The sequence below is a fragment of the Danio aesculapii genome, chromosome 1 (assembly GCF_903798145.1).
Source record: "Danio aesculapii chromosome 1, fDanAes4.1, whole genome shotgun sequence".
Taxonomy (NCBI): domain Eukaryota; kingdom Metazoa; phylum Chordata; class Actinopteri; order Cypriniformes; family Danionidae; genus Danio; species Danio aesculapii.
Window position 1 is genome coordinate 18,909,356 of NC_079435.1, and position 72,089 is coordinate 18,981,444.

Consider the following 72,089-nt stretch of genomic DNA (forward strand, 5'->3'; position numbering starts at 1 on the left):
ACAAAGGCAAAGGTGGAACCAGTGAAGGGATGAGGCACGAAACCATCTGACAGAGCTTAGGCTTGTTGCACAAAACAAGCTAAACAAACTCTAGGGTTGCAGATTAAGTTCCAAGTTGACAAAACCAAACAAATCCAAACTGGTTAAGATCAGGTTAAGAGATATCATTGTCACAACTAAACATCAGAACATTACAGAAATAAACATCGCTGACACAACAAACGTTTCAGGTGGCAACTAAAAGACAATATTATATAAGTGCAAATCAATTAAGTTTATTTATTAATGCAGGTTCACACACAGCTCAAAAGACAGTCATTAAAATGCTTTATATATTAAAGCAAATTTATATCTAATTATTCAAATGTCAAATGTTTTTTTTTTTTTTTGGGGGGGGGGGGGTAAAAAGCTTTAATTTGGAGCAAAAAAGGTGCATGGGGACAGGGAGTGGCTTTATTGCATCAGATATATGTCACATTTCTCACAGCAGATTGGTCCAGGCTTTGCAATCTAACCCACAATATAACCGTAGCCATGTAGTGTAAGAACCAACCCACCTTCTTAAGGCTGAAAACTTGTTAAACTGTGCTCAAATTTGGGTAAAAACCCAAACTGGCCTCTGGAGTTAATGGAGACCCAGGCAAAGCCAATTAGATGAAAACCCAGGGTGAGACTGCTGGTTTTGATTGCAAAAGCAGAGCTGATGGCTTGTGGGACTGAGCTGGAGACAGGATCTGGATGGCTGTGGTGGAGTTGGAGTGACCAATGACAGTGATTGGAATTGAATAGATGGAAGGAGGAGTTGTAGCTGAAATGCAATGGTGAAATTTGGGTGACGTTTGACCAAGTAGAGCCAAAAGGCTGAATGAGCCAGTGGGATGATGGCTCACAGTGGAGACAAGGGCCCAAACAGCCAAGGTGGAGCAAATATGTCTGAGCTACAGATACCGGGAGACCTGAGATGAACCTAAAGCATACAACGAAGCAATGGAGCTAACAGTAACCTGTGATGCATAAGCAAAGTGGCTGAGTAAATACATTAATCTTGCTTAATGGCTCTTTATTGGTACTTATAAAACACAGACATACTAAAGAAACAGTCTGCCCCAAAATAAAAATTCTCTCATCATTTATTCATCCTCCACTTGTTCCAAACCCCTTCAAGTTTCTTGTTTCTGCTGAACATAAATGTAAATATACTGTACTGAAGCTGGAAAAAAGCAGCCATTAGCCGCGTTTCCACTATCACGCCTAAAGCGAGCGAGCCAGGGCGAGCCAAGGCCAGTCGCGTTTCCACTATCACTTCCGGGGCGTAATCGGGCCAAAGCGGGGCTTCCTTGGGGCCAGCGTCCGGCCTTTTTCGGCCCGCCGAATACCTTGGGCCAAGGAGGGCCAACTGGGGCTTCGGGGCGGGGTTACGTACAAAGGCGGAGTTTTCCTGTCAGGTAAAGAGGAGACAAGATGCTTTCTTCCCTTACATTTGTTTTGCTATCGCGCTTGATCAACTCACTAAGAAGAAGAAAAAATGCCGTTTCAGTTGTCGTTGTATATGTCGTTCTCGTCGCTCGGCTGCTCTTTTGCGCCTTGCAGCCAAAATCTGTGTTCGAAGTAAATGCCGCCGAACTCGAATGTCCTTATCCAGGGATCGCTGTCTGGCCTTACACCAACAGACCACAAACAGTAAAAAAGCAATCGCTTCGGTGTTCTCCATCTTCCAGCTCTCGTAGTGATGCCAGGTTGTGTTTGTGGTTATAATTTGAGTTTTTTGTTCCCGCTGAAGTGGGCGGGTTGTGTGACGGGTTGTGTGACGTTTGATTCGGGGGACGTTCTGGGGGCGTGTTTGCATGATGCGCTGCGAGCAACTAGCCCGACAGTGGAAACGCGACATGATTTCGGCCTCATTTCTCAACCTCCCGGGCTATTGGCCCGGCCTGGCCCGATTAAAGCCCTGGCTCGCACTGGCCCGATAGTGGAAATGCAGCTATTGACTTTCATATAGTATTTCTTAATATAGATGTCAATGGCTGCTTTTTCCAATTCTTCTGAATTTCTTTTTGTTTGTGTTAAACAGAAGAATGCAATTCATAAATGTTTAGCCACTTCTTACTTCAGTGTGTGTAAATGGTGGGGAAATTAATTTAAATGAATAAATTTTAATAGCTTATCCTGCATTATCAACATTCCATTAAATAGTGAATATACACTAAAGTGTTAATAAAAACAATTTTTACATTATTTTAATATTTTAAAATACTTTTTATCTTCACTATCTCTTGACATGTTTATTTAACTCTAGAACTCTAACGTCAAATGAATTGTACAGAATTCTGCAAATTTCTGCCCAAATTCACTACAATAAGAAAACATATCTGAGGCATGTCACCCATATTAGATATTTCTGCACGATAATAGCTTATAATACATGCTACTGTAAGTGAATGTGTACAGACATACTGGTTTAAGCAGCAGCAAAGAAGTTGAGGCTCCTTGGCACAGTGAGTACGCTGAGTATGAACAGATGAAATATTCCTTCGGATCCATTTTGAACATCTGTTCATGGCAGGTCTGCTGCTCTCCACAAGTGTCACAGGTTTAGCAGAAATAATTTGCAGGAGATTGGATGAGCTCCAGCTTTCCTTTTTAACCATTAAAATGTCACAAAGGTAACACAGTCCATACACATTTATGGCATATTTACAAGCACTCACAAACAGAGTGTTTAAATATGTTCAACAAAATCTCATTACCTTAAATAAGGTCACTATAAAAAAAAATACATTTTGTCAAAACATAAATAGTCATACAAACAAGTTGTGCAGTTATAGAAAAAGATGTTAGAATGAAAGAAGAGAGTTTAAGGTGGTTTTTCATGACATTAACAGGATTATTAAGCATAACTAATGCAGGATTGTGCTTGTAAAAGCTTTCGGTAATTCAAAACACTTGACATGAAACTGTGGTTAACTGCCACTTACTGATTATTGTGGACATGACTAAAAGCTACACATACTGCATAGCACTAATAGATCAACTCATAGCCATTAAAGCCTAATTTCCTTTATTTCATTGCTTTTTTTTTGTCTTACAGTTTAATTTTTAAAATACATGATTTTACTAAAGCTTTTAAAATGAAAAACATGCTTAAAATAGAAGGAGCTAGCTTGCTAATACAAAAAAGGATTTGTGCTTTAAATAAGATCTTATGTGTTTATATATTTTCCAGGAAAAAATGACGACAAACTGCTTAATTTTATTCTAAAAGCTGAAAATATGGAAATAACTGTATGCTGGTTTTTCAAAATATACATTATACCTGATATACAAGTATTTAGAGACAGATTACACAGATCATGCTAACACTTAACAACCACTTTTTCAAAAGATATGTAAACTGCAAATGTTATTAATATGTAAAATAGAAAAACTTGGAGGTCAGTACTTTTCTAAAACCGACAGCCTGACAGATAAACACTGAATGTATCAACAAACTCACCTGATCTAAGCATTCACAAGGAATTACTTTTCAAGCTGATACCAAGAAATTCAAATCACACTTTATCTGTCTCCCCCCACAGCCTCTCAAATGTTTGCATCCCGCAGGATATGTTGTCCCCTTTAAGGTTAAACAAGCTACCAAACCAAGCAATCATGCATCTATTCATCAAAACCTGCCATGCGTCTAGCCAACCATCCATCTCACTTACAGACCAAGTAACCTAAACCACTATAAATCTTTGATCTTCTGTCTAACCAACCAACTCATCTGTAGGGATGGTTGATAACTAGGGCCAGATGGAATCTGCGGACAGTTTTTGCTATTTCTACAGAGAATTTTGTAAAAAATCTGTGGATTTATGGGGAATTATTTTGGGAGTATCGTAACTACTTTATACATGAAATGAAAAATAGTTTTTTAACGTTTATTTAATGTTTACAATGCATCTAGATCCACTTGTTTGGTAAACAAAGCAAGTCTCTCATATAATATCTCTACTAAAAGACTGAAAGTATTACTTTACAAACTGTATTGTAAATAAATCAAATGAACACTGTCATATTAGTCAATAATATTTCTGAAATTAATAAAAAACTGATTAAATATAAGTTTACACACACTTACACAGGTAAATAAATTGACTCAATGTTGGGCTAAAAATCTGCGGATTTCTGTGAGCGCAGATTTCATGTGGGCCTAGTGATAACTTATCCATCAACCATCCATGCATCTCACTGTCTGTCTATCCAAACAACCAACCAGCTGACACCAACCACAGTATTTTGACTACAGCTTTAAAATATATAGTGTCTTCTGTGTATATACATTTTTCAGAAAAGTAGCTATGTTTCCATCTACCTATTTTTATGCAGATTTTGCAATATCACATAATGAAATAAACAAAACACACATAAAATATACACATGAACAAAAATACACATTTAAAAAAAACCTGTGCACAACTGAGTAGCATAAATGTTTTCTTCGATTAGAAAAAAATGCGCATAAACTATAGCGGAAACATTTACTGGATGTGCATCAAAAGAGAATCATGTGATTTCGTTTTGACAGATTTTATGATGACAAAAATTAGCGTAATGGGACAGAATTGAAGGTGCAGTATGTGATTGTCCTCAGAAACATTTTTTGTTGTGCTGGTTGAAAGTATCTTCCCATTCCAATAGTAATGATTATATAAATGATCTAAATGTATTTATATGTATTTTTAGGCATAAGTCTAAAAAATGATCATCCAATTTAAATTTGTCAGGCTGACAATTCCCATAATTCTAATAAGTAGCCCAAACTGTCTGTCAACAAATGTAGATTTGTACAACTGCGCACCCCTGTTCATGCAGATTCGCCATTTGCGCATGCACACATGTTCACATGCACATGAGAGAGATACCGGTAAAAACAAATGCTGAATCAAAACCTTTTAAATTCCTGAATCAGTATTGGAGTTACTTTTGCATGCTGGATGAAGGATGACACCATGGCTGAAGTATTTCTTTTAGACAGGTAATGTTCTGTTTTAAAAGTATTTTAGTCACGCAAAGCTTATGTAGATTGTTCTGTTTTACGAATGGGTTATATGCATGGAAGTGTTGTTCAGTCACTGAAATCTTCCGGCGAAAGATTGATGTGACTATTTTCAATTTCATAAGGGACCTTTTACAGCATCGATAATGTAGATTTTTATTTAGTTTAACAGCAAAACATAAGTAAAGTTTACTTAGGTTCTATATTCACGTTGGTTCATTTTTGAACAATGACAGCCTGTGACGAGCTCCCTTTATTGTTTAGCATGCTACTCTGAATATTCGGTCTGAAATAGCATGTAAGTATGGCTTAGTAATAAGTGTAGTTTCTGCACCCTGCCGGCCAACCACAAAGCATACAATAGTCGCCTTAGGACAAAGCGCTTGAGAAAGTGACACCAGCGATCCTTACACACATAAAATATTGCACATTTTGACAAGTTTTGCTTGCTACACAACTGAAAACGTGCTATATATAATACAGATTTTCGTTCAGAATTGTGGTATTATAAAGTACTATGAAGTTTTCTAACTGGCGAATGATGTGATCTAGAGGGTCTCTGTTATCTTTAATGTGCGCATTCATGAAATCAGGAGGTGTGGCTATGGACAGCAGGGGTGAGACTGTGTTGTTTTGATCATTCTAAAATCCTTTAGCCAAAGTCCATCATCAAAGTGGTTGGATGGTATTACATCGCAGAACTTCCTCGCCCATCTTAAAGTCTAAAGTTCATAATGTTTTGTTTTCTGAGGAGCATGTAATTTATTATAAATGAAAAATAGCCCACAGTGGGTTCTCTTATAGCAGAAAATTCTGTTGTTTTCTTTTTGATATTTGGTGCCAGTTCAGGGGCTAGATTTAGCATGGATGGAGCCAATATCCGGCAACTATTAAAATGTCCCCAACAATAATTTAATTTACTTAAAAAATAAAAATAAAAAGTCAGTATTAACCTAGACAAGCAGAAAGGTTTAAATCACGTCCTCTTCTCGAGTTGCACCACCCCAAATACATATGAACATTGTGATTGGCTGAGACTTTCCTGCTGTTATGTGAGAGGTTGTAGCTGCATTTAGATACAAGCACCGTGCGCCAAAACTGTGCAGGTAAATTTCCTGTGCAAGAAGAATGTGTGTGGGGTGTTTGACACGCAAGTGAGGATGGCGGCAGAAAAAAAGGTGGACATAAAAAGAGCTTTTTTCAAGTCACATAAACTCCTGTTTACTACTGTCAAGTTCACAATGAGTCTATTATGATAATGTCGTTAATTTTCATGTTTTTTCCCGCTATAACGCACAGTCTGTCGTTATAGGACACTGATATAGTCTATGAATAACATGCCCTGAAAACTGCAGAATAAACAGCTAAATGCAAAAGATCCCTGCCAGTTTTTCTAATCTCTCAGAGTAGCATGTGAAATTTGAAACAATTTGTCAGAAAGAATACAGCCTGTGATCCATCCTTTATCAATACTGATACAGTATATGAGACATGTTTCAATTGCATTATGGCTAAAATAAATCAGAAATCTTTATTAAACTCTCTCTTTATCACTTAATAAACATTCTTTTAACATTACTATTACTATCAGGCCCATGTGCATTTAAACTGTAAGTTATATTTTACAGTTTTATAAATGATAAAAATTTAGAATAAAGAAATATGAAAAGATACTTAATTTTTAAAATACACATTTATTATCATCTATCACTGCTTTTTCTTTTTTTAGAAATCTGTTAAACTTGAACTTAAATTTGAAGCCTGCAGGTAAATGACAAACTGGCCAGAACATTCAACTTTCTTGTCAGAATTTGGCCATTTAAATAAAAAGAAAAATTCAAACACAATAATAATAATCCAACATTTGGTCTTTAGAACCACCCGAACCCCCCTTGGCTACGTGCCTGACTATTTAATTTAACTTAATAAATAATTAATAGCTTTATATATATATATATATATATATATATATATATATATATATATATATATATATATATATATATATATATATATATATATATATTCATTCATTCATTTTCTTTTCGACTTAGTCTTTTTATTAATCAAGGGTTGCCACAGCGGAATGAACTGGCAACTTTTCCAGCATATGTTTTACACAGCCGATGCCCTTCCAGCCGCAACCCAGCACTGGGAAACACCCATACACTCTAATTCGCGCACACACATACACTCATACACTATGGCCAATTTAGTTTATTAAATTAACCTATAGCACATGTGTTTGGACTGTGGGGGAAACCAGAGCACCTGGAGGAAACCCACGCCAACACGGGAGGAACATGCAAACTCCACACAGAAACACCAACTGACCCAGCCATGACTCAAACCAGCGACCTTCTTGCTGTGAGGCAATCATGCAACCCACTGCGTCGCCGTGACACCCTACATATATATATCACACATCCACACCAATGTCAAGTGCAAACATATGCCTTTGTGCCAGTTTATGGAACACAGGAAGTGACGATTTTTTTCTCTTTGACTTTGGATGGAAACTGTGCTTTATTCGCTAATATTTTATGCAATATAAAAGTTTAATTTGCATCTTTGGATGTAAACAAGAGATATTATCTGCTATTAGAGGATCTCTCTCATGCCAGTAAACTTCACCAGAGAAAAAAATTCATTGCATGAGTGAGACGTTTTTTTAAATGTATATGAACAACAACAAAAATATGTGCATGAATAAATAATTTATAATAAATTAGTTAAACCAAATTTCTATTTTGATATCACGTTGACTTCAAGTGCAGGCTTTCTCCCGCCACAAACACGACATGTAAAGCTAGCCGTTCACATGAGGCGTGCGCGTGTGTGTGTGCGTACCTCTTCCCTCCAGAAGCCCCTGCTGTGCTGCATCTGGCAGGTGAAACTGCCCTCCAGATACCTGGAACGTCTGTCTGTGTTCAAGTCCTTCAAGTGTGTAGGATGAGCTTTAATTAAACATGTGGGGTTTTCAATTGCTCCCAGATAAAAGGCACACTCACTCCTTGGCCAGGGATGATGTCTCCAGCCCAGTCATTCATATGTAATGTGAGTGTTTGTCAGGAGAGGCACAGAGCATCTGCGCTATTGAAAAAGCAGATTGAGACCAACAGGCAGGATGTGTCACAGCGAGCCCTGTATAATGAGAGTTTTGTTAATTATGAATATGATCAAGGATACTATGACTATAAAACAGCAGAATTAATAGAAGGTAATCACATCTTACATCACATTGTTGCACACATTGGTTAAACTAGGTTTTAACCAGTCTGATGTCACGAGAAAACGTCAGAAATTGTCAGAAAAGTGGCAAATTCGTATTTATTAATTCAATCTCATTCATATAAAAAAGGTCAGTTTTAACAATGAGGCATGTCCCCAAATACCACCCAACTAACCCCATCCCCCATCCATCCATTCAACTTTGACCTGTGTCTAACTAACCATCAATCTCACTACAAACCAAGCAACCTATCAACAAACTATAAATCAATCTATCTGATCGTCTGTCTAACTAAACAACTAATCATCCAAAGCCAGTAGGGATGGGGGATATCCAATACAGGCTCATTCTGAAAAAGTACCGCAATCTACATTTCTGGAGAGCGCCAAAAACATCCCAGGAGCTACAATTTGGTTTCGCAAATCCACAGATTTCAAATTTGTCTCGTCATTCCCGCTTGCTGTACTTGTGTAAATCCACCAGAGGCCGCTGTCGACTGACTGAATGACTGACTGACTGATCAACTGACCCACCTTCCTCCTTCCCTAAACCCAACCAATAGTGTTTTCAGAAGCATTGATTGATCCACCCACCCACCTCCCTAAACCCAACCTACAGTTTTTAAAAGCAATTCACAAAAAGAAAAGCCCTCAATTTTTACCACATTTTCAGATTTTACCCCATTCTCACCCAGTTATTCACTTGTTTATTTTATTTTTTGGCTTGTTTTTGTCTTACCCGCCTTCTAGAACCGTTCTTCAGTGGATTCGAACCTCGTTGTCGTGGTTAACACCTCTCTTCGTCTCAAGTCCGACAACATACATGGCGAGCTAACTGGACAAACTGGTAACAGTGGGAAAGCCATCCATAGATAAGCGGTCCGCTGGTAAGCACGAAAAGGAATGGTGTCATAGTGCCCTGTGGCGTTTGTTTTAAAGACAAAATGGAGCCATAAATACTTCTGGCTATAATTCGCAGTCTCCAGAAATGTATATAGGGCTACAGTGCCTTTATAAAAGTATAAAGTACTATTGGTTAGGACACATAATTAATGTTAGAAAATGTATTTATTAACATGAACAAAGAATGAACAATGTTTGTACAGCCTTTATTAATTATAATTCATCATTTAGTAATACATTAGTTAATGAGTTAATATGATGAACAAATATTCTCAATGACTAATGTTAACAAAGTTCAATGAATACTGTAATAAATGTTTTGTTCACTGTTTGCTCACGTTTGTTCAAGTGATATCATATTATTCTTTTAGTAAAGGATGTATCAGAGCAACAATGCAAGAAGAACTTATGTAAGCTTAAGTGTTACATAAAAACCACATTATGCACTATATCTTTTTATTTTTTTAACATAACAATAACATAAACCATCTTTGCCTTCTGCAGGCTGAAGAAAGCAGGATATCCTTGAGCCTGCTCCAGGATGTTTGGGTTAAAACTCTCCTGTTCAGTCACATCAATGCAACAAGAACAATGATCCACAACAAGTATGTAAAGCCCCTCACGACAGCTGCTTATCAGGTCATCGCAAAAGAAAACAAGCTCATAATTGTTGAGTGGTCAGCAGGGAGACTTTGACAGGCCTGGGAGATTGATGGGACTGTAGCGGAGCCGGTCATAGGTCAGCAAGGAAAGCACAGACCCATTGAGGAATCTCCTACATGCAGATGCTTTAACACCCAACACCACCTCAAGTATACAATATGAACAAGCCTATGATTCCTCATCCAGCCAATGACTGCTCAGAACACATAGCTGCCAACAAGGCAGAAGGCCAAAGCAAACACACTGCGCAAAGTGTTCCTATTGTAAAAATGACCTGTATGTAACTTTTAACACCGCTGACCACCGACACAACAGGGTGATCATAAGGAGGAAGTGACCCCATCAGCACTTTCAATGAGTGAAGCAAATCACCCCTTTGGGGTCTTGGCTCATTGAAAAAAAGCGCCTTTTAGAGGACACTGATCTGGCGTCCCTGACAAGAATCTCAACCGAAGAAAAATTGCTAAAGTGGTCTTGGATGAGTGCCATTGCTGCTTGATAGATACAGTACGTTGTAGGATATACAATAGAGAACATGCAGAAGGACTTCAATTTTCAGTAACCAAGTTAAAACGATTCCAGTGAACTGTATGGCTTTACAAAATCTTTAAAATCAATGATCTTCACTGCCTGATTGATTTACGATATAAATTGGGTCTCAGAATATGCAAGAAAGATTGCATTAAATTACATTATTTCACACCATGTCTTTAAAATATGAAAATTAATTTCCCAATCCTTGACCTGGAGGCACACCAACAGTACGTATTTTGGATGTCTCCCTTATCTGACCCATTAACTGGATATTTTTGAGTCTCTTCTTGATTCAAGTGTGTTTGATTAAAAGAGGTTGAAAATGTGGACTGTCGGTGTGCCTTCAGGAACAGGGTTGGGAAACACTGCTCCAGTATTTTCAATGGAGTTTCTGAGCTAGCCTGCTGATCCTGACAGTGTGTGCGTGTAAACGCCTTTTCATCTCATTTTACACTTGAACAGCTTAATAAATGCTTAAGTCTGTTTAACTAATTATATTTGAATTACTTTACAACATAGATGCTGTAAATGGAGCCATATAAAATGGAAAAATAAGTAAATAGCAGGGTGAGAAAGTGGTAAAATCCAAAAATTTGATTTTTTTTTAGATTAGATTCAACTTTATTGTCATTACACATGTACAAGGCAACGAAATGCAGTTTCGGTCTAACCAGCAGTGCAATAGCAGCAAGTGCAGGATACAGGTATAAGTTATAAAGTGCAGTTATAGAAAAACTATGGTAATATTTACAGATGGATGTAATATGAACATTATATACAGGTTGTATTAGCTATGAACAGATTTACAATATATCAGATATGTACAGGATGCTATTAATAATCAGGAGTGGCAGATAGATAAACAATTACAAATGTTCATGTGCAGTGGGTATGTACAGTTCAGATAAGTGAATCAGTGCAATGTAGTGCAATGAATATGTGCAAACTTTAAATGTGCAAATGTTAAATAGTGCAGTGATTGTGAGGAGTATAAGTTAGAGGAGTGTGGGGGGGGGGTGTATTGGGGGGCAAAAGAGTCAGTGAGGGGCAGAGTTCAAAAGTGAGGGGCAGAGTTCAAAATGAGGTAAATATCAGACAAGGGCTTTTTTTTCTGGGTTGCTTTTGAAAACTGTTGGTTGGGTAAAGGGAAGTGGTTGAGTGGGTAAATCTGTGCATTTGAAAACACTATTGGTTGGGTGTAGGGCATACCTGTCAACATTGTCAACACCATAATTAGGGAATCCTGCCGTTTTATATTCATTTCAAAGTCTTTCCATGCCTAAACAAAAAGAAAGTACAGAACAGACTCACATTTAAGAGTAAGGGGCTGTCCCTGGTGGTTCGCTGGTATGGGTTGCTTATAGGGAGGCTCGACTCTTTAATGTTTATTTGCCACTCTTCAGAGAAAGACTGAAAATACGGGAGAAATACGGGAAAATACCTTTACGGGATGATAGCGGGATAGAACTGTAAAATACGGGAGAATCCCAAAACGGGAGGGTTGACAGGTATGGTGTAGGGATGGAGGAGGGTGGGTCAGTCAGTCAGTCGGTCAGTCAGACGACAGCAACCTCTGGTGAATTTACGTGAGAACAGCAGGCATGAATGGCACTAGCTAGAGAATTCGAGATCTCAAAAAAAATTTACACAGCGGCCTCTGGTGGTTTTGTGAAAATAAAAACTGCAAAAAAACTACCTCCTGGGACGTATTTCGTGATCTCCAGAAATGTATATAGCGGTAGGTTTTCAGAATGAGCTTGGGTTGTGCAGAGTTATTAGAAATTAGTTTAAATTAGTTAAAAACATTGAACATTTATTATATATCACATGGGGAATATTTTTAAAAGAATTTAAATTTCAACTTGCCTTTTGCCTTCAACTCTATATACACAAAAGCTGTGCATAAATAATGGAATAAACTCTGAAAGAGAAAAACAACCTAACCTTCAACCTGAAATATACAAATCTTTTTTGAAATCGTGTTTAATGTGTATTATATATTATTATAATCCAGTGTTGGGCAGTAGCTTAGTACAAGTAGTGACGCTACTAGCTTAACGTTAACTACATTTCTCAGTAGCGTGGTGGTAGCGTCGCTACTTTCTAAATCAACTAGCCTTTCAGTAGCAAAGCTATTATTTTAGACAAGTAGCGCAGTAGCATCCACACAAGCTACATTTACCAATCACGGATCAATAAGTGACGACACCGACTTTCACGGAGCTGTGAAGCCGGTGTCTAGCTGATCAAAGTAAATCCATAAGACTGCAAGAATGGTAATTTCTCCTTTTTCCTGTTTTACGGTGGTCAACCACAAACATTTTGGTGTGTTACTGCCACCTCTTGCTCTGGTCGGTGACGTTGCTAACATGAGAAATTTGCTTAATGGAAAGATGACTGAGCAAGAGGAGTTATTTCTGGAGCAGGATTCCTCATGACCTCGTGAGAAGTACATGTTAAGATGCAATAACGTTATTTCTGATGCTGCGCTCAAAAATACTTTAGTAATTTATGGTAAGTACCTAATGTTTTTGATCTACACAATAGTTAAGTACTCAAATTAATTTGTTGTGGTAATTATATATATATATATATATATATATATATATATATATATATATATATATATATATATATATATAGTTTCCTGTGGTAAAGGCTAAAGTATATGGTAATTATTTTCGTTTATGACAGTTACTCATGATACTACATTATGCACTGTAATTCATTAATGAAAAGTTGCAAATATATATACAATATAATGCTTATTCCTAAATATTTCCCTTTACTATAAATTACTTGAGTATTTTAAATGTGTAACACCTGGTTTTATTGGATTTTTAGTTTTTTCTTACGTTATTTCTGATGCTGTGCTCAGATTAATAAAGGGACTAAGCCGAAAACAAAATGAATAAATGAAGAAGTAACAGTAAAAATGCTTGAAATGTGTTTATACTACAATCTCTGAGGAGAAAAACCACTCTAGTGTCCAAACGCTAAAGCTCTGCTTCTGTGCTAAAGAGATAAAATGGATACAATGCATATTTTTACGAATTTGCACATAAAAAATTTGTGAATCTTTTTTTGCATCAATCCTGAATTGGCCCTTTTAACAGCACATTTTCACTAAATACAGTTTGAATCGAATGAAAGATTATCTACAGGAAGAAATTCTGGCAAAGTTAGATTAGTTTCCTCTTAACTAAAGGAGCTCAGACAACACGGTCACGATCCTCAAAAACAAATCCCTTTCATTTCCCCCTGACGAGGCACACAGCAGTTCCATACAGTAATATCTCATCGGAAAATAGCGGATCTGCGACCTCTGCGATAAATTATATGGATAAGTGGGCAAAGCAAGAAAGAAGTAATGGCGATGTGGACAGTCACTTTCAATAATGGTCATTTGTAGACAGTTAAGATTATATCTAAAGTTCATAGAGGTTTGCTGTCCATATGGTGCAGCCGTTACAGGCTTTTAGAGAAAGCTCCAGTGCCAATGCAAGATAGAGATGACTGGTTAAAAGCCCAAAGAGGGGATGAATCACAGAGGGTCAACTGTGAAATGGGTGTGCTATTAATGTAATGACTGCCTCTCAGCGATCTCCGTATAGCTGACTGATTACAAAATACAGTCCAACAAAATGTGCTGTGCTAGGAACACATTTATTAATGATATTTAAATGTAAAATTAGCGCTAATAGTGTAAATAAGTGCAAATAGACACTAGAATTGAAATAAATTCCACCATCTCTGCTGTCCAAATCCATGACTGCATTTTCCAGATTCCATCTTCTGTTACCGCATGTCATTTTCTGATTGGATATCGTTTCATTACATGTGATAATTTCCAAATAGCATGCACATTTGTCCTTGGAGTCACTAAAAATAAAGGATAGCTAACAGTCCATTGCTGTGGAGTTATTGCTGTGGACGTTCAATGAGATATGATGACGTAAATAAACTTTTCCAGGTGTACTGAAATAGGAACAGACAAACTGGAGACAGGCAGATGTGCAGACAGGCAAACAAGGATCCAAAAGCAGGTAAGTAGTTTGAATCCCAGGTAGGTATTTCAAAGTTAACTATCCTGGTTAGTTTAGACACGTAACTGACATAGATGAGGTGAGTCCTTAGCCGATCTTGAAGATTGCGAGAACTGTCTGAAGACACAAAGGCTAGGTGAAAGGGTCAGGAGCGATAGGAATCATAGACATGACCAGACGCAGAACGCTGTGAAAAGTGACAGCTCCTGTGGTGAATGGAATGAGGTGATGGCTGGCAGGTGTGGATCCAGGGGAATGCTGGGTAATGGAGTAAATGATGAGGGTTGGAGATAGAACAGGTAAATGAAAGATGTCTGGAATTTGTGATCAGTCCAGTTCACGAATGTAACATTCAGTCCATGTTGTGAGGAAAAAGTATAGTGTCATGATTTGGAATATAGTAACATTTCTAAGAATAAAAATTATCTCCATATAAAAATATTTCATTACTTAAAATACTTTATTGATAACCACCAATGATGTTTTTTTGGACTGCTTATTCAGCTTTGTGAATAACAAAGATAACTTTACAACAGCATATATTCAATAAATTCTAAATTTTGGGGTCTGTAAGTCTTTTTATCAAATACATTTTTTGTTCAGCAAACATGCATTAAGCAAAAGTGATGGTAGTTTTATTCCTTAAAGTATCCCAACGAGTATCATCTCGTTCAAACTACTTATTTAAAATGAGCTGAAACAACACAATTCTTGAGATTTCATTAGGACAACTTAATTTTTTATGTTCAATCCACATAAATTTGTTAAAAGTGTTAAGGTAACTTAATTTGTGTTGGGAAAACATGAATGAATTGTGTGGAACCCTGCATTTTTTACAGTGCGTTTCTGATACTGTAACAACGAGGGAGACGAGTGACAACAGAGTGAGAATCCTTATGCAGGTTTTATTAAGAATTGTAGTCAGACAGAGATTGATCAACAACAGCTGCAAATGAGTACAAACAAGGCAATCAGGAGGCGTTGTCAGTAAACAGGCTGATGGTCGGTACAGGCAGCAGTCAGAGTAAAAGATAAAACAGAGCAAGGCCGGAACACGTGGAAACTATACCAAGGAATGCTTTGTAATGTTACAGGGTATTAACCTAACAAGACACAGCAATGAGAGTGTCAAAGTGAGCTGAATATATGTGAGTAATCAGTACATGAGCAGCTTCAGCTGTGTGAGCGTAATCAAAGAAGACTTATACCAGGTGTGTATATGTGGTGCATGACAGGACTTGTAGTCCTTGTGAATGTTCTCCAGTGATCTATAATGGTTAGATAGCTGGTGATCGTGACAGATACTAAATCATTTTATATGTGTATATATATATATATATATATATATATATATATATATATATATATATTATTAACATATGTTTATTGTTAACACTCAATTGAGTACAATCATACAATATTTCAAGGTACATTTGGATCTCAGTATGTGACCTTAAATGATATACAATTTACGTACATTATTATTAGATGTAACTATACAAAGTACTCAAATTTTGTTAATTTTATTTTATTTTATACATTTATTTTGTATTATAAAAAGAAAAATAGCATAAAAAGCTAAAGAAAATAGTAATAATAATAAAAATTGAGACTATTTACATCAAGGGTGAGAACGCGTGCACTAATTGTAATTGTAAATGTAATTCCTTCTAGAATAATGTCAAATGACCACCTTCATTATACACAAGGAGATAACGTAGAATACAATGTGAATATATATAATCATGTACGTACACACTCATTAGCATGTATTTGTCTATCAGTTGAGCATTGTCTATTTGTTTAAATCATATTTTTATGAAGAATGCAGTGAACAAATTAAAACTATTAAATTTAAAACATTATTATTTATTCGTGATAATATTTAATAAAATTGCTATTTAGTGTTTTTGTAATCAAATAAATACAAACAAAATGGTAACATCTTAGTTGACTAGTATTATTTAAGTTAAAAATATTATTTATGACAAAATCATCCTATAGACATTGATATATAACAACAAAACTAATGATTATGTGTTTTAGACACGGAATCTGTGCGCACAGAAATCCACAGATTTTTAGCCCATCATTGAGTCTATTTATTTACTTCTGTAAATGTGCGAAAATTTATATTTATTCATTTTTTTAATTCATTTCAGTAATATTATTGACATATATAAAAAAGTTCATATGATTATTTTACAATACAGATTGTAAAGTAATATTTTGTCTTTTAGTAGATATATCACATGAGGGACTTCGTTTACTAATTAAGTGGATCTAATTGGATTTGCGTTGTAAAAAATAAATAAAGGTTAAAAATGTATTCTTTTTTATTTCATATATTAAGTTTTTTGCAACCCAGGCTCATTCTGAAAACATACCTCCACGGACGTTTCTGGAGACCGCGAAATACGTCCCGGCGGCACGTTTTTCTGCAGTTTTTGTTTTCGCGAATCCGCCAGTGGTCGCCGTGCAGGCTTTTCGAGATCTCAAATTTCCCTCGCGGATGCCATTCGCACCTGCTGTTCTCGCATAAACCCACCAGAGGCCGCTGTCGACTCACTTTTGGACAGACTTTCTGACTGATTGAGCGAACGATCAGCTGACCCACCCTCCTCCTTCCCTAAACCCAATTAATTTTATCAATTGACCCACCCACCCACTTCCCTAAACCCAACCAACACATTTCAAAAGCAATCCAAAAAAATAAAAGCACTCGTCTGACTTTTTTTTTTACCACATCCTCACCCAGCTATTGACTTGTTTGTTTTATATTTTGGATTCTGTTTCTGTCTTACCTGATTTCTGGAACCGCTCTTCACCGGACTCGAACCCCCGTCTTTATGGTCAACTCCTCTCTGCATCTCAAATCCGCCGACAAACGTGGCGCACTAACGGGACAAACTGGTTGCAGCCGGAATGCCGTCCATACGGAGGTAAGCGGTCAGCTGGTAAGCGCGAAAAGGAACAGCGTCACACCACCCCGTAGCGTTCGTTTAAAGAAATTAAATGCAGCCATACGTACCTACGCCTACGTAATTCGCTGTCTCCAGAAACGTCCGCAGGGCTACGTTTTCACAATGAGCCTGTGTTGGTTTTTTGTTATGATACTCCTAAAATCATTCCGCATAAATCTGCAGATTTTTTACTAAATTCTGGGCAGAAATAGCAAAAACCACCCGCAGATTCGGTCTGCCCCTAGTTATAGGTAATAACTGAAGCTCACTACTTTTTACAGTGCAAATGCCATAGAGAATAAGAGATGTAAAAAAATACTAATAAAATCTTAACCCCAAACTTTTATAAATACCGTGAAGAACTTTGCTTATTGTAACTAAAATACTGCAAGCACACAAAATAAAGTAACATTAAAAATGAGTGTAGTATGCTCTAATAAAAATCTACAACGATTATTTCTTTTCTCTTTTTTGAAGCATGTTAAACAGTATTAAGTGGGACATCTGGTTTAGTAGTCCTCTCCCAAAAGCCAGAATGTCCTCACCCAGCCCTTACCCTGAAATGGAAGAGAACAGGGAGGTGAAAACAGTGCCGAAGCTTTGAAAACTTGTTAAGAGGAGGCTATTGAAATCTATTTATAGCTCCTTGCCAGCTGTGTCTCCTTACTGAATAAATATTTCCATGCTTTCTGAAATGATGTTGCCATGTATGCATAACTTTTCAGATATATCAATGTTTACATCCTTGATTGTAGTTATGATGTCATTTCATTACGCTACAGCTTTGTAACACATTGGATTTGTCACAGTTCTAGCACGAGTACTGTTGAAACAGCAATCCTAAAATAAATATGTGTGAAAAGACTCAGTTGAGCGGATAGGATTGTTTTGACGTGGTAAGACAGGCGAGATGAAAGCTTCCTGAGGTAAATGTCACAGTGACAAAAACTCTGTACCTTTATGTGGATGTCACCTCGGAGTTCACAGCGGAAATTCCTGAAAGTGTCAAGGAGAGACTTGGTGGAGCTGCTCACATGGATCTTCAGGGCTGCAGAGGGAAAAATCAAATGTTACGATACCCGGCTTGAGTATTTCACAATCAAAAGTCAGTCAAAAGAGCGCACAGGTCAAGATCATGCAACATCAATCACTTTAAATTCATTTAAAATTCTTCTCTGACATGTCTCTCTAATGTACTGTCAGCACATCCTTCAAAAGTGATCTTACGTAATCCGTATGTCTCCATTCTAGAGGCTGTGTTCACGGTGTCTCCAAATAAACAGTAGCGTGGCATTTTCAGACCCACAACCCCTGCAACACAAGGTCCTGTTGTACAACAAACAAAAGATTTTCTTGTTAAACAAAAGTTTCTACTGATGACTGGTTGAATCAGCTCTTTAATGTCACGGTTGTGTAATAAAATTTAGAATGATGTATTCTATTTGAATCTTTCGTATATATGTGTCATAATACAAGTTGGCAAGTTGGAACCCGTCAGAGTAGCTGACAATGTAAACAATCCTCTGATGCATGAATTGACCAATCAGAATGAATATACAAATGCGTCATTGGCCTTGTATTGAAAACAAGCCAGAGAAATGAAATGTACTTTATGAACCTTTTGGATAAATAACATGTCATAATCAAACATATTTATGAGGACTACACTCTCAAGACTGTATATAACAATGTATGATTTATTCATCTTTTTTTTTGTATAGTATATTGAGATTTCTCTATTTATTGGCTGCACAAGATTTTATTTAGATTTTGCACATTTAAATGTATCCCATGAAGTCCACAGTAGCTTTTAGTATTGTTTTTAACACTCGTACACTCACAATGCTGAATTTAGTTCGTCATTTAAATAAAAATTGTATGCATTTATTTTATTTAATCAGAAATTTAAAGAAATTCATTTATGATTTATGTAACTTAGAGTGAAATTTATTCACGTGACTCAAAGCTGAAATTCCATCAGCATCAGTATTTTAGATTTCTGTCACTTGGCCCTTTAGATATAAAGTGGCTCAACGGCCACTTTATTAGGTTCATCTTACTAGTACTGTGTTGGACCCCCTTCAGCCTTCAGAACTGCCTAATTCTTCGTGGCATAAATTTAACAAGGTACTGGAAAATTCCTCAGAGATTTTGGTCCATTCTGACATCATAGCATCACGCAGTTGCTGCAGATTTATCACCTGCACACATCCATGATGTGAATCTCCTGTTCCACCACATGCCAAAGGTGCTCTATTGGATTGAGATCTGGTGACTGTGGAGGCCATTTGAGTACAGTGAACTCATTGTCATGTTCAAGAAACAGTCTGAGATGATTTGACAGAAGATGGGTACACTGTGGTCATAAAGGGATGGACATGGTCAGCAACAATACTCAAGTAGGCTGTGGCATTGGCACGATGCTCAATTAGTATTAATGGGCCCAAAGTGTGTCAATAAAATAAGTCCCACACCATTACACCACCACCAGCCTGAACCATTGATACAAGGCAGGATGGATCCATGCTTTCATGTTGTTGACACCAAATTCTGACCCTACCATCCGAATGTCGCAGCAGAAATCGAGACTCATCAGACCAGGCAATGTTTTTTCCAATCATTTAATTTACAGTTTTGGTGAGCCTGTGCAGATTGTAGCCTCAGTTTCCTGTTCTTAGCTGACAGAAGTGGCACCCGGTGTGGTCTTCTGCTGCTGTAGCCCATCCGCCACAAGGTTGGAAGTGTTGTTTGTTCAGAGATGCTCTTCTGCAGACCTCGGTTGTAACGAGTGGTTATTTGAGTTACTGTTGCCTTTCTATCAGCTCAAACCAGTCTGGCCATTCTTCTCTGACCTCTGGCATCAACAAGGCATTTGCGCCCAAACTACTGCCTCTCACTGGATATTTTCTGCTTTTCAAACCATTCTCTGTAAACCCTAGAGATGGTTGTCCCAGTCCCAGTAGATCAGCAGTTTCTGAAATATTCAGACCAGCCTGTCTGGCACCAACAACCATGCCACGTTCAAAGACTCTTAAATCACCTTTCTTCCCCATTCTGATGCTCGGTTTGAACTGCAGCAGATCGTCTTGACCATGTCTACATGCCTAAATAGATTGAGCTGCTGCCATGTGTTTGGCTGATCAGAAATTTGCGTTAACAAGCAGTTGGATAGGTGTACCTAATAAAGTGGCCGATGAGTGTATTTGTGTAAACTATGATACAACTTTGAGAATGATTTGATAAACAGAAAGCCTTTACTGTCCCTTTTGATCAATTTGATTGATTTTTGTTGAGTAAAAACATTATTAATTAATATTAAAACTAGTTAAATTGAGAAAATGAAAATAAGTTGGCGGTTCATTCTGCTGTGGCGACCCCAGATTAATAAGGGACTAAGCTGAAAATAAAATGAATAAATGAACATTGAGAAAATGCCAAATAAATTGTTTGAATATTCAGGATGATAAAAAAAATTAAAATATGAAGAGTGTACCAAACACTTGATTTTTTTTCTCCCAAAAAGCTTTGATGGGAAGTTTTTTTTTGCGGACAAAAATAAATTTGCCACCCTACCTCTTGAACTAGGTTGAGCACCATTAATCTGTTGTATAGTTGTTCATATTTCAGTAGAAGAGCACAAAAAATGTGTACATGAAGAGTTACTCTTGTTATATAAAATCAAGTGCAACACAATACACAGCACTACTCTCATATCCTAAGCACATTTCTTTTTCGGGTTGGTAACCCTGCACTGCAGGCAAGTGAATGTACAAGTATGAATAGCTCAGCCAAGAGCTGTCACCATCCAGTTATTACCTGAATGGACTCCAATGCGGACCCTCAGCTGCTGCTCTGGTACGTGTGGACTATGGAAGCTCCTCAATCCCTGCACTATAGCTAATGACATCCTAGCTATTTCTTTCACATGGTCGTCTCCATTTCTTATAGGCAGACCCGAGACCACCATGTACGCATCTCCAATGGTTTCTACCTGGATACAGTAAAAGAACAAATGAAGCAACCAATATAGCAACCAGTTATACTGTTGTGCCTATCAGATTACATACTTTGTAAACATTGTGGTAGTCGATGATATTGTCGAAGTATGTGTACAGGTCATTCAGCACATTCACAACCTAGAGGGAAAAATAAATATTGCAAAGAGGATATAGAGTCAGCTTATGGATACAGACATGCAGATCAAAGTTTCTGTAAGGTGACAATAGTTTTCCGTTGTGGTTCAGCTGTGGGCTGCAGTATGGTCCAAAAATAATCTCATGTGATTGTATTATTTCCAATGTAAGGCTCAGACGAGCTAGTGAGACAACAGCTATGCTAACAGAAGCATGATATTCGTGACACATTGGAGTTTTCGGCACTCGTGCCATGCCATCTAGTAATGTCAAGAGCTCTCATGGGTCATATGAGACCCATTCCTGAGCTTACTGTGCGGGTATTTGATCTTACAACAAACCTCTGAACAAACACACACACAGTTTAATAAGTGAAGGCTATTTCAAAGTCTTAGACAACTCAAGAAAGCAGCTCCTCCAGCCAACACAAAATGGCTCTGGACATCTATATTTTTCAAAACATGATCAGAATTCATACAAATGACCCTACATAGGAGCTACACAGAAGAAAATCTCTGAATTGTTGTTGAACTGCCCGCAAGGCACAGTCAGAAAGTAGCATGCAGAAGTTCTCTAAGATGCTGTTTGAGTCTCTGCGTCTTTCATCACCTGCATTGGCGTGAGGGATGCTGACATGGCTGTGAAGCCTTCAATGTCACTGAAATAGATGGTGACGCAGTCGTAGGTCTCAGCTCTCACTGTCTTTCCTGCAATGAGCTGAGCAGCTACAGATCTAAAAATATGAAGGAAAAAAGACTTTTCAAAGGCAGGCTCCAAGTGGAGAGTCTGGTGATGTTCATCACTTGTCTTGTCACGTAGGCTTGTTGTTAAGCCAGGTGCAAGCTAGTTTTTAGTAACTGAAGTACTAAAGATGAGCCCATTGAACAGTTGTGCCAATTTGCTTTCAGTTTATTAACACACACACACACACACACACACACGCACACACACAAACACACACACACACACACACACACACAAACAGCATCACTGAGCATCCAGTTTTACCAGTTTTTAAATGTATAAAAAATGCCAATACTTGTTGATGTCAAATCAGCTGGTATTATCCGGGTGTGAAATGAAACCTTGACTGCTGTCCCTTCCTGTCAAGCTTTAATTTATTATATTTCAGGGTTTTCCAAATCTATTCCGTAGGGCCACTGGCCTCCAGAGTTCAGCTCGAAACCAAATTAAATGCACCTGAACCAGATTTCCAACCAAAGATGTGAATTAAACTCATGCATAAAAATTGGAAATAATTTTCTATCCAATGCGTCACTTCCTGATAAACTGGAACCAAATATCAAAAAGAAAAACGGAATTTGTTGTGCTAGGAGAAGTCACTGTGCTCCTTATTCGGTAACATTTTATAATAACTACACACGATAAATCATTTATTAAGCATTAACAAATAGTTAATTCATTATCTATTAAGCATTAACGAATGGTAGTAAGCAGTTTATAACTGCTGATACAAATGCTCTATTCTTGACTTATAAGCACATGCATGATGTGCTTAATGACTGTATTTTCATACTTTGTTAATGATTATTTTTTCATTACTAATTTAAGTATTGCATCATTTAGAAACCAGTTTTTTTGAGAGAAGTTGCTGTTTTTTTTAAAAGATCATTCAGAATGTGTAAATAAATGATTATTAAACTGTTCAAAATAACATTTAGATATCTTATTGTTCAGGTATTTAATAGTATTTTTAAAGTTAATAACTGCTTTATTAACTCAACTTCATCCAGTTTGGTGACCTAATCTAAAGTGAGGACTTTTTATGCTTTATAAATCCCTTATAAATGACAATTAAAGGCACATTTGTATTCTAAACAGCAAAAAAAGAAAACAAACAACCTTGTTTATTTATATTCATTTGAAGATGAAACACAAATAAAAACTGTTTCAAATGAAAAATAAATATTTGCAATCTTAACTAAAATAAAATGACTGTAGTTTAAACATTTCTAAATAACATTGAAATATTGTATCATAATATGCTGAATTGTTAAATGATTAAATTGTTTTTGTTTTATCTAGTTTTGTTTTATTTTGACACTCCTGTTATTCGGCGATGTTTAAACTTTACAGTCATTTTACTTTTTAGATAAGATTGCAAAGGCGTATTGTTCATACCGAACCTTTAATTGTATTTTATTAGGGATTTATAAAGCATAAATAGTCCTCACTTTAGATTAGGTCACAAAACAGGATGAAGTTGAGTATATAAAGCATTTATTAACAAACAAATTAGCTATTAATATATGCCTGAATAATAAACTATATAAATGTCGATTTGAATGGTTTATTAATCATTTACTAACTCCTTCTGAATGATCTTTAAAAAAAAATACTCTTAAATGCAAATGATTAGTAAATAATGTGATACTTAATTTAGTCATAAAAAATTTATCAGTAAACAAAGTATGAAAGTACAATCATTAAGCACATTATGAATGTGCTTATAAGTCAAGAATAGAGCATTTGTATCAGCAGTTATAAACTGCTTACTAACCTCTATTAACGTAGAGTTAAAGGGCACCTATGGTGAAAAATCTACTTTTTAAGCTGTTTGAACAGACATATGAGTAGATAGAGTGTATAGAGCGTCATATTGGGGTGATATAAACACACCCAGTGCTTTTTTTTTCAATTTACCAACACAAAAACGGTGGATCAAATGGAGCAGTTTTCAGACTTACTGCAACTTTACGTAGGAGTGCGGTCCCCCCGCCCACCAAATTGATGGACAGCTCCGCGTATTAATATGTTCCGGTAGTCACGTGTATAATCATATCAACAAGAGAGGACGAGCGCAAAGCAACCCGGAATAAAAGGTCTGTTCAGTTCGCTAGGATCATCAATGATCATCAATTGTGATCAAGAGTGAGCTTTACATGTTCAAAATGTTTTAAAACAGTGCACGTGTGTCATGAATTACAGCGATTTAGCTTGGTTAAATCTCGGTTTGTGGACGTTAAATCAGATTTATTTTGTACATTAACATTACAGATATCCATACAGCAGTGGAGATTAACCTGTATCCTGTCACATGTGCGTGCAAAAAGAGTGCAAAGCTAAACGCGCTCTGAGATCTGCTTCGTGAGATCTCGCTACGTGAGATCTGCTTCCTTTATGTCTGTTTGTTGTCTGAGGCAGCCGAGAGAGGAGATTAAGGCACATAGAAATGGTAGGCGGGGAGGACTAGCCTTAAAGGTGCAGTACAACAAAACAGCCTCCTGGTGCAAAAATTTATAAAATAGAATCTTATAAAAGGTATAATAAAAAATCTGATGGGTGTTTTGAGCTGAAACTTTACAGACATATTCTGGAGACACAAAAGACTTATATTAAATGTGGAAAAAGGGGTAACCTAGGTGCCCTTTAATGCTTAACAAACAATTAATTCACTATTTGCTAATGCTTTATAAATAGTTCATAGTGTGTAATTATTATAAATTGTTAACCCTTATTCTTATGAATATTATATTCTTATATAATAGCTGCTCCAGATAGCTATGGAAGGTAATAATGAAAAGTATGTACATTTCACTTTCTTTTGTAATAAGTAAAGTATTCTGTCTTGATGCTTTCAAAATCTTTAACTTAGCTTAACAGCCAACTGGAGTGATCGCTCTCCCCAATTAGCCTCCATCACTCCAGAGCATAATCAGCAGGAGGAAAAAAAACTGTGATTATAGGCAGACTGTGTTGATGGCACTGAATATACAGCAAAAACAAGAGCGACACTGGGCAACAGCTGACTGTCAAGCTTGATGTCAGCCTATAAGCATATTTTCATTTGCAAATTGCTTGCTGAAACATCAGGGAATGGAAATGAGTTCTAGCTTTTGAGCAGTGATTTTTTTGGGTTATAATCTGGAGGTTTACCGAGGCAGCATCTGTGTGAGCAGTCCCTCTGCTCGCTTCTTCTCCTCCTGAAGTTCAGCTGTGCGTTCACTCACTATCTCCTCAAGATTACATGCATACTGCTCCATACGGGACAGCAGGTCATCCAGAATGTTCTCAGAGACTCTATGCGGGATCACATATGCACACACACACAAAATATTATTATTACTATTAACTAGCTTTAGTATGATTACACTAAAGAAGCAGTAGCAATTTATTCCTGTCCTTTCAAGGGCTATTTTGTTACAAAAAAACATTTATCAGATTACACAGAACATAACACAATTGCTTTTTTAATCTCTCTCTGCGTTTCTAGCCCTTCATCTTGTAAGGGAAGTATAAATGTTAATCCTGATGCGTTGTGACAGTGTTGCTCTCATGGGACTCTGTGCTCGCTGGGTTGTGTGTCATTGGTCTCCAGAGTGCTCATATCCTGTTTGTTTGTCTACCTGATTAAACACCGTCATTTGTAAGTGTAATTAATGATCCTCTGTGTCCCTGCCACATTTTTTATTAACCTCAAAAGCTCTCATTAGATACAAACGCTGTGTTTAGAGCTGAAACAAGCACAAAGAGGAAGAATCTGCAATGGTTACAGTATCATGTCAGCTATAGATTGGGAGAGAGAGAGCTGTATACATCTGATGTCTCAGCAATGCTTGTTTAAAGTGCCTTTAATCAGACTTATCTCAGCGTTAACACTGACTTCACTTGGGAGTCTTACTCTGCAAGTGGGCAAGATTGTATCAACAGAAAAGTGCAGCCTTATAAAATTACATTTATATATTACATAATATAAATTACATTTATAATTACACTGTTGGGGCAGCATGGTGGCTCAGTGGTTAGAACTGTCGCCTCACATCAAGAAGGTTGCTAGTTCAAGTCTCAACTGGGCCAGATGGCATTTCTGTGTGGAGTTTGCGTGTTCTTCCCTTGTTTGCGTGGGTTTCCACCGGGTGCTCCAGTTTTCCCCCACAGTCCAAAGACATGCGCTGTAGGTGAATTGGATAAACTAAATTGGCTGTAGTGTATGAGTGTGTGTGAATGAGTGTATGGGTGTTTCCCAGTACTGAGTTGAGGCTGGTTGGGCATCTGCTGCGTATCATATATGCTGGAGTTGTTGGTGGTTTATTCTGCTGTGGTGACCCCTTATAAATGAATGAATTACACTGTGGACACATACTTTACACCTTAACCCACCCTTAAATCTACCCATTCCACCAAACCAGATCCTAACCTTACCTCTATCCTACCTCAAGAGCATCAGAAGTGTTCTGCAATACAATATGAACAATAAGTACATTGGGTCTCATTCACTATGCGAATTTGTGCAAATTTATGCATGAAATCAGCATACGGATGTTCATTATCTTCATTACCATTAAAATTCTTTTACTTTTGTTTCTGTAATTGTCTCTTCTAAATTCATAATTTGTCATCTTATAATTTTCTCTGGACGATGATGCTTTGTAGACAAACCTTATGGAGCAGGTTTGGGTGTGTATTATGCAAATAACTAACCTTATGCATGTGGACGGTGAACACTCCAAATTCACTACCAGAATAGTTTAAGAACAAACTCACGTGTGTTTGCACGTGTTGTGAATTAGGTGGAAAGTTTTCATGATGAGTTCAAATGTAAATACATATAAATACGAAACATATGCAATTATTAATGAATGAGAGCCATTGTTCCTATTTTGATATACAAGCACCTAGTTACAGCCACTTAATCTGATGTGGAACCTGCAACATTTTTGGAGTGTATTAGTATTGAAAATAAAAATACAGATAATATTACCTTAATGAGGTCAAAATCTTTACAATCTTTAAAGATTTACAATAGCAAAGCAGGCCCATACCCAGCCTGGTGTAAGGGGTGGTTCTTTTTTCTCAAAAAGTAGATATTTTTGCAGTTATTCGCCTCATTTTCTATTTAATTGTGAGGTTTAAATACTGCATTACAGTGACATTAAAGTACTATTTTTGCTGGATTAGCTTGTCGGATGATTGTCATTACCACACGTTTTGATGTACCAAAATTATTTCCTAAAGATTTAGAAATATGAAAAATACTTATTTTATGTATACAAATATATTACAGCTTATATCATTAGGAAAAAAATATGAATCTGTTAAAAGTTTTGAATTTAAAAACTAGCCTATCGTCATTTATTAGGAAAATAAAAAACTGGCCAGCACATTCAACTTTCCTCAGTCAGAATTTGGGATGCCAAATTTGGCACTTCAGAACGGGAAGTCACATCCAAGCAACAGCCAATACAGGATTCCGCTTGGTCTTAAAGCCTTCTTCGATGGGTATATTTTCATAGGTATTTTAATTTCATAAGCCAATTTATTTTGGCATAGCAGTCAAAATTGTATGGGACAAATTCTGGATCTTTGTCAGTGAGGGGTGGGTCATTTGAACCGCCCGAACTCCCCCTGGGTACGGGTCTGGAGGTCTTCAATTATTTAAATAAATGTGTATATTTATTAATAATTTGAGTTCACTTTTATTTCTGGAATCTCAAATTTTAGTTGATATTTAATTGTTTTAATAATTTTCTTCATTACTTCATATTTCTACAAACTTTTACTTATTTTTATTTCTGTTTAAGTAATTTTAGTATTTTAACATGTGCTTATATCAACATTTTAATTTAGTAAATTATGTTATGTTATTTCAGCTTTATTCTAATTTATTGAAACATATGTCAGCCCTAATAAGGCAAGTTATTAGCTTTGTGACTTATTCATTTTGTTATTTTATATAGTTTATATTTAAAAAGCCCCTATTATGAGTTTTTGAAAACTACCTTCTATGCAGTGTGTAATACAGCTCTAAGTGAAGTGAAATATCCAGCTAAGGCTTAAATATGAAAGTGCACCATGTTTAAAACTATTGATTCATCTATAAAAGAGTCGGCTCACCATGGTTTGAATGAATCGCCACGATAATGAATCTTTAGCCGTGACGACGTGATGTCGATACAGAACTCAAGCCCCACCCATTTGTACACGCGCAGATCCAGGAAAATTTAAATCCCTGGCCCCACCCACAACCACTGTACAAAGAAAAAAAAAGACAAACACTGTAGCAGATCCTCTTGAATCATGTCGCGAAGACGCTGTGCTCTAAAGTGTGAGGGAAAGTTAGTGTTATTTTCCCTACCCAAAGATGAGGCTGTGAAGAGTCAGTGGCTGAAGTTTTTTTTTTTGCAAAAATACCTCGGCATTATCGCCCTGGCCTTGGGCTGTGTTCCCGTCATTTTTCTGATGAGTGCTTCAGCAATCTACACGTTTATAATGGGGCATTCATCTGCGTTTTGTTAAAGGAAGGACCAGAAAAGACTACTGATGTATGGGGCTTTGTCAGAGCTATAAAGAAACTTTACAGTAAAAAGTTCATGGATCAGTTCCGTCCTCCATTTCACAAGTGTAAGTCACTTAAGTGTGTTTTGTCACTTAAAATCTCTCTACGCGGCTTATACTGTATCTGGTTAACCCTTTCTATTCTCATAACGCGTCAAAAATCAAGTTGAAAACGTGACGTGCGCTTTCTTCACAGATTTAAATGTGTTTGTGAGCTCACGATCCTCTGCCGTTTGTCGTTGCTATGGCCACCATCAGCTGTTCCTACACACGTGCGGCGGTCAAGTTTCAAAATAGTTTAACTTTGGCTAATTAATATTGAATGTGTGTGATTGTTTTTACTTATAGTTAAGAGCAATTTGCTGGTGTTTGACAGCATTGCTTTAATGCACTCCTGCATTGGGCTCACACATACATTCTGCAATCTGACTACTTTATCAATGTTGATAAGCCATGCTGGCATTTCTCTCTACCTCACGCTGAACGCAGTCGACCACGAAAAAACTGGGTCATCAGATCAATCAGCGCAGATTAGCATATTGCTAAGGAGTAGTTGGGATAATTAGGTAAAAATAAATGCATATTATAATACAATGAATGTTTTTGTTTTTTTTACCTTGCATGCATATCAGCCTGTTGTTGGCCCCCAAAACCAAAATATGACTTTTTAATGCATAATAGGAGCTCTTTAACTTATATTTTAACATTTAATTAATAATAAATTAAACAGCAAATATTAAGGTTAATAATAATAATAATAATAATAATAATAATAATAATAATAATAATAATAATAATAATAATAATAATAATAATAATAATAGTTGTTGTAATAATTTTAGAGAAACGTTGAGATGTTATGACATGAATATGAACAGCATGTTACTGCATTACTGACCCATTAGGACAGTTCTTCTTGATGGCTGTCCTGAGATAAGAGAAGTCAGGTCTCTCTGCAGGTTTCTCTCTCCAGCAGCTCGCCACTAGACTCTCCAGTTCCTCTACACACTCGGCTCGGTCAATGTGAGGCCTCAGTGGACTACAGCCACCTGCTCTGACCCGCTCCACAATCTCTGAAAAACACACCAGCACCATGACCATCCTTCACAGCTGACTATCCGAAACGGCTGGGAAGAGTGGCTTTAATGACAGATATGGGGTTTTGGAGAAAGGTAGTGCCGTGTGTTTTCATACCTCTAGGGCTGAAGGGACTGTTGGGGATGTAGAAAGGCCCTCTGCGGTACACTACCTCTTGAGCGATAATGGCAAAACTGTAAACATCCCCTTTTTGAGTGCCATTAGCAGGAATGGACTGCCTTAGCAGCTCTGGTGCCCTCCACAATAGAGCTTAAAATGCAAACACATTTAAAAATCACACAGATCTGACCAAATCTAACTAATACCATACAAGTGATCTGTTTAATGCTATGTGCACATCACATTTGTTTTTGGTGGGTCATTATCAGTGGTGGGGAAAGTTACTTTGGAAGATAATGCATAACAATATTAAGTTACTCTCCTAAAATGTAACTAGTTGCGTTACTTAGTTACTTTTTACGGTAAGTAATGTGTTAAGTTACTTTTGAGTTACTTTGGTGTTACTTTTTCTTACCAGGCTGCAAGGTTATAATAGCTTGAATTTTTTAATAGTTTTAGTTTTTATTTCGTTTTGACATTTTTGTTTTCAAATTCAGTTAGTTTTAATTAGTTTTTAGAGGTGGATTTACTAGTTTTTATTGGTTTCTATATTTAGACATTGCTTAGTTTTAGCTTACTTTTTATTAGTTTCAGTATAAGTTTTTTTTCTACATAAGGATATTAGTTAGGTGTAAGATTCAAAATCATTAGAATAAATATAGTATATTAAAAACTCAACCAAACATTTTTTGAAACGTGTATTCAGAGGACACGAAACCATCGTCTACCACTACGATCTACCCATCCTCAAATTCAAATACAACAGCCCACAAAGACAGCAGCCTTAAGGAAAATATGTGCAAGGCTGCTTCTGAAGTTAGATACACAGTGATGGGAATTTCAGATCTTAACGTGAACCGAATCTTTTGTGACAATCCTCCCATGTTAGGACTCAACATACTGAAATTATCTAGTCAGCAATCATAAATTCAGTCAGTCAGATTAAAACATCACCATGATCTGAAAAAAATTCTTGCAGTTAAGTTTTGCAACCCAACTGAAGCAGAATTCACTTATTTAAATTCCCTTACGACTTCCTGTTATGAAACTCACGTTTCACCAGATCCTCTCATTTAAGCACTCGGTTTACCCAAGCTGCAGTTGTTTAAATTTGGTTCTGTCACAGCAGGCTGTCGTGTACTGTTTGTGTTCGGTTCACCGTCTGCTGAATCACCCATGCGCAGTATTATCGATTCACTGCTTCTCACGTCTGATCTCAGCGTACTGTTCTAATAACTGAATAACTCTGTATGTATTGGTTTATTTATGAGTCAGAGGGGGCATTAGGCATGTTAAAAAGGGAGTAGTTTGTGGATAAGAGTGCTTACTGGAGACACGAATCGTTTCAAATGATTCAGTTTGATTTGGTTGAACTAGTTTAACCGGTTCACTTAGAAGATCCTGTTAAAAAGATTTGTTCATGATCGCAATCACTAATACAGAAATAAGACAGTCGTTGAATAAGACCCATTATTGGGCACAAATGTGTTAAAGTAATAATTTAAGTCTGTTTTTAATGTCACTGTGCTGTTGTCTTGTCAACTTGTCGCGGGACCAACAGCGAGGATGACTGGAGGAGAACCAGCTTGATCTGGCTAATGACATCAGGATTACAGACTCCGAGGTGCTGTACGGGTCAAACACCTGGCAGCGCGAAGTAAATAAATTTACTTCTGAAATGCTTACAGTAAGATTATGTGTTAAATACATTTACAAACATGAAAACGAAGGAGGTTTTTGCTATAATTTAGTTAGTTTCAGTTGTACACAGTACAGTTTCAGTTTTTTAAAATACTCAATTTTTTTTTTTTTTCAGTTAACGAAAATTATTTTCAATTTTGGTTTTCGTTTTATTGTTCATTTTCGTTAACTATAAAAACCTTGCCAGGCTGAGGCTTGATCTTTTTCAGAACTTGCAAGTTTTTTTTGGAATTATTTTTATTCCTTCCCTTACATGTGTTCAAAATAATGAGCACATTCTCTCATCTAAATTTGAATTCAGCAATTTACTTTTTAAAAGCAAATTAATTAAACAAAAAAGAAAGTAGCTTGCGTTACATTTTTTAAAAAGTAATAAAAAATGTCAAAAACATTACTTATTTTTTTTAACAATGCGTTACTTGTTACTTAGAAAAGTAATATTATTACGTAACTCATGTTACTTGTCATTATTTTCAGAAGTTAGCTTGACAAGTATTTATTCTTGTCGTTTTGTAAATAAAGTTTGCCTTTAAAGTTCATTAATGTGTGTTCAAACTGACACGCGTTTTGGTAAACTGAAAAAGTTATAGGTTTGTGTTAATCATTTTAACTTCATTGTAGATTTCCATGCAGTGTGTCAAAAAATCTACACTTTGACAAACAGCAAAAGTGAACTTAATAAATAAAACTGAACTCAATCAAATTTACAACTCAAACTTGAATAATCATCCTAAGAATATTGACCTTAGTGTGCAAATACAATTGATATATAGTTGGTCATTTCTTATGTCCATTTAGCAAACTTTAAAGATATAAATGTGGATAAAATGCACAGATTTGACCCCAACACAATAGAAACAGATAGAAATTATAAAATTTCTCACATCTTTTACATAACACTTTTTCATGGTGTCTTTTTCTTTATTCTGATTTTTCACAAGTTGAATGGAACTTGTATTGAACTCTTAACCATTTTTAGATTCTTTTGTTTCCTTTCCAAGACATTCTCTTGACTATATAAGTAACTTTCCAACCAGTGTTAATTTTGACAACCAATTTTGATTTAGTTTTAGTCTTAGTCTTTTGACTAAAATTCCATTTTAGTTTTAGTTATATTTTAGTCTTCTGAATCTGTTTAGTTTTGGTCTACATTTAGTCGACTAAATTTCATAACATTTTACTCGACTAAGTCTACTCTAGATTTTGTTGACTAAAATATGTTTGGTTTAATTTAAGTGTAATTTAATTAAAATATTGTATACATTTATTTATATAGTTTATAAAATTTAATAAAACGATCTCATTAAAATATGGAATATAGCTTTTCCATTGTAGACCAAAATTAGATATGCATTGTTTATTTATATCAGTAAGTAATGTGTAAAATTATGTGTCGGCAAGAACTACTGAAAACGCAGGATTGTGCAAATATTTAGCAAACCCAAGCCATTAAATCTTTGAAAGGGCTGCAGCGTGGACAGTCTCTGAATTTCAGGCTGATTCCCTGGCATGCTGATGGACTATGTGACGTTAAGGTTAACATGCATTTGCAAAGCTACTTATTTAGTAAAATGCCTTTTCAATGATCATCAATATACAGTAATGTGCAATTACAATCAATTTATAATTAATAATTACTTATGTCCATTTAGCAAACTTTAAAGATAAAATGTGAATAAAACTAACAGATTTGATCCCAACACAATAGAAACAGATAGAAATTTTAAATCTCTCGCATCGTTTACATAAAACCTTTTTATAGTGTATTAATAGTATTGATTTTTCACAAATTGAATGAAACTGTTTTCCAGTTTACACAACACAACAGATGGGTCAAAGTATTGAACTCTTAACCATTTTTACACTCTTTTGTTTGCTTTTAGACATTCTGTTGACAATATAAGTAACTTTCCAACTATAGACCATTGTGAGGAATGTAAACAATAACAATGGTCCCAACGTACTTCCTGCTTTACATTTTTTTTTTCTATAGCTTCTGAGAATCTATAAAGAGCCTAATATTGATAAATAATGTTATGATAGCTGTTTCAATGTTAAGTTATGATTAAATTGTCTCTTGTTACAGTTATGAAATAGTTTGGTAACGAACAGGAAATGTTCATGGGCCAATGACATGACCACTTTGAAATGGTAGATAGGACAACTAGTACTTGTCACATTTTGGTAGACATTTGCAAAACTTCTAGTAAGTAAAATGTTTTTTTAATGATCATCAATATAATGTGTTACTTTTATTAAGCAGAAAGTCTATTAGCATTCTAATATTCTATCATGCTAACTGACAAGTAGGTGTAAAGTTGCTTTTAGTCAATAAAATATTTAAAGAGGGCCATTGAAACAAAGTATTACAAAACAAGCAAAAAATCTAAACAACTCAATGGAAATCTGTTTTCATGTTTCCAGCTTACCGGTCCATGGGTCAGATCCAGGGCTCTGCTCTGAGTCTAAACGCCTGACTGAGTTAAGTCCAAAGTCGGTGACCTTCAGGACAAAACGGCTGTCGACAACACAGCTGGAGGATGACAGGTGACCATGATACTGCAGGAGACTATGGTGCAAATAGTCCATGCCCTACACCAGAGTAAAAAAAATTGCCATAACAGTTGTTTTATGCTACCGTCAGACAAATCAGATTAGAATATAAGACAAAAGTCAATGACCTTCACAATGTCTAGCATGAGGGAAAACTTAAACGTCCAGTCCAGCTTGATAGACTCGTTCTGCAAAATGTCCTGTATGTGTTGGAAACAAAAATATCTTGCTTCAATTGTGATTTTGTGTTGCAAAGTAATTAATAGCAGAATATTTTGGCATAACTGATGCATTTTTTGAGGTTAGAAAGGTGCAGATTGTGATAGTTTGGTAGAGTAAGTGGTTTATCCTTAAAGGTTTGTTAAGGATTTGTTCTTGTTCTTCTCATAAGATCTGGCAACATTATTTAGTCAATACACCCAGTTAACAATTTGTAAACACCCAGTTAATAATCTTAGGTTCTGAAAATAATTACATTAATATTCCCACTAGGGCTGTGAGATTTGGGGAAAATATCTAATTACAATTTTTTTGACAGATATGCTAAAATGCAGTGTTAGTTAAAAAAGATATTAACTTACTCAAGCATTTATTCAAATTTGATTTTAGAAATTAAACACTTTTTTTTCTTTAGAGCAAACAGTAAGATCAAATAAAATGACCTTACCTTTCAGTAAACAAGTTCAACTCAAATTAGGGAGATAGTGTAGCTTATTATACAAAAAAATACATATAAATACATATAAAATTACAGAACACTCAGCAAACTAACATGGCTGATAAGAGGCAGATTGAAAAATTCTGATTGGGCAGAACGAAAGTGTGCTCACTCAGCTGGCTAGTAAGACTGTCACACACAGGTGGCAGTCATGCATTTGCTCTGGGCAGGGGAAATTAAATAATACAGATATATTTTATATCACAGCCTCTTGCGATTAGCTAATTGCGATGTTTAAAATCGCGATTACGATTCGATTTCGATTAATGGCACAGCCTTAATTCCCACTACATTATTTTTATAGACAATGTATTAGCATTTTGTTCTTTGGTTACAATAATGTTAATCATAATGTTTCAGTCTCATGTTATATTAATGTTCTCAGAACATTAATTGAAACATTATTAGAATTCCATTCAGATTATATTCATGTTTATATTCACCAGACAATATTATCCAAAGCAAAAAGCACTTCGAATAATCAGAGTTTCTGTTCTAAGAGCGCTTCCTTAATGCTGTTAGTAAGTTATAAAAAGGTTTTTTGGAAGGTTCTTAGAAAGTGTCCATGTAAAATATTTTAGATGCTATACTAACTGTATTGTTTCGTTATAATCATGTTATGTAAAATGTTTTTGAACATCAGTCTTGATCTATTAATGTTCTAAAAACATTTTATTTTATCAATGTTACAAGAATGTTCCAAAAACATTTCATTGTTGTTATTGAAATGCTAACATTTAAACAACTTTTAAGGAAAGTTACAGAATGTTCTGAGAACATTAGTTAGCTGGGCATACCCCTTTCCCTGTGATATCTTGTGCTGTACATACAGAAGAGAGAAAAAGTTTACAAAAAGACAGGTAGAGAAAAAAGTTTTCATAAAAATTCTACAGTGTGCATGGACCCAAACTGAACAATTACTTTAGTCAAGTGACATTTTAATGCACATCAGAAGTGTCTGACGTATTTCGTTAACACACATAGTTTGTATTCAGCCACTAACAATCAACTAATCATAGCACAAAGTCACAGGGAAAGAAACATAAGCATTTGCTCATCTATATTACACGATCTTGCCAGAAATGATATACCAATACTTTTTTAATGTAATAGCATCGCACATTATCCATATCTTCTAATTACATTTCTATAAATTTGATAGATTAATGCGCCAAACGTAAATACATTAAAATATACCGGGTTAATGTAATTCAAAGTTGTGTCGAATATAGACAAATCACGGAATTCCAATTGAATAGGAGTAAAATAACCCAATGTTGGGTTTATCCATATTTGACCCAGCACTGGGTTGCAACCACCCAGCAATTTAAATTTTAAAACAAGGTGCTGTAAAGTAAAATTTGTCTAAAAATAATGGATATGACATACATGAAATGCTTGAAGGTTAGTACGGTTACAGCACAAATGATCTACCCTTTTAGTTCTCTCTGGACTTCTCTCTATATTTTGCTGTTTTTATTTATGAGTACAGTAAGGTATGTGGTAAACAATGCTTAAAAATACATGTACGTTTTGTTGTACAATATAAATAATACAGTCACACCTCAAACTATTTTAAAGCTGCCAGGTTTTTAAAAAATGAACACACCTTGGAGTCAGGTTTCTACATGGACTGCATACAGACTTGTTACATTTGATTTATGCATTGTAAATTAAACCTGAACCCGAACAGTTCTATACCAAATAAACGTGTGTGTGTGTGTGTATATATATATATATATATATATATATATATATATAGTATATTAGTGTTGTTGTGCTACCTGCAGGCTTCCTTTAGGGCAGTACTCAGTAAGAATGAATGGCTGAGATGTTTCCAAGGCTGCTCCAATAAATTTACAAAGGTTATAGTGGGTCAGGTCCCTGAACTGAAACACATACACGATTAAGCGGTCAATGTTGTTGCGACAGATTAAAAATTAGTGATACTGCTTGAGTTACATAACATTATCCACACGGGTAAATGCACAATAACATTAAAGTTAAATGCATTTGTCAATGTTTAAACAGATGTCACCTGTTTGAGCTCTGCCAGCAGCTCGCTGTTCAGATGTGTGCTTCTCAGATTTACGAAGGAAACAGAACAAATTGTGCCCTAAAGAAGAAAGAAACTTTTAATTAACTAAACTATGAATTATTTTATTGGGCAACTAAATTACGGCCAGTGTTTTGCAGAGTAAATTGTCTTTTACATAATACCAGTGTTGTAAGGTAAAGGTTTAAATGGCAAGATACTTTACTTTGTAGACTGCGGTTCTATGCGCGGATGGCTTGTCTTTCATACTGCAAATGATGGACTCCAATGAAGCCTGGAGGGGTTTGGATCTGTGGGACTGAACCAAGCACAGAAAAGTCTATTATTAATGTAATCATTCAGTCTAATCTTTATTAACTATTGATTGCCCTTACAGAAACGTGTATGTTTTTAATTTATTTTATTAAATATGTTCAAGCTGAAAAATAAGCTATGTAGTATGAATACTAATCAGAATCCGAATGAGCTTTATTTGCAAAGTGTGCACAAACGCACAAAGAATTTGTGTAATTTTCAGGAGCTCAGGGTACCTACATAAATATCAACAAGAGAACACAGAAGGACATTAAAATAAGTGGAAAATAAAGTAAATATAAATTATAAAGTTTTATATATGTACACACACACACACACCTTTAGATGGTTTGTCAGCAATATGTGCATTTTTGACATTTTTAACTGTACAAATAAGAAATATTTATATATCACGAATAATAAGGGTCCTGTATGTTTATGACCATAAGAAAATAGGTAGCAACTAATTGGCTAACAAGTCACGTTCAATGTCAACGTATTAGTACTATTCTTGCAAGTGTATCATTTCAATTACTTCAAGTATACAAGTTCTTTAAGTGAACTTAACAGCATTCTTATTCAGGAATTAGTTTTTATACTTGAAATAAACATGTGACGATACTTTAAGTAGATTTAAAAGTAAATTTATACTACATTACCTGACAAAAGTCTTATTGTAGATCTCAGTTGTAAGAGCAACAAATAATAACTTGACTTTTAGTTGATCATTTGGAAAAGTGGCAAAAGGTAGATTTATCTATTGAACTGCATCCCAATCAACACAAATACTGCTGAAGACCTACTGGAATCCGCGTGGTCCCAAGATTCTCACAGAAATCAGTCAAGTTTGGTGAAGGAATACCATGATTTGGGATTACATTCAGCATGGGGTTGTGCGAGAGATCTGCAGAGTGGATGGCAACATCACCAGCCTGAGGTATCAAGACATTTGTGCTGCCCATTACATCAGAAACCACAGGAGAGGGCAAATTCTTCAGCAGGATAGTGCTCCTTCTCATACTTCAGCCTCCACATCAAAGTTTCTGAAAGCAAAGAAGGTCAAGGTGCTCCAGGATTGGCCACCCCAGTCACCAGACATGAACATTGTTGAGCATGTCTGGGGTAAGATAAAAGAGGAAGCATTGAAGATGAATCCAAAGAATCTTGATGAACTCTGGAAGTCCTGAAAGAACGCTTTCTTTGCCATTCCAGATGACTTTATTAATTAGTTATTTGAGTCATTGCAGAGATGTACAGTATGGATACAGTCATCTAAGCTCATGGGAGTCATACACAATATTAGTTCTTTTCCCACTGCACCATGACTTTATATTCTATACTGAACATTATTTCTGTTAAGTGACAGGATTTTTGTCTAAGTAAAGTCAGACCTTAATGTCCTAAATAAATCATTGAAAATTAAGGCATGATCATATTTTATTGTGGTAAATTAAATGTAATCTAGAGGCCTTTGCCTTTCAAATAAGCCACTTTTGATACCAAATGATCAACTAGAAGTCAAGTTATTATTTGTTGTTCCTAAAACTATAGGTGTCAAGAATTTTGTCAGGTAGTAACTGTGTACACAATACAGTTGTACTACACAAAACAGAGTAAGGGACATATATGGTATGTTAATCTTCCTTAAATGGCTCAATTACAGAAGCCAATATCCATAATGTCTGTTACAATATTCTAAAATCCCAAAAAGGAGATTAATTAGATAAAACCAAATATTGTCCATATCATTCATATATCACTGTGTACACAGATGATGAGGTTCAGTTCCAAGCTATCGCCTGCCAAAATTGACTTGGTGTTATATATGTAAAAATAACAGAAATACTTAAATGAATTGCCTTGATGAAAACTTATATCTTTTCAAACCTTTTCTGGCACAGTTGAGGAATGATGTTCCATCATTATGACATCATTAGCATTGATCGTCCACAGCATCTTGGAAGCTTCCTCTGGGAGTTTGTACTTCCTGGTAATAAAAACTCATTTAGACTCAAACGTTTATTTCTAATGCATATTATTATTACTAAAAGCTGCAGTAAGGTAGACTGAATATAAGGCCTGCATTTTTTAACATCAGCTCTAATGGTTTAGCTGAATTTAGTCTGGCATACATGAACCATAAAATCATCAACACAAAGTTTTAATATAATAGCAGTATAACGTGCAAATGCTCCATCAAAAATAGTTTCACTAGAAAAAATATCTCTTGGAAAGGATAATCAAAACATATTCATCTAATTTATGTAAGTATTCTCAATTTTAAGATTGACTGTGATTCAAAGAGTGCAATCTCAGGTCTAAAAGCAGTCCAAAAAAACACACTTTGACTATTACCTGTACAAAACACAGATTGCAAGCGTCCCTACAGCCATCAAGCCAGCTATAATCCCCACAGCAATCAAGAATTTTCTCTCTGAAAAATAAAACACATCTGTAATCTGCAATTCTGCTGGGTGATCAGCACTCATTTGGTGTCAACATCCAACTGCATCCATTTATAGAAGTATGATACAGCAAGACTTAAAGCCGCCAAGGGTAATTCTGCAGGAATGCAATATGAAACAGTCACCTTTTCAGAATTCTGATAAAAGGATTATATCTGGTTGCATAAGTCTGTCCTGACTTTATTGCTTCGACCTGTTAGCTTGAGGGAGATTTAGTCAGTGAGTAGCTGAGAAATCTATAGTGACGTTGAGCTGGACATTTGAGTCTTGCAGGCATTAGTACATTATTCAAGATTTTTTTTTCTCCTTTCTCCTCTTTTTTAATCAAAGAGAGGGCAGGAGGCAATGGTGTAAAGATTAAAATTAAAGGATGAGAAAAGGAGAACTGGGGTGGTGGTGTGAATGTGCTGATCAATGGTAGGCATTTGGTGCCCCCTACTGGACACAAAGTTACTGCACTGTGGCCTCTGACTGGCCCCTTGAAGAAGCCGATAAGCAAAGAACCACATGAACACATTTCCAAGCTTCATATTATGTTTCTGGGTGTTATTAGCATGCAAAAACTTTGGAAATTAGCAAAGCGTGGGCCAACAGTTTAATGTATTTAGATCCCAAAACTAACCCAGGGGAAAAAAAACTCTAGACACAATTCACTGTAGTTTCAAGCATAAATTAACTCTAGAAGTAGTAAAATAAATCAACGTTACAAAAAATTACTCTGCTTTTATGCTATTTTTTTGCCAAAAATGCTCTGGTGTACTCGTAGCCTAATCTAAATCACAGAAATGTCTGTAAAATGAGGTTGTTCTTCTTTTGAGCCTGGATTTCCCAATACCTAGATTGATGCAGAGTTCTCCTCGAAAACCACAGTCTGGAGAGTCTTTTGGAGGACTTGTCAGTCCTCCAGGCCAGAGGATCTGAACTCCTTTTACTGCCTTATAAGTCCCAAAATAGTTTGCAATAACCTGTTGAGAACCAAGTGAGTGATTTAGTTACGTAATTCAGAACAGCACAGCAGTTTTAAAATGGTTTGTATTTGATGTGTATTTGTATTTAGTCAGTCAGCTTGTGGTAATATCTCACCTGACATTGGTTATTGCTACCTCTGATCTGTTTCATCATGTAGTTTAGCTCACGATCTCCACTTGCATCAATAGTCACATCTCCTTGGATACCTGTGTAACACATCTTTTTTACAAAATGTAATGTTGGGAACTGCCGAAAACTATTGCAACTACTTTACAAATTGATGAAAATGTATAAAATTGAATTTGTATGAAAATGTAAGACTTAAAAAGGCAGGTGTGTACACCCAGGCCCAACCATCATTTGTTCATCCCTTAATGATGGTTGGGTTTGGGTGCACACCTATTGTTTTAAATCTTACATTATCATACAAATTAAATTGTACACCTTTCCACCAATATGTTCATTCATATAGAGGTGAAGTCAGAATTATTAGCCCCCTTTGAATTTTTTTTTCTTTTTTTAAATATTTCCCAAATTATGTTTAACAGAGCAAGGAAATTTTCACAGTATGTCTGATAATATTTTTTATTCTGGAGAAAGTCTTATTTGTTTTATTTTGGCTAGAATAAAAGCAGTTTTAAATTTTTTAAAAACTATTTTAGGGACAAAATTATCAGCCCCTTTAAGCTATATATTTTTTCGATAGTCTACAGAACAAACATTGTTATACAATAACTTGCCTAATTACCCTAACCTGCCTAGTTAACCTAATTAACCTAGTTAAGCCTTTAAATGTCACTTTAAGCTGTATAGAAGTGTCTTGAAAAATATCTAATAAAATATTGTTCATTGTCATCATGGCAAAGATAAAAGAAATCAGTTATTAGAAATGAGTTATTAAAACTATTATGTTTATAAATGTGTTGAAAAAAAATCTTCTCTCCGTTAAAGAGAAAATGGGGAAAAAATAAACAGGGGGGCTAATAATTCAGGAGGGCTAATAATTCTGACCTTAACTGTATATGAGATCGTAAGAATTCACATAAATTAGCAACTAAATAAATGTCTTTTTCCTGAAAACTTCACAAATTGGAATTGTGTTGGAACTGCAAGAATAGGCAAATGCTTAATCACCCCTTTACCAAATCCAAACCAGAAGGATGTGCCTTTGAACTCAAATTATACTCGGCATTAAATATGCACATGTAGGCTTAAGTCCATAAATGTTTGGGAAAATGAAATGTTCATATTATTACAACATACAGTGTTTGCTATTCAGCTTGGAAATACTATGTACTATACTAAATGGTACATTGTCAATGAAAGTTCAAACAGAGCACCTTAATAGCAAAAAAAAATTAAAGTGACTTTAAACATGTCAAAATGGTTCAATTTAAGTTTGGAAAAAATCGCCTGGTCTACTGAGTCTTGATTTCTGCTGTGAATTTTAAATTGTACAGTCATTATAGAATAAAGCTGCTGGTGAGAGTAGTGTAAACTCAACAAACCTTTAATAGTTCTGTTCCACATTCGTCTAGTGACGGCTAAGCCATCATATGGGTTTCCTTTTTCTGCCAAAGTTTCATTTAATGCATGAGCATACAGCCAGACAGTATCATGAGCTATCGCTGCTAGCACTGAAACCTGTTACATTAAAATGATTTAAAACAGCTTCACGTTAGTCTGCTTCATCCATTCATCTACACAGAAACACACTGCCAATAGTATCATTAATAAAAGACTCCGCTTTTGTTGATTTCTATAATCTAAAAGCCAACCTTTTCCGTTTGAGCATAGGTATAGCCAAAGTCTATTTTGGATCTACTGATGACATTCTCTGAGAAAGCCTGATACCGTTTATCACTGGGTTTATACAGAGACAGGAAAAACAGAGCCTGATAGGCCTGCTTAGCCATTGAGTCATATTTATCACCTGAAAAAAAAAAAGTCATGCAGCATTATTAGAAAATTGCGTCATATGCAGTATTATCTCATTTCTGGGGGTTAGCAAAGTCATCGTGTTTGTGGTTATGTAACGCACCTTGTTCCCAGTCAAAACTGCCAAACAAGACCTTTTGCTTGTACGGCTCGAAACAAAAGAAAACAAAATCTCCATTGGTCAGGCCTTTCTTGTGAGCTTCAATTAGCAAACTACGGACTACCTTGCCATGTGCTGATATCACAATAACTGTGCAGGTGAAAGAATAAAATACATGTGTTATTTAGTTTCACAAAGTTTTTCTGAAAACAAAATGTCATTGTCATTCAAACAGAGGAATGTATTACTGCGAGCCATTTGAGCCATGTCATCTAAGACCCTCGACCAGTTTGACGAGGACCCCTGAGAGAGTGAGCTGTGGATGTCTTGATACTTGGCCACTGTGATGTTATTGTGCTCTGCTTGATACCTGTGGGGAAAACCAGGTTTTATAATTATATTAAAAGTATGAAGAGCACTGTCACCTCACAGCAAGAAGGTCACTGGTTAGAGTGCCAACTGGGTCAGTTGGCAATTTTATGTGGAGTTTGCATGTACTTCCCGTGTTCACGTGGGTTTCCTCGGAGTGCTCCGGTTTCCCCCACAGTCCAAAAACATGCGCTATACTGTAGGTGAATTGAATAAACTAAATTGGTCGCAGTGTACGTGTGTGTGTGTGAATTTGAGAATGTATGGGTGTTTCCCAGTACTGGGTTGTGGCTGGAGGGGCATCTGCTGCGTAAAACATATGCTGTAATGGTTGGCTGTTCATTCCACTGTGGTGACCCTTGATAAAAAAGGAACTAAGCCGAAGAAAATCGAATGAATGAATAAAAGTATGAAACAATTTTTAAACATTACTACTATATTTTTTATCAAATATGTGGGACAAAGCGAAGTCTTCCCATTTAAAGTGAAAACGATTAGCCCTTCTGTGAAATGAATTCTTTTTCAAATATTTCCCAAGTGATGTTAATTGGAGCATAGACATGTTCATAGTATTTCCTAATATTTTCATCTGGAGAATGTCTTATTTTAGCTTGACTGAAATAAAGGTGCTTTTAAAATGTTTCAAAACAAATACGAAGATCAATATTATAATTTTATTTTATTGGCTACAGAACCACAGTTGTCCAAAACTTGCCTAGTTAAACTAATTATTCAAGTTGAGACTTTAAATTGCACTTTAACCATTTAACTGCCCCACCAACAAGAAAAAAAAATTGTATTGCACCTAACTCCTAATGTCACTAGTTAACACATTCAATAATTTTTTTTCAACACATTCCATAATTTCTAAAATATCAACCATTTGGTAGAGCAGGCAGTTAAAGGGTTGCTAAATACCAGTCTCTTGCACAATTATGAATTTCAGGTAAAAGTTTACAGGTAAAAAGAAAACTAGACAAAAGCAGCAGCAGTGGTTTCCAGGATGCTACCATAATAACTCATTTGCAACATCTTTAGTCTTAAGGTTCGTACATACCGGGACGCTTTTCGTTTGCTTCTATTGTCAGCGTTTTTAGAGACGTTTTTCCGTATTCAAACCTAAGCGATTTTCTTGATGATGATGTTGTGTCGGGGAGGGAGATCACAAGCGTTTCTACACTGTTCTAAGCGTATGTATGTGAAGAACAGAGGCTATGGCATCTCTTTGGGATATCAAAGCAGGTTTATAAGGGCAGACCGGGGCTGGCGTGCATGCCGTTGCAAAACCACCGAATTTTTCACTACCCACTTCTAAGTCATTTTTTACCCGCAAAAATAAATTCAAAACCGCCCAATCTGGCAACACTGTCTGGGCATCTTCTTCAATGTGCGCTCGCATTGACAGTTTTGCGCTTGAGCGCCTACAAGTGCTATTTACTGTAACTTCAGCAGCTCCGCACATGTGAACAATTTTTTAAAAAAATGACGCTTTTACGTCTGGAATTTTGCGCATTGGTGTGCACAATCACATTGACGCCCTTTATTTAGTCACGAGGCGTTAAACGTCGATGGAAAACACAAGCAAAAAACGTCTCTGTGTGCACGGGCCTTTAACAATTAATTGAAATTCATGGTAAATAAAAAATCTCAATGTTTAATAAATTATTTCCTTTTTTTTCCCATTTCCGCAAACATTAAATGGTGTTTACTGTATTAAATCTTTTAGTTTTTCACTCTGCCAATTTAAAGATATTTATCTATAGACTTTTATTACAAATTACATATTATATGTACATATTAGAGTTGGGTCTATAGACGATGGCCGTTAGACATCACGATGCTGAGCTGGCATCGAGATCCTTCACCCGTCCCCGTCGCAGCAGCAACCTGCTTGCGAAAAATACACACTTAGGCACATGCACACAGAGACATTTTTTGCTCACATTCTCGGTCGACGTTTAACGCCTCTTGACTAAACAAAGGGCGTCGTGCACACCAACGAGCAAAACGCCATGCGCAAAACCGTCATTTTTAAAAAAAGGCCTCATGCAAATTTTTTTCCACCAATCAGATTGCCACTTTTGTTCACATGCACAGAGCTGCTAAAGTTACAGTAAACAGCACTTGGAGGCGCTCAAGCGTAAAACTGTCAATGCGAGCGCATATTGAAGAAGATGCCCAGAGGCGATATGAACGTGGAGCTGCTTATTGCACTGGTGAACAACAATCATTTCTTCATCACCAGAGCTGGAGCTGCTACTTGAACCATCCATAACAACAAGCGTGTCAACTTTGTCTTCTTCTTCTGTGTTACAAGCAGGTGTCAGAAGCTTAAAGTTGTGTAGCGCCATCTACCGTCAAGGAGTGATTTTGCATACTCTTCTGCTTGACACCTGTGAAAATAGCTTGGGTTTGAATGTGGAAAAATGTCTTGAAAAACACTGACGATAAATCCAAAACGAAAAGCGACCCGGTGTTTACGAGTCTTTAGGCACCGTTTACACTAATACGTCTTTAAAATGGCATTTTAGAATGAAAACGATCCACATCCACACTGAAATTTCATCTAGCATTTCTTAAAAGCCCTCCTTCCACACTACACCACTGAAAACGCACATCATCTGACCACACACACTGTCATGCACTCTAGCATATGCGCACGTCTGAGCTCCAGGCAGTCAGTGGGTGCTTTGAGCACAAACCCCAGAGATAAGTGCATGTCGGACAGTTGTTTCCATTTACCCGCGATGAGAGCGTAGCTCACGTGTGGAAGCTCATATGTGGACCCACATATGTGGATTACAGTGGTTTGCTAACACACGACAAAAATACATTTGTAAGGAACATTTTGTACATACTTGATACCCTCGACAGGAATAGCCCAGGTTGGTTTTTCATCATAGATGATGCCGATGCGCTGCCAGCCAAATTGTTTACAGATTTCCACAAAGAATGCTCCAAGTTTAGTGAAGGGTCCAAACACTCTAGTTAGCGTTGGGTAGGCCTAAATATAAGGATTCAAAAGAAAAATCCATTACGTAACCAAACATCAATGCACACTATAAGATACAAACATATCAATGCTAACATACACATCACAACCAACCTTCTTATCCAGAAACTGTTGTTCTGCACATACCGGACTGATGACAGCAATGTTCCAGAAAGCTGCTAATTTAGCAGTCACTGCACAGACCTTAAATAAGTATTAGCAACAGATGATAATACTCCATTTCCTCCTTAGTGACTATTTGAGAGTAATTTGCCTTGTAATGATGATATCTTGTGACAAATCAGATTATAACGACTTTCGTAATTAATTTTTGATGGCCCATCATGCATTAAATGTCAATTTGATGCTTTAATTGGAATTGTGTGCTTCTAGAAGACAGGTACCTTCATTTGAGAGTCTACTGTGTGAGTAATGATATAATGTGTGAAGATTGACATGTTCCAATTGAAGCAGCTGTATTTTTATTATTTTGACCTTCAGTTCTCTAGCCTTGGAAATGATGTTAATGCAAGCACGTACATTTGAGCAAGACGGTCCAATGAAAGCGCTGTATTTATGTCTATTGTAAAGCGCTGCAATTTTCCCTGGACCACGTAGATCATTGCATTCATCATCCACATAATGATAGTCCAGATGATGACCTGAGACAAATCAATCAACATCTTATTACATTAAGTATGGTATATTGTTTCAAAGACAAAACCTTGTAAATGATCAAATAAAATACGTAAAATAGATTTAAACTGCATTCATTTTATACATATTAGAATATGTCCTGATTAATTATATACAGGTATGTGCCAAAAAAATAGAATATTGAGAGAAAACTCCATTAATTTCAATAATTTGTTTCATAAAGTGAAACTTGTGTGTTATATTCACTACATACAAAGTGAAATATTTCAATCCTTCAATTGTTTCAATTTGAATGATTATGGATTAAAGGTTAAAAAACCCAAATCCAGTACTTCAAAATTAGAATATTTCATGTGACCAATAATAAAAAAAGGATTTTAAACACATGTTGGCCTTCTTAAAAGTGTGTTAATGTACTGTATGACATCCTCAGTTCTGTGTTGGGTCTCCTTTTGCACTAATTACACTATCAAGGTGGTGTGGCATGGAGGCGATCAGCCTTTGACACAGTTGAGGTGTTATGGTAGCCCAAGTTGCTTTGACAAGACAATGGACCCACACCAGCATATGACATGGCTTTCCAAACCATCACCGACTGTGGAAACTTCACACTGGGCTCTTCCTCCAGACTCTGGAATCTTGATTTCCAAATGAAATACAAAATTTGCTTTCATCTGAAAAGAGGATTTGGGACCACTGGGCAACAGACCAGTACTTTTTCTCTTTAGCCCAGCACAGACGCTTCTAACATTATTTTTGGTTCGGGAGTGGCCTGACACATGGAATCCTACAGCTGTAGCCTATGGCATCAGATGTCTGTATGTGGTGGTTCTTGATGCTCTGACACCAGCCTCAGTTGTCCTTGCTTGACAATCCTCTCAAGGCTGCGGTCATACTTGTGCACCTTTTCCAGCCACATTTTTCCCTTTATTAATATACTTAGATAAGGCGTGGGCAAACTCAGTTTGAAGGGCCGCTGTCCTGTATAGTTTAGCTCCAACTCTAATTAAAAACACCTGAACATGCCAATCAGTGTCTTCAAGATCACTAGAAATCTAGAAGCAGGTGTTTGATTAGCGCTGAAGCTAAACTGTGCAGGACACTGGCCCTCCAGGACCTAGTTTGCCCACCCCTGACTTAGATACTGCACTCTGTTTGCAATTGCCTTTTGAGATTTTTCCTTCTTTATGGAAAGTTCCAATGATGGTCATCTGCACAACTGTCAAGTCAGCAGTCTTTCCCATTATTCTGAAGCCTGCTAAGCCAGACTGAGACATTTTCAAGGTTTTGCACAAGATTGAGACACAGGGAAACAATGTTAAGCATTGTCATGATATTTAAATTTTTTGAAATACTGTTTTATTCATCTTTTCTCCATAATCATTCAAATTGAAAAAAAATGAAGGCTTGAAATTTTTCACTTTGTGTGTAGTGAACTAATATAACACACAAGTTTCACCTCTTGAAATAAATTATTGAAGTAAATGGACTTTCCCTTGATGTAAATTTTTTTGGGCACAAACCTGTATTTTTTTCTATGATCAAACCAACTATCTTACTTTTTTAACATCAGTTTCAGAAAGCACCCACGAAAATATCAATTCAATGTTAAAGGTCATTCAGTGTTTCTATTCAAAATAATTTCTGTCATCTTTAGAATAAGAATATTTATACTTTTATAGTTATGTGCCATACTTCTTTAAACTGCTAGAATTTACCTTTTTGCCAAGTTAATTTAAATTTAAAATAAAAGTTATAGGTTTACTTTTTGCTTTTATGCAAATAATAGTCACAAACAAGTGATTTTTTTTTAAATAAAATATATTTTACACTGAATGATGAAACATTATTTCACCCATATTCAATATTTTATTTCCAATTAATTGAAACAATAAAGTGATAGTTCACCCAAACATGAATCATTTACTCATCTTCCAAAACTTCTGTTGAACACATACTTTAAAGAAAACGAACTATTAATGTATCATGTGTTTTTCTATATAGAAATCAATGGTTACTTACAGGTTTCCAACATTTTTCAAAATAATAGTAAAAAAACACAAACTGGTTTGGAGCAAGTGAAGAGTGAGTAAATGATGACAGAACTGTGATTTTTGACTGTGCTATCTTTTAAAGCAGACACTTTACTGCATCTAATGTCTTTCCGTGTATATGAAATCATTTTTGTAAATTTAATTTCATGCGACACCACAGAATAATTCACAACATCTTTAACTCGTAAATATTTCTGAACTACTTTTCTACAAACAGCTGACTGACCTCGCAGAAGCTCCGGGCTGCTGTTTACAGAACTGATGGCGATAAGAGCACCAGCACCAATCCGACCAGAGCTGAAAGGAATGGAGGTGTTGGGCATGGAGATCAGCAAGGTGAACCTGGTGCCCAGACTTACATGAACCAGAGCCATCAAAAGCAGCATTGAGCCAGGAGCTGTGAAGATAAAGTGCTTGAATAGCTTTAAATAAAGCATCACTATTAAAAAGAAAATCCACATATACTATGATTACTAAATGAGTGGAATTAATAATAACGTAAATGACTTACCATTCATTCCAAAAAAAATAATTCCAGCCTTAAAGCGGCGAAACAAATTTCAGAAACTACCTGTAACGAGGATGGGAAAGATATCCAGTGGCAAACTGTGGCCATATGGTTTTGCTCAGAAAGCAGCCATCCACAACAAAAATCTCCCCAGAGCGACTGTAAATCAAGGGTCGCACATTAATACTGGCCTGTATCTCAAGCTCTGGTGCTCCTCTGACGTTTGTGTACAGCTAAATAAGCATATGAGTAAACAGATGTCTATGGGAATTCTCATGCCCATGAGCTCCGCACAAAACTTTGTTGTTTCTGTTGGTGGCTTAAGTAATAGCAAACCTTTCTGTTTACATATTTAATAAGGGCTCTTATTAGAGCATAAACAAAGCTCTCCTTATATTATTACAATAGCTGGTGAATGGTGTAAATTATTACATATATTACTTAATACTTCTCACCATACTAACAGTTATTTGATTACATTAAAAATTGCACATTTTTAATTTTGTGAAATTAAATATTTAAAGATGCATGAGGCACTTTTATGAATACTCTTTTGCATACATTTTCTAGCACTAAATTCTGCTGGGAAAGACGAGTTAAACATTCTATAGTTTAAAGGGATGATTCACCCAGAACTGTAAATTATGTCATCATTTACTTACCCTCACTTGTTCAAAAACTATTTTTAAACACACAATTTTTTCGCACAATGAAATTTTAATTTTGGGGTAAACTATCTTTTTTTAACAAAACTTAATGTGGATTTTGGAAATCTCTATTTATCACTCCATAATTCAGAAAAACACGAATAACAAACAGCAAATACATTTTCACAATTTTTGTAGAAGAAAACAATAAGTCAAACTGAATAAAACTGCATAAAATCTCAAAATTGACAGATACTTGAAAAAAATGCTTGTTTTTTTTGTCTGCCGTCTCTCACCATAAATTGTGGCAAGAAAAAAATGGAGCTTTGACTGCCGACAAAAAAAAAAAAAAACAATTTACAAATATTTAATGTGTAATTCACATATGAATATTCTTAGATCAAGAGTCAGCCAGGTCAAATGGTTAAAGTTAAAATAAGCACAGTGTCAGTGCCCTGCACACTCTGCCACTTCAGAGGTTTCTACAGTATATCGTGGGAATCGCCTCAAGTGCATCTGTCAATCTGATTTCTCTCTCAGAGAGAGAGAGAGAGAAAAAAATGCACACCATGACAAAGAGAGATAAATGTTGTCAACATGTTTCCCTCGAACTACTTAAAATTCTGTTTTGGGGTCAGTTTGTGCCACTGCACAAATACACACGGGATTAGTACAGGAATAGTGGAAAGACATTTGCATTTGGTATTGTATGAGGCAGTTAAATGGAATATGATCAAATTGATCATAAAATTGTTTAAATTAGGGAAGCACTGATGTAACAATTCTAGATTCATTTGCTAAGGTTGATGTAGTTAATAATTACATGCAGGCTATAGAAACCTTTTTTTTCTTCAGAGCTAAAAAGGTTCAATATGTATAGAATATCAGTAGTCCACCATGCACAAGGAATAAAACAAAGCCATTATTAAGTTTGGAATAAAACGTCTGGGAGAATTTAAAAAAATAACGCACTTCAGTGAATATTTTTCTTCTGCAAAATGTATAATTTACAAATATACAAACACAGGCTATATTTGTAACTTTATTAAATAAATATGTTCTGTTCTATGTCAAATAAAAGTAATGCTGTTAGCCAAAAAAAAAAACAATTTTGGGTGCAGCCTAGTTTAAATTATACACAAACTGATTAGTGGTAGCCAATGTGACAATGATACAGGTAAAAGAGGCACTGAAATATATGACTAAGTCACAGAACAAAGAATGTGTGTTCATTGTAAGTACAGTGCAGTATAAAAACATTTTGTATAAATATTAAATCACAGGGAAACCTGAGAAACATCTCCAGTTCATTTATTCCAGCATTAGGGATGTGACATTTCCAGTAAAAACTCAAAACATAAATTCACATAGAAAGTATATAGTAACATTATATTGAAAGAACTGTTTATATTTTACAGAACAACTGACCACATTCATGGGAATGGAAAAATATCAATCTGTAAACATGTTTTGTATTTTAAATTAGGGAAATAGACATGCTTTATGGATGTGACCAAAAAAGTCAGTGAGTTTAAAGCATACAACATACTTTGTATTCTGTGAATTAAACTTCACAAACCAAAAGAAACAATGCTAATCAAAAGGATAAGAGTTGGCTCACTAGAGAACAAGAATTATTGATTTTATTTTATTTAAGATTTTTGCATTTATGAGGAAAAAGCTTTGTTAAATGTGACATCTCTCCGTTAAGGATGTGACATATGTGAAATTGCCACTTGTGTGACTTTGATAAATCAAATATAATAGTTGACAGATACATTTTTAGTATTTTTAAAGCACTGTAAAATACTTGCTTACACAAAAAACTTAGAAACGGTTTTCGTATTTTAGTGAAAACATTTTTTTTCATGGCAAGGTTGACATTTGCATGGAATTGCTCTTATATATTTTTTTTATGTCTTCAAGCCTGACCATCTAAACCTCTATCTGAATAAGATCACTCTCATCACTGTGGTAAAGACCTCAGCTTGCAACAATGTCAGGCTGTTGGACTGGCAAGACCACCGAGACCATTTTGTCATGTATTTTGAATGTCATCTCCCTATGAGACCCTAGAGTTATGAGGAATCAAGCTTCGCAAAGCAGAGAAACAAGTACTTTGAACAAAAGTAAACAGTTACACATAAAACATTGGTCTGAACTTAATAATATACTAACTCTTTAATGCAAAGTCTGCAGAAAGATAAAAAAACGGTTAACACAGCCCACACTAACCTACGTACGTTATTATTCTGTCACAAGATGGCGACAAATATTCAAAAAGCAGCATAACAGATTAAACATTAATCAACATTAAGCATTTGTTTATAAATATACTCACGGTCAAGGAATTTTCCGGGTGAGTCTGTGTTTCAGTGGTTGTCATTTGTGAACAACATACTTAGAATACTCAGAATGAAGTATTCCAGAAAGCCATGTAGTTAATAATTTTGCTCAACTTCACTGCTAGCCTGCTTTACCAGACGATTCTCTAGTTGACCCATGTATGTGATTGGCGGACTCATTGGCGCGATTTTGCTGAGACAACTTCTATTGGTTAACTCAGATGTCAATCAAACTTAATCGTTGCCCAAAAATACATTTTATTTATTTAAAAAGACTATGAAGTGAAACGGCCTATCATTGCAAGTAAGACTACTTACAGCTCAACGTATTGTCAATGGTCATGGGTATTTTTTTTTTTAGGTTTGTCTATATCCCAGGTGTCAAACACAGTTCCTGGAGAGCCTCAGCTCTGCACAGTTTAGTTCACTCATTCATTCATTTTGTTTACGGCCTAGTCCCTTTATTAATCAGGGATCGCCACAGCAGAATGATCTGCCAACATATCCAGCAAATGTTTTTACACAGCGCATACCCTTTCAGCCACAACCCAAGACTGGGAAGGACCCATACACTCTGGCATTCACACACATACACTACAGCCAATTTAAATGATTCAATATACCTATAGCGCATGTCTTTGGACTGTGGGGAAAACCGGAGCACCTGGAGGGAAAAAAACAAGCGAACAAGGAAAGTCCACACAGAAATTCCAACTGACTCAGCTGGGGCTCAAACCAGCAACATTTTTGCTGTGAGGCGATTGTGCTACCCACTGCACCACTGTGACACCCTGCACAGTTTAGTTCCATACCTAATTAAAGGTTTGGAGGGTTGGAACTAAACTGTGCAGGGCTGCAGCCCTCCAGAAACTGGTTTGACACCCCTTATCTATATATATATATATATATATATATATATATATATATATATATATATATATATAGACATATATTTGGCTATTGTAGTTTTAGACACCAGTAATAGAAGAACGCTGAAATCAATGATTAAATTGTAATATTCTTCTTGACCATAAGATGGCAGTCAATACGCGATTTTGTAAACTGGAAGGATCAGTGAGTTTTCCTAGATTCTAAAACATATTACAACATCTGTAACATTTCAGGGTTTCTGCAGGGTCTTAAAATGTCTTAAATCTCAAAATGCAAATTTTAGGCCTTAAAAAGTCTTAAATTTACTGAAATATTGTGTTGTTGGTCTTAAATCTTTTTTAAACAGGTCCTAATTTTCCTTTGTTTAAGTATTGCTACCAAATCCTAAAACCCATACAATCACCAACAATCATCTCAATAAAACTTTAACATTTTTATTTAAAAATGTCATTTTTAACTATTTATCATATTGGTTTAATTTTTTTCCTTACAGTAACATTTCTTTAAAAGTTCTCCATGTATTTTCTGCTGACGACACCGACCTGGACAGATTGTTGTGCAGATTTAGTTTATTATAGTTTTTAAACTTTTAAACAGGGTTCATACGGTCATGGAAAACATGGAAAAGTCATGGAATTTTGACATAGCATTTTCCAGGCCTGGAAAAGTTTTGGAAAATCAGAAAAACCCACAAAGTTTTGGAAAAGTCATAGAAAACATATATGTGTACCTGAATATAGGTTAGTTGTCTTTACTTATTTTCTGTCCTTGGTCAATCACATACTCTTATATTATTAGTGCGGTGTAAGCATTATCTAAATCAATTTTACATAGAAATAAATATAATACTGGGTGTCACGGTGGCGCAGTGGTTAGCACAATCACCTCCCAGCAAGAAGTTCGCTGGTTCGAAGTTGACATTTCGGTGTGGAGTTTGCATGTTTCCCTCGTGTTGGCATGGGTTTCCGCCACAGTCCAAACACATGTGGTACAGGTGAATTGAATAAGCTGAAATTGTCCGTAGTGTATGAGTGTGTGTGTGTGTGTGTGTGTGTGTGTGTGTGTGAATAAGTGTGTATGGTGTATGGTTTCCCAGTGATGGGTTGCACCTGGGCATACACTGTCTAAAACCTATGCTGCATAAGTTGACAGTTCATTCTGCTGTGGCGACCCAAGATTAACAAAGGGACTAAGCCGAAAAAAAAATGAATAAATATAATTTGAAACTAAATAGATTGTTGGTGTCACGGTGGCGCAATAGGTAGCACGATTGCCTCACAGCAAGAAGGTCGCTGGTTCGAGCCTCGGCTGGGTCAGTTGACATTTCTGTGTGGAGTTTACATGTTCTCCCCGTGTTGGCGAGGGTTTCCTCAGGGTGCTCCGGTTTTCCCCACTGTTCAAAGACATGCGCTATAGGTGAATTGGGTAAGCTAAATTGACCATAGCGTATAAGTGTGTATGGGTGTGTCCCAGTGATAGGTTGAAGCTGGAAGGGCATTTGTTGCGTAAAACATATGCTGGATAAGTTGGCAGTTCATCCACTGTGGCGACCACAAATTAATAAAGGGACTAAGCCGAAAACAAAATGAATGAATGAATAAATAGATCGTTGTGTTTTATGATATGCTGTAATACATTTTAACATGTATTGATTTTTACCACGCATATGTAGACATTGCATAAAACATTAGGTCATGAAAATTTACTTGAAATTCTTGGAAAAATCATGGAAAAGTCATGGAATTTTAGTAGTTAAAATGTGTATTAACCCTGTTTAAAACATTTGTTCATTTTTAAAAATTATTTTAAATAAAGTTTATGTTGGAAAAAAAGTTTATGAATACAAGTAGAGCTTGCTTGTTTTTCCACAATATTAAAAATATTTAGCTAAGAAATAAAATCTAAAATACATTTATTTTTTATTATTAACATATTATTAAATGTATTAAATTATAATATGTTTTGATAGGGCAAATAAAAATCTTTTCCATCTGGGCCAATTGAAAAAATTACTCAGCCTTTAGCCCTTTATGGGTCTAAAATTTCATTCAGAATGGTCTTAAAAAGTCTTAAATTTAACTCTGTGAAACCTGCAGAAACCCTGTATTTAGTGTGTGCAATCTTAAATGCTTAAAGATACATTTTTGTAAACAATGACTCCATTAGCAATCAGGATGAGGCATTTTTTTCTGTAATTTCTTTGTGATTTTCATTGTTTTCAAACGAAGCAGGGATGCTACACTACATAGTATGCATGAGTAACTTAATGAGTACAATTTCACATCCAATATGCTTTATTAAAGCAATATGGACTGTGTAATTGTACAAAAAAAAATTGCACATGGCACTAAACAAAAAAAAATAAAAAATAAATCTCAGAATAATGTTGTTACTTTAAATGACGAACAGAAATATAATTAAAAAGGAAGCAAAGTCTTTCTAATTCACATTAATGTACATTTTATTCATATCGCTTTTTTTGTTGTTTAATCTTTTTAAAGACATGACATTAAATACAGAAGGCACTTACAAAAATTGTTAAATTATAGAAACATATTGACAAGGATTAAAAATAATCAGAACAAATAAGGACCAGAGATAGCGGCACATGGCAGCCTTGTACAGTACATCTCAAGTAAAATCTACAGAGCGCTAATCTAAATACAGTATAAAGAGGATTTATTGTTATTAGTTTAATGCCCCTACTAGGTTTTCATACATAATTTAATCATCTGAAATACAGAAAGCACATAACACAATTGTTTTTTTGTCACTAGTAAGTGGTTCTTGTTTTTGTTGCAATTTGTTTGTTTTAAATGTTAGGCTTTGTGGTTTCTGCACAGGAGTACTGGTACAGCTCCATCAAACGGTTGGCCTCCCTCTGTCCTGACAACAAAGCACCGTGGGTAGTGGAATAGTATTTTCTATGGGTGGCCTCCCCAGCAAACAACACCTGAAGAGGCTTTGGACAGAAGAAAGAAAAGGAGGACAAAATGTTAGCTTGACCAAACATATGTTCTACCACATACTGCCTGGGGCCTGGTTGGATATTTTTAGCACAGATCTCAACCTTTCTGCTGTAAAAAAAGTGATTTCGTAGTTCTTTTTGTGCAGCGTTGGGGTCAGACTGTTCCTTTCAGACCCCTAATTGGCCAGATCATGTTTGTGTGCGTGTATGTGTGTGTTTATTTGGCCCATGTACAACCCAAGCTTCTCGTCTGACTCAAATTTCAGTCTCGGCGCTGCACAGGTCAACATGACACATTTTTAAAAACTACCATGCAAGCAGATTGAGTTAGCCTGACCGTAGAGCAGTACGGGGACATCTGAACAAAATCCAAAAGGTGAAAGGGCAATGTAAAGCTGGGCTTTCGTTGTTTTGGAGTTTTCAAATCCTAACAGATTATTAAACTGGGATTATCACACCGTGATTATCAAGCCTACATGGTTGAACATAGCAGATTGCAACTGATCTTTATATTTGAAGGCTTTTTACTACTGTTTGTGCCGGTGTTCAATAATACAATATCTTGTGATAATAAATATGAAGAGTTCAGATGCAAAAACCTCTAAATACCATGTGAAAATTTCTAAAATGAGCATTTTTTTCAGCCTCCTATGTTTATGTTCAGTTATTTCACTTTAAAGGCAATAAAAAGAACTTATTTGTTATTATAAAAGAAAAATTACTGAGCCTACCAACAGGAGACTGAGAAAAAACCTGGAGGTTTTTGCATCTAAACTCTTCATATGCACAATATTGTTATCATGGGCTATTCCAAGTACACAGTAGGCTGGGCCGGTATAAGATTCTGACAGTATGATAACCTTGGATAAAAATATCACGGTTTGACGGTATTGTGATTACTGCTCGAAATATATTCTTTTTTTAAAAACGAAAACATTTTTCCCTTTTGAACACAATTTATTTTATTTTTAGAAACACTTAAAGATTTTTGGGGGGCAGTTAACATGTCAGGCTAAATAATTCAAACGAATCATTGACTTCTGCTGTCTTCATTAATTTCAAAAACACAGATTTCTTTACCATGTAAAACGGCATCTTTGGATATCTTTTCAGCTGCAGATACTGTTGTCCTTAAAAAAAACGTAAATAAAAAAATCTTACACATACCTTAACAATGGTATAGAAGAAATTTTTGACCTTGAACATTTTTAAAACCTTGACTTTTCCAAACCGCGGTATACCTTGAAAACTGTTATTATCCCAGGCCTAGTACACATACATGAGTTTTAGACTACACTTTATGTAACGAATGAAAAAAATGACATGATACTGCATGTAACATGCTATATAAGAAAACTCAAGTACTTGTCATAAACTAAACTATTTTTAAAACCCCATTTTCAAGATTTAAGCTAAGTCTTTTGTGTTTACAGAATGTGTCTGTACAGTTTCAGCTCAAAACACCCTTCAGATTATTTATTATTCCTTTCAGAATATTGGAATTTTCTGCTTTGAACACAATGTAGCTGTTTTAGTAGTCTGTGCCATTAATGCTAGTTCTCCACGCCCATCCTTCCCACGTGCCTGTCAGAGTGTGCCTCAATCTCTGCCTCGGCTGCTTCAGATAAACAGCACAGTGACAGACATGAAGCAGATCTCACGTAACGTTTGTGAGAAATACAACAGAAAGAACTTTCCCAATTCTATGTATTTGTTGTGGAGTTAATGAGTCAATGAGAATTATGAGTCACGTTACAAAGTTCATGCGCACACACAGAGCGCGCATTTAACTTTGCGCTGTTTTTGCACGCAAATGTGACAGGATACGCTTTAATATCCACTGCTGTATGGATATCTGTTATGTTAATGTACAAAATAAACCTGATTTAACGTCCACAAACTGGGATTGAAGCATCTCCTTTGATAATTGTACTGACAGGCAGCTGTGGTGATAAAGATGGTAAAATCGCTGTAATTCATTACAAACATGCACTGTTTTATAAACATTTTAAACTTATAAAACTCATTGTGATCGCATTTGATGATGATGATGATTGATGATCACAGAGAGCTGAACAGATCTTTTAATCCAGGTTGCTTTGCGCAAGTCCTGTCTTGTTGATATGATCATACGAGTTACTATGAAGACATGTTAATAGTGCTTTCAATCAATTCGGTGGGTGGGGAAACAGCACTCCCAAGTCACATTGCAGTGGGCCTCAAAATAGGAGGAATTTGGATCCTATTTTAAGATCAGGAAATTTAAAAAAAAATAGACTTATTGGGTTTACATGACCCCAATATGACTGAACACACTATACTGTACCTACACACAGTTCTGTTCAAACAGCTTACAAAAGATGATTTCTATCAAGGTGCCCTTAAAAATACTCGCAATCATACAGCAGTTACTTTTTAATGGATACAATATTAAACATGGCTACTTTCTACCCTTACTAAGTGCTAAAACTGAGGTGTTTCTCCCTAGTGCTTCTGTTTGTCCATACAGTTGTTCAGTTGGTTTTTGACACACTATATTCAGGCAGTTTGTAATCTAAATTCCTTCACATTTGCTATCCAATGGGCCTGAACGGCAATTTGCTTCAGGGTATTGGCTTAATTCATTTCTAACTTTCAGAAATGTTTTTTAGTAAAGTGATTCTGATGTTTAACTGCACAGCTTGGGAGGAGTAACATTTGATCTTGCACTACCAGTTAGTCTGGACCATCGAAACCAAAATCAGTTGGCATTAAAATACATGTGTGGGGGCCTTTATTCTGTGTGGCCTAAGTGGTTTTTAAAAGAATTAAAATATCTTTGACATATGGTAGTTCTTCAGGGCGTCCCGAGTTCGAATGCCGGCTCGAGGACATTTCCCTACCCTAACCCAACCACCCTCCCCCGCCCCCCTCTCTCTCTCTCCAACTTCGCTTCCTGTCTCAATACTGTCCAATCTAATAAAGGCAAAAAGGCCAAAATAAATCTTTAAAAAAAAAAAAAAAAAAAAAAAAATATATATATATATATATATATATATATATATATATATATATATATATATATATATATATATATTTGATTGATATAATCAGAAACAAGCTTATTCCTTGAATGAACACCTGCTGCCTTAAGTTAATGTAATGAGTTAATTAAAAATCTAATTGATAGTTTACCCATTTAATACAGAGGAACAATACTCAGACATTTTTAAAGATACTTTATAAATGATGACATTCCAACCAGGTTAAAAACCTAATGCAAGTGTGCAAAATGTGCTGTATTTTTCTGTTCAACTGAGTGAAAATGTCAACTCACTGGAGCCTTGGTGTTTTTAAAGTAAGGCAGGGGCTCAGCGAGCTTCTCCACATCTCTGCCGCTGGAGCCCACTCGAGTGAAGGAGTAAGAACCCCGGATATACGGATTACTGCCCCATGACGAGCGCAGAATCCGCCTTGGCTTCGGAATATTCTGGTTCCCTGTTAGAAACATTAAACATGTTAAAAGAAACATCTAAACTATGTAAACAAATGAATGAATATTCATTTTTATTGTATGCACACAGTAGTACAAACTGAGGTTGGTGGAATTACCCAAAACTCATTTTCACCTACTGTAAATGTGGTCAAAACACGAGTAAACAAACCCTTAGGTTTACAGTCACAATGAAAACAAATTAGGGGACCTATCAATTATCAGTCATGAGGTGTGACTAAATCCAATTTCAGCACACTAATTACATAGGACTGGGGCAGATGGGAGAGGAACGTGCTGTGAATCTGGATTAAAACAGACTGACCTAGTTAAGGGGCATGACTGCCTGTTGACATCATCTACAGAGAATGTGTGCATTGACCCTTATATCTGGTTAAGCATTCGGTCACGAAAGAGTTACACCAGAACAGAAAGCAGAGATGTTTACAGTACAATCTTTCACACAACCCTGAAAACCTTTGAGCACTTGTTTAAACCTTCTTCTTCTGTCTTAATTTAACAGGTATGTGTTCTTTCGTGTCATAGAGGAATCTAACTTAAAAGCATGATATGAAAAAGCTGGAAATAATCTACCTTGACTGTTGTGTAAGTGCAGATCATTAAAAAGACATCATGTGTGATGGGGAGGGTATTAAAGAGCTAAATTCATTATGCAACAATTAATTAATGAAAATATTCTCAGTGCTAGGTTTAAAAGATCAGAAAAATACCACAGCATCCAACCATAGACACTCAGGAAAGTGGCTGAAGAAGGATTAAAACACTAGGTGTACAGTGCATCTGGAAGCTTCACTTTTTCCACATTTTTTTGTTACAGCCTTCTTCCAAAATGGAATAAATTAATTTATTTCCTTAAAATTCTACACACAATACCCCATAATGACAATATGAAAAAATTTTTTTTTGAAATTGTTGCAAATTTATTAAAAATAAAAATCAGATGTACATAAGTATTCACAGCCTTTGCCATGAAGCTGTAAATTGAGCTCAGGTACATTCTGTTTCTACTGAATACAGGATTACAGGAGTTCACCTGTGGTAAATTCAGTTGATTGGACATGATTTGAAAAGGCATACATCTGTCTATATAAGGGCCCAGGGTTGACTGTGCATGTCAAAGCACAAACCAAGCATGAAGACAAAGGAATTGTCTGTAGACCTCCGAGACAGGATTGTCTTGAGGCACAAGGCTGGGGAAGGTTACAGAAAAAATTCTGCGGCTCTGAAAGTTCCAATGAGCACAGTGGCCTCCAACATCCATACGTGGAAGATGTTTGAAAACACCAGAACTCTTCCTAGAGCTGAGCGATCGGGGGAGAAGGGCTATAATCAGGGAGGTGATCAATAACCCGATGGTCATTCTGTCTGAGTTCCAGCGTTCTTCTGTGGTAAGAGGACAAACTTACAAAAAGGACAACCATCTGTGCAGCAATCCACCAATCAGGCCTGTATGGTAGAGTGGCCAGACGGAAGCCACTGCCTGCCTGGATTTTGCCAAAAGGCATTTGAAGGACTCTCAGACCATAAGAAACAAAATTCTCTGCTCTGATGAGACTAAAATTGAACTCTTTGGAGTGAATGCCAGGCGCTGCGTTTGGAGAAAACCAGGCACCACTCATCACCAGGCTAATACCATCCCTACAGTGAAGCATGGTGGTGGCAGCATCATGCTGTGGGGATGTTTTTCAGAAGCAGGAATTGGAAGACTAGTCAGGACAAAGGGAAAGATGAATGCAGCAATGTACAGGGACATCCTGAATGAAAACCTGCTTAAGAATGCTTTTGACCTCAGACTGGGGTGACGGTTCATCTTCCAGCAGGACAATGACCCTAAGCACACCGCCAAAATATTAATAAGGTGGCATCACAACAACTCGGTGAATGCCCTTGAGTGGCCCAGTCAGAGCCCAGACCTAAATCCTATTAAACATATCTGGAGAGATCTGAAAATGGCTGTACATCGTCGCTTCCCATCCAACCAGATAGAGCTTGAGAGGTACTCCAAAGAGGAATGGGCAAAAATTCCCAAAGACAGGTGTACCAAGCTTGTGGCATCATATTCAAAAAAACTTGAGGCTGTAATTGCTGCCAAAGGTGCATCAACAAAGTATTGAGCAAAGGCTGTGAATACTTATGTACATGTGATTTTTCAGGTTTTTTATTTGTAATAAATTTGCAACAATTTCAAAGGATCCTTTTTCACATTGTCATTATGGGGTATTGTATGTAGAATTTTGAGGAAATAAATGAATTTAATCCATTTGGGAATAAGGCTGTAACATAAAAAAATGTGGAAAATGTGAAGCGCTAAGAATTCTTTCCAAATGCACTGTAAATGGGGATTTCCCCCTTATCCACCTTTCCCCTTAACCACAGTTCAACTTAATACTAAAAATAAACACAACCTTAGCAGCGGTGTGAAAGAGAGGCAACCCAAAACATGCTATTAAAACACAAGAGGTGTAATTATCTTGTTTCCTCACACCCTAATTGGAGACTAGTTAAAAAAAGAATTTCACCCAAATGATAAGAATCTTGCAAAATGTATATAATTACACCTAATATAATTACTTGTCTAATTGCAGTGAACGCGCTGACCTGTGAACTGGCGCAGTAGTTCGGTGCATATCTCCGCCACAGTCTCGTCGTCACACCTTTCCATGTGCAGGGCCTCTTCTCCGCAGATCCATCCACTCAGCATGTGGCCATATCGCTCGGGTGGATACAGCACATCAAAGCTGCAGATCTTCCGGTACCACAGTTCTTCTGGATATGCCTGGCTCTCCAGTTGTGCCTCGTCCTCCCACACAAACTGAATGCTGTTGCATTCTGGGCTCCAGAAGGGCTCTGCAAACTCCAGAAAGATCTTGTCAGTGGTGCTAATGCCCAGTTTCTGGATGGCCTGTGCCTTGTCTTGTGGAAGGCCTGGGGAGAAGATAGTCTTGTGAGCTTTCTTCAGGACCCCAAGAGAGGCAGTTAAGATCACATGGTCTGCCAGCAGACGCTCGCCGTCTTCGCACTCCACACAGACCGGAGAAGGGCTGGGCCGTTGGTCCTGGTTATGGTCAACCTGGTCTCCAAATTCTTCTGCATCCTGGGAGCTGCAGTTCCAGTGGACGCGGCGGACAGGCTTGCTAAGGTGGAGAACACAACTTGGGATGTCCTGAGCCAGGATCTCAACAACTTTAATGAAACCAGTGGGAATGACATGGTGAGCACCGGGAATCTCAGTCCACTCGCCAAACTCACTTAGAGACACTTCATCCATGTTGGGGGAACTGCTTTCACAGCTCTCCACCTGAGGCACACAAGAAGACACACATTGCTAATCTTACCCTACTGTAAAACTACTTCTTGGCACCAAACCTTAATCTCACTTTATGTTCTGTATAGCCTTGCTTCGCTAAATTAAGTGTTGGTTTCATCCTGTCACAGTGAATGCATGGGCTCTGCTAAACACCACGTTTACTCTAAGGTTACTGTTCTGAAGTACACTGCTGTAAACAAACACAGGCAGACATAGTCTAGCAGGCATAAAGCCAGCTGAGTGCTTTTTCTGGTCCTGGCCCCTTCCTCCCATAACCTCTAGCATTACAGATTGACATTCAATGATGACATTTAACACTTTTACCTCAATAGCTTTCGTTACTACCTGTATCTCAATGAATGGTTTGACTAAACAGTTTCAGTATAAAGAAGTTTAATTATTTAATGAACTGTGAATGCAAGCCCTTTGCAAGTCTAGGCTGTGTGAGAAAAGAACAAAAATGTTGTTTGGTTGGAATCCACACCTCTTGTCGGAAGTCTATGGTTTTGAATTTCACAAAGAGAAGCTGGCTGTTGTGACAGAATGGGAAGAGTGCAGTAAGCCTGACATCATTACTTTATTACAAAAGCTGAAGAGACACGCAATGCATTTATTGTTGTCATAGAGTTGCAGTAAATGTGCTTACGACAGTAACTCTGCTACTTCCTGTTGGGGCTTGTTAAGATGGCAAACATGATACCACACCTTATATTTCAAAATAAGGTCTAGAGAGGTATGTCTGGAGAGTCTATAGGAGGAACAATGGGTATGTTACCATGAAACTATGGGTAAGCAAAACATAGGAATAAATAGACCATAGAGTCCCGCTCACCTTGAGGTACTGTTGTAGCATAGATAACTTGAGTTTCCTGGTGCTTTCTGAATCATAAGGATCAAGCATGATTTTCTTGCGCACCACGTCTCGTGTGAAGATCCCCACACTGTTTTGACTCTCAGCTCCCACAGGCTTTCCATTCTGGAAGAACTCCTGAGTCAGCTCATACACCTGCACAGAAGAGGTTGTTAAACAAGATTAAAAAGAGAGAGAGAGAGATCTGAGAGTCATCAGATCATCCATCCTTTCCACTACAAGTGTTTTATTGTATTAGTCACTGTGGTCGAAACACAATATGGTCTAAATCAGGAGTGGAGAACCTTGATCCTGGGGAGCCACTGTACTGCAAAGTTTAGCCCCAAGCCTGAAAAAAAACCTGCCTTAATCCTGAAGACCTTTGCCATATCCAAAATCCCCATGGACTGCCATTTTGTTTCTGATTTGCTGGTTGATAAATCTCAGATGGATTAGATTTCTTTGGCAGACTTAACAGCGAGCTGTCTGGTAGTAATTATTAGTTGTACACTCGATATTGCAGTGGATTGTAGGATTGATTGAGTGCCCTTCTGAATGTCCACTATTTTTTTGGACACCACTACAAATTGATGCTCCCTCAAATAGTACACTATTCAAGAGTTTAAGGGGCGATTTTAGATACAATCCCTGCTTTGTTGTTCAGTTTTGTTTGATTTGGATTGGAGTTAAACTCTGCAGGGACTGAATTTCCAGCCTCTTGTCTTATTATTGAATTATTTAATGGGATAGTTCAACCTAAAATTTACACTGTCAATTTACTCACCCTCATGTTGTTAAAAACTTGATCGTTTAACTTGTCAAATATTCATTGTGCCTGACAATATATTGTTTATTCATTCATTCATTCATTCTCTGCTTTTTACGGGGCCGGGTTGCGGGGGCAGCAGCTTTAGGAGAGAACCCCAGACCTCCTTCTCCCCAAACACTTCCTCCAGCTCTTCCGGGGGGATCCCGAGGCATTCCCAGGCCAGCCGAGAAACATAGTCCCTCCAGCGTGTCCTGGGTCTTCCCCGAGGCCTCCTCTCGGAGGGACATGCCTGGAACACCTCCCTAGGTAGGCCTCCAAAAGGCATCCGAAACCGATGCCTTAGCCACCTCAGCTGACTTCTCTCGATGTGGAGGAGCAGCAGCTCTACTCCGAGCTCCTTCCGGGTGTCAGAGCTCCTCACCCTATCCATAAGAGTGCGCCCTGCCATCCTTCAAAGGAAACTCATTTCGTCCGCTTGTATTAGAGATCTCGTCCTTTCGGTCATGACCCAAAGCTCATGACCATAGCAACAGATCGCCTTTGACCCCATACTCCCCAAGCACTCTCCACAGAATGCCATGAGGGACACGATCAAATGCCTTCTCCAAGTCCACAAAACACATGTGGACTGGTTGGGCATACTCCCATGAACCCTCGAGCACCCTGGTGAGGGTATAGAGCTGGTCCAGTGTACCATGGCCCAGACAAAGTCTAGATCCTAGACTTATCATATGTACATACAAATTTTATGAAATATGCCATGCAGCACTCATCTATCACCTCATTGTACAGGTCACTGAACTCCTCCACCAGATCCTTCGGGATTCGCTTGCCATTGTTGGTCTGGTAGTGGGCCACACCATTCTTGGCATACAGGCTGATGCGGCCCACACTCCTTTCCTCCTCTGTGGTGTGTTCCAGCAGTCCATTGTCCTCAGCCAGGTGGTAGACGGGGTTCCCATTTGCCCCATGAATCCAGGTTGCTCCAAGTTCCAAAGTGGTTTTACCTGTAGAGACAGGAAGGGCACATTGAGATGAAGCAGACTGAATAAAAAATTAGGATGAAGTTATATGGTTAGTTCACCCTAAAATGTAAAGCTTTGGAAAACAAATAAGAACATTTAGATGTAATCCTACAGATCTCTCATCGTCCAAAGACAGCAACTGTCCTGAAATGTTCAAAGTCCATAAAACAATCTATGTCACTTCGTTTGTAATCATATAAAGCTCTAAGAACAATTTTATGTGCAAAAAAAGCAAACAAAATACGATGCTTGTCTCACTCTAATGGCTATACATCATACTTTCTTAGGCACTCAAAAGTATTTTGGGGCTTTGTATGATTACAGTTGAACCACTGAAGTGACACTGAATATTTTGGCAATGGTTCTGGTTCCTTTTCTGGACTTTGAATCACTGGATCATTGCTGTCTGTGGAGGATGAGAGAGCTCTCAGGTTTCATCTAATGCAGAGTTTAGACTGCATGATATTAGCCTCGATTTTGACTCGCCGACAGGTTTTGAGAAATCGCCGACAAATGCCTGAAATCACAGGAAAATCGGTGCTCGTGCACGTGAGTGACAATCACACAGTATGAACTATCAAAGATGCAATCTGAGAGAATTGCCAATGAGTCGCTGATGCCTGTGAGATATTTGGTGTGCTAAATATCTGGATTCAAATTATGCCGTGTGAAATGGGTTTTCACTGAAAATAACATTGGCGATCGACTACAGCCAATGAGAGAGCAGCATTCGTTTGTGTGTGTACCTGCAGGCCAGCAGGATGTTGAGGGAGAAGTTAAAAGCGCTCATTTTCGGTTTGTTTGGACCCAAGAAATGGAGGAAAAACTAGTGGAGCTTTCACAGGAGCACCCGTGTCTGTTTGACGTTTCATACAGAAAGTTAAAAAAGAAAGTTGAGGAGAAATTGCAAATTCCTTTCAAACCCAGGTGAGCAAATCTATACATTTTCTTCCCCATTAAAGGCTTCTTTCTCATTATGTAGTTGATAACAAAAGATATACCACGTGTTTTTGGCTGTGAGACGTAGTTTGGGCGAAGTTGTCTGCGATTCTTCCTATTGTAAAGTCATGCAATGTGTAAACAAAGCAGCGACAAAACGCTAACCCAGATAGTCATGCAGTGTGAAAACATCTGTGACATGAGTACTTTGAAAATCATACAGTCTGAACTCGGCATAAAATATCTGAATGTGTGTTCCAATGATGAACGAAGGTCTCAGGGGACTAGAACAGTATGAGGGAAAGTAGTCAGTTTCAGGGTGAGTATGAGTTTTATGGCCCGTTTACACTAAGTGGTACGGTACACCATTCGGTACACTTTTATGGCCGTTTCCACTGTCAAAAGGTACCTAAAAGCAAACCGTACCGTACCACTTTTTGGGTACCCTTTGCAAAGGGTACCTAGCAAAACAAAAGGTAGGGCTAGACGCGCAGCTGATCGCTACTGGTTTACAGAGAAATGTCACTAGCGCATACACAAACAGGAGAATGAAAACAAAGGAATCGCCATTTTTAAATACACAGCTGAGACATTACATTGTAATACTATATATATATATATATATATATATATAATAACAAGCCAGGGTCAACCCAAGTTCAAACTAACCTTGTCATTGTCTTGATGAATAGCCACAAAGTCAAGAAGAACAAAATCTGCCATGTCCTGTTTTTGTTTTATGAAGCCGTCTAAAAGTGCAAGCGTTTTCACTTTCTCCAGAAAGCTTGTGATCGCTCGCGTGCACATCTATATTTGTAATAACAAACTTCTTGAACTGATGATAACAACATGCGCATGATTATTGAAGCGCTTCTGACATAGAATCCTTATAGAAACGAACAAATGCGAGAGCGAAGCGTGAAAAAACTAAAGGAGAAGCTGGAAAAAACAAAAAAGCAAATGATTCTTTCAGCAACCTAAACCGTGAACAAACCAAGCCATGTTTAACTATTATCATCACCTTTTGGACTATTATGAACTCGAAATGACGGAATTACTTTCTAATACAGGTTACATGTGCTGGTGAAGATTAAAGATACAAATGAGAGGTTTGCTCTGACTGGGCTATGCTGTGGGTTGTTTTTGAACCCAAATAAGGACTAAATGTATGTTGTGTGTAGTTTTTCTGTAAATGGTAACATATCGGAGACTGTAAGGGTCTGTATGTGTTCATATATGTTGCATTTATTTACTTATTTTATATAATTGCAGATGTTACAGTAGGCTATTTCGCACAGATCATTGATCTGCAGTCATAATCAAATTATGTTCATAGAAAAGTTAGTAATGAACATTTTTTACACAAATTTTTGTGTTTAAAGCATTTGTTTTGTAAGAAGTTTGGTATCCATTGGTACCCTTTGGCAGTGGAAACACAAGCTTGATAAAGGTGACTTGTGCCAACTCTGACCTGACCGCACTGTACCAGTCAGTGGAAACGGGCCATTAGGGTCAACTAATATTCTAAAAGTAAAAAGGAAGCTGTCTTAAAAGACAGTTGTCTCACCGTGCTGAATGCTTTGCACTCTGCCTCCAATATGGTCTGAGGCTTCTAGCACCGTAACATTGGTGAAGCCGTTCTCCAAGAGGGTTTTGGTAGCAGCAAGGCCGGCCAAGCCCGCACCAATCACTACTATTCGCGGTTGTCGATGTCCGTGTAAGGCACTACTAAGAGGATCATCAGTGCTGTCTGAAGATATTTCACAACTTTGCATGCCGTCCGAGCTCTTCTTCTAGGGAATCTAGAGAGGGTGCAATAGGGAGAAACCATTACAACATTAAGCCCTCTAGCAAAACAAATAATACAGATTATTCACAGAAAGAAGAGGGAAAAAATGCACGAAAAGATACAGAACTTTACATTTCCAAGCATGTGGTTCTGAAGACCGACTGCAACACTGTCTCTTTTCAGAGCACAACCTTAAATAACACCACTCCCAAAATAAGGAGTCTTATCTCCAACCTCTTGTGTGTGAGTGTGATTATATCACCACCGCAGGGCTGAACAAAGATGAATACGAAGCAAAAAGACTTGTGAAAGGTATATTTGATTCTCATTTTAAGCCTTTAGCCGTCTGAGGACACAGTGCCATACAGGATAACACACTCGTAATAACACACAAGAGAATGTGAAAATAATTACACTGCGATAGCCACAAGGAAATGAATGAGCTCCGATTTCCATTCAGGCTTTTCAGGCAAGCTTTCCACATAAACACAGCAGATTATGTGTGACAGCCCAATGGAAAAGATGCACCTGATGTTGGACAGACCTCATAAGAAAAGCCATCACAGACCTGAATGGGGAAAAATCTTAACGAAATATTATTGTGGATACAGGATGTTGTCATGGAGGACTAAACAGAACTTTTGTAGCGATTTTTCCTGTTATCAAATTGAGGAATCCACTGTAGTTCCAGTCAGACAGAGATACACTTCTTTATAAAATATCATACACCACCACACACACACACACACACTCCTTATCTCTCCACACTTTAGTGCACCCAGTAGGCATAACCACTCACGTGCATTGAGAAAGTGATGGACAACTGTGAATGACTATGATTTGAAAGAATGAGGTTGTGGCTACTATGCTCTCAGTGCACATCACAGTAACCTCCTGTTGGGAGTTTGCACAGGCCAAATTCATTAACACAGTTTGTAATCAGACCGTGGCAAGGCAGGAAGGGCTGCCTGCAGATTCTCTGACGCACAATGAAAGTCAGAACTCTTATAAGCACAGAAAAGAACTTGCATGATAGATGTGTCATACTATATGATGTTTGCTTCTTGTGAATTCTGGATGTGGCTTTAACTCAATGTTTTATGTCACAGCCTTATTCCAAAATAGATTAAATTCATTTATCTTCTCAAAATTCTACACACAATACCCCATAATGACAATGTGAAAAAAATATTTTTTTGAAATTGTTGCAAATTTATAAAAAATATAAAAACCTGAAAAATCACATGTGCATAAGTATTCACAGCCTTTGCCGTGAAGCTCTGAATTGAGCTCAGGTACATTCTGTTTCCACTGATCATTCATCAGCAGCTTAATTGGAGTTCACCTGTGGTAAATTCAGTTGATTGGACCTGATTTGAAAAGGCATATATCTGCCTATATAAGGTCCCAGGGTTGACAGTACATGTCAAAGCACAAACCAAGCATGAAGACAAAGGATATTCTCTGAGACAGAATTGTCTCGAGGCACAAGGCTGGGGAAGGTTACAGAAAAATTTCTGCTGCTCTCAAAAGTTCCAATGAGCACAGTGGCCTCCAACATCCGTAAGTGGAAGATGTTTGAGACGGAAGCCACTGCCTGCCTGGAATTTGCCAAAAGGCATCTATGACTCTCAGACCATAAGAAATAAAATTCTCTGGTCTGATGAGACTAAAATTGAACACTTTGGAGTAAATGCCAGGCGTTGCGTTTGGGGAAAACCAGGCACCGCTCATCACCAGGCTAATACCATCCCTACAGTGAAGCATGGTGGTGGCAGCATCATGCTGTGGGGATGTTTTTCAGCAGCAGGAACTGAAAAGCTAGTCAGGACAGAGGGAAAGATGAATGCAGCAATGTACAGAGACATCCTGAATGAAAACCTGCTTCAGAGTGCTCTTGACCTCAGACTGGGGCTACGGTTCATCTTCCAGCAGGACAATGACCCAAAGCCCACCGCCAAAATATCAATGGAGTGGCTTTACAACAACTGTCCTTGAGTGGCCCAGCCAGAACCCAGACCTTAATCCTATTGAACATCTCTGGAGGGATCTGAAAATGGCTGTACATCGTCGCTTCCCATCCAACCTGATAGAGCTTGAGAGGTACTGCAAAAAGGAATGGGCAAACATTCCTAAAGACAGGTGTACCAAGCTTGTGGCATCATATTCAAAAAGACTTGAGGCTGTAATTGCTGCCAAAGGTGCATTAACAAAGTATTGAGCAAAGGCTGTGAATACTTATGCACATGTGATTTTTCAGGTTTTTGATTTTGAATAAATGTTCAACAATTTCACAGAATCTTTTTCACATTGTCATTATGGGGTATTGTGTGTAGAATTTTGAGGAAATAAATGAATTTAATCCATTTTGGAATAAGGCTGTAACATAAAAAATGTGGAAAAAGTAAAGCGCTATAAATACTTTCCGAATGCACTGTATGTGTGATAGTATATGATGTTTCCTTCTTGAGAATTCTGGATCTGACCTCAACTCAACAACAACAACAAAGATAGTTTGTTAATGTTGCAACATTTTCCAAAGAGTACAATTGATCCACCTGCAAAAACAACCAGTGTCAGGGAAAATCACGAAACCCAATACTAGCAAAAACATGTGATGTGAATGTAATGTGAATGCAAGAAGGATCCATCTAAAGAAATAATATTTTGTTGCTCTGATATTTAGACATGTACACAGTGACGCTGGAATTCTCTCAATGGGTAGTCTGCAGCTATAAAAACAACCAGTTTTGCAGCTGTATATCCAGAATAACACAGTGAAGACCATTTTTCCAAACTCTGGAAAAGATAACTAATACTGTAAGAAGCAGCAGACTGCAGACATTTTAAAAAACTGTTATGGCAAAGTTAATTAGCAGAGAAAGCTGCTTCTAAATTCAATTCAATTTATCTTTATTTCTATAGCGCTTTTACAATGTAGATTGTCTCAAAGCAGTTTAACATATAAGATTTTAGTAAATTGAAACAATGTCAGTTCAGTTTTCAGAGTTGAAGTTCAGTTTAGTTCAGTTCAGTGTGATTTAATTTTCACTGCTGAAAGTCCAAACACTGAAGTGAAAATCCATCGATGCGCAGCTCCACAAGTGCCGAACCATGCAAGTCAGTGGCAAGGAGCAAACTTCACCTATTGACAAAGGGAAGGAAAAAAAAAAAACTCGAGAGAAAACCTTCTAAAGCAGTTACAGTATGAGAAATGCCTCATTTGGATTGTGAATTGGTCCATTTAGAAAACGTGACAGTGTGATGTCATCAGATATATTCATAGGTCAATGAGACATTTGCTGAGACCTTTGAGAGAAGTGGTGAGGCATTTATCAATGACTTGCAATTAAAATCTTGTATAAGAGAAAAAAAAATAGGTGAGAAGTTCGTTGATGGAGTCCTGGAATGGAAAGGCCTGGATAACCTCAGTGTAATAAGCATGGGCCGTTATATGATTCTGACTGTATGATAACCTTATAAATATCACGGTTCACGGTACTGTGATTACTGCTAAAAATACAGTTGAAGTCAGAATTATTAAACCCCCTGAATTATTAGCCCCCTGTTTATTTTTTCTCCCAATTTTTGTTTAACAGAGAGATTTTTTCAACACATTTCTAAGCATAATAGTTAATAACTCATCTCTATTAACAGTTTTTTTTTTATCTTTGCCATGATAACAGTA

General features: G+C 36.8%; 2 protein-coding genes across 2 annotated transcripts in view; both read right to left on the bottom strand.

Moving 5' to 3' along the window:
* Positions 1-17,285: 17,285 nt before the first annotated feature.
* si:dkey-37g12.1 (atrial natriuretic peptide receptor 1) lies at positions 17,286-49,531 on the bottom strand. Its single transcript, XM_056456770.1, has 27 exons — positions 49,382-49,531; positions 49,097-49,267; positions 46,700-46,821; positions 46,274-46,363; positions 46,026-46,171; positions 43,047-43,168; positions 42,802-42,948; positions 42,539-42,693; positions 42,269-42,404; positions 40,875-40,966; positions 40,627-40,756; positions 39,682-39,760; positions 39,214-39,313; positions 37,238-37,330; positions 37,015-37,092; positions 36,761-36,865; positions 34,387-34,458; positions 34,135-34,297; positions 30,002-30,154; positions 29,706-29,880; positions 25,409-25,552; positions 22,121-22,244; positions 21,446-21,514; positions 21,195-21,369; positions 18,606-18,704; positions 18,335-18,426; positions 17,286-17,935 (listed from the first exon to the last, which is right to left on the bottom strand). Exons 1-27 carry the CDS (start codon positions 49,386-49,388, stop codon positions 17,888-17,890), a joined length of 3,087 nt encoding a protein of 1,028 aa, XP_056312745.1. The 5' UTR covers positions 49,389-49,531; the 3' UTR covers positions 17,286-17,887.
* Positions 49,532-55,704: 6,173 nt separating this feature from the next.
* Positions 55,705-72,089, bottom strand: part of smox (spermine oxidase) — a 19,904-nt gene continuing 3,519 nt past the window's right edge. The window contains exons 2-7 of the mRNA XM_056456772.1: positions 68,180-68,414; positions 65,429-65,655; positions 63,862-64,035; positions 62,321-63,020; positions 59,546-59,706; positions 55,705-56,223 (exon numbers count right to left, since the gene is read on the bottom strand). Coding sequence (XP_056312747.1) covers positions 56,074-56,223; positions 59,546-59,706; positions 62,321-63,020; positions 63,862-64,035; positions 65,429-65,655; positions 68,180-68,387 — 1,620 coding nt within the window. The 5' untranslated portion in view covers positions 68,388-68,414 and the 3' untranslated portion in view covers positions 55,705-56,073. The remainder of the gene's footprint in view (positions 56,224-59,545; positions 59,707-62,320; positions 63,021-63,861; positions 64,036-65,428; positions 65,656-68,179; positions 68,415-72,089) is intronic.

What these genes read in the sequence shown, in the direction of transcription:
- si:dkey-37g12.1 (XM_056456770.1), bottom strand. An exon ending in TTGGACCGTCTTGCTCAAAT is followed by an intron (nt 46,364 to 46,699) that starts GTACGTGCTTGC and finishes TACTTATTTAAG; the next exon opens with GTCTGTGCAGTGACTGCTAA. An exon ending in CAGTTTTGACTGGGAACAAG is followed by an intron (nt 42,694 to 42,801) that starts GTGCGTTACATA and finishes TTTTTTTTTCAG; the next exon opens with GTGATAAATATGACTCAATG.